This window comes from Humulus lupulus, chromosome 3 (assembly GCF_963169125.1).
Source record: "Humulus lupulus chromosome 3, drHumLupu1.1, whole genome shotgun sequence".
Taxonomy (NCBI): Eukaryota; Viridiplantae; Streptophyta; class Magnoliopsida; order Rosales; family Cannabaceae; genus Humulus; species Humulus lupulus.
This window is the reverse complement of record NC_084795.1, coordinates 56,376,234-56,448,322: the sequence shown is the minus strand read 5'-3', so window position 1 is coordinate 56,448,322 and position 72,089 is coordinate 56,376,234. Positions and strand designations below refer to the sequence as shown.

Here is a 72,089-nt window from a genome sequence, read left to right as displayed (position 1 = left end):
AAAATGCCCTCTAGGGAGGTTGGTGAGAATCCTATGTTTTTGCTCATTTGTGAATTGAAACTCAAATTTGGCGGTGAACCTAACTAAGAAGAAATAGTATCTCATCGCTAATGGTAGTTCATTCTCATCATTCATATCTTCCCATATCTCTTCTAAGGCAGCTATTACAGAATGAAAATCTTTAAACAACCTAATTACTCATACAAATTGCTCCGTCGATCTTAACATTATTTGTTTAGCCTCTTGAAGGCCACCTATCTCTTGATGAAACAAAAGCAACCTTCGAGTGATCCTTTCTAGGGCTCCTACGGTGTTTCTTGGCTCCCTTATTCTTTTTAAGGCCTTAATGGCTCGGATATCTTGGTAGGTTAAAGCTCCGTTCATTCTTAACTGAAACATAAACACTAAAGTAGTTAGCTATATACATAAGTAAGGTAACTTGTAACTTGTAACTTAAACACTTACTTGGCGGTTAGATTCAGAGCTTTAGAGCGTGTGTATCGAGGAGAACTTCATGCGAAGGAACCGTTTCTCTGATACCAACTGTAATCACCCACTAATCTAGACTATTTGGTCCATTAACAAATCTATACATAAAACTTACATTTTTGCGGAAATACCATACTTTATTAGAAACTTGAGAAACAAAGGTTACTTTCATAAAATAAATAGGATATGGGTACCCATTGTCTTTAAAACAAAAATAACTTAAAGTAAAAAGAGTTACAGAGAAAATGTGGAAAATACATTTAAAACCATAAAAACATAAACAAGACTACATCCTCGCTCGGCTCCTTGACTCCATCCACCATCGATACACATCTTCTAAGCGTCACGAATCTTACCGCCTCTAAAGCTTATTTTCCTGCACATAAACAGAAAGGAATGAGCCTAATGCCCAGCAAGGAAAATCTAACACATAGTCATAAACATAAATTTCGTAATAAACATAAAGACATATCATAACACATAATACAGTTATTATAATGGCCATTATTACTTGGGGTCCCATAGACTAAACAAGCTTATGCCCATGAGATTAGTGGGGTCCTACCAGCTAAATAGGCTTATGCCCACAATCTTTTTGGGGTCTTGTTAGTCAAATAGGGCATAAGCCCAAGCCTACAAACATACACAATCATAACATATTCATAACATATCATAACATAACACATAAGATAACATAAACATAAACATATTGATTCTAGCCTATTTTCCTTACCAAAGTTACCGGGATATGTGGACTGAGTTGGGACTCTTTGGAACACTCCTAATAACCATTAGAAAGAGTGAGTCTAAAGAAGAAAATAGATGAAAAGGAAAATGGGAAGACTAAACCATTGAAAGTACACTTACCAAAACTTATGTGCTCAAGAGCTTAGATTTCCTAACCAAAATGAAGATTAAGGTTAGAGATTGAGTAGAAGACTATGAGAAAGAGAATAACATAATACAGAAATGAACAAGAGTTTTGGTTACATCAAAGACTTGAAAGACCAATCTAACCACAACCGAGATACTAACGAACCTCACTTCCCAAAGTGTTTGATAAGCTTATGATGATCAAGCTTATAATCCCCAACCCAAGTGTTTACACTCTCACAATAACCTAGCAACTTGCAGCCTCTGAACTTAGCTTGATGAATGAAAAATGCTTGGTGCTAGGTCCTATTTATAGAGTTCTAGGAATAAAAATCTTCTTTTTGGCTTTGAATAAAAAAAAAAAATTTAATTGAAAATATTTGAATATCCTTCAGCCAAAGGCTTAGGAATTTTTCAAAATTTTCAGAGAGATTTAAGGATTCAAAGCTTGATTTTAAAATAATAAAAACAAATAGAATCCTAACTTCTAACTCCCTAAATCTCGTAACTCTAAACTCTCCTTCAGTAAAATCAACATATCTGGAGTTGTAGAACTCTGATTTGGACTCTCTTTATACCCTTAGAAAGCTCATTAAATTATCTACAACGTTTAAGAGATACTATTTTTCGAAATTCCTAATATAACTATGTCAAAAACAGGTCGGAAGTTACAGTACCCTAAAGTTACGAAAAATCTATTTAATTATCTAAATATCAACCTAATCCACAAATAAATAAAATTGTGATAAATGTCATGTTCCTATCAGATTTTGGTGAAGACTAAGTCTTATATTTCTCTTATTAAAATAATAATTTCTTAATAATCATACATATGATAAGTGTTACTATCTTATTGGGTCTATCTAAACCTTATAATATAATAAATATAATCCTTAATATCAGTCATATTAATCAATCTTAGGTTAAACTTAATATTCTGAAACTATAGGTTATACTTACAAAATCTATAAGTACTACTATGAGTGTCCAAATAATTCCCGGTCTGAACCAAAAATCCACAGTTACTAAGATAATGCTATAAATACTATCATACTACTATCTATCTTAGGTAAGTAAAGTTCTTGGACTCTACATATCTCCTTGTGGAACAAGAGCAATCTCCGTGTGATTCTTTCTAGTGCTCCTATGGTGTTTCTTGGCTCCCTTATTCTTTTTAAAGCCTTAATGGCTCGAATATCTTGGTAGGTTAGAGCTCCATTCATACTTAACTGAAAACATAAACAATAAAGTTGTTAGCTATACACATAGGCCCAATAACCATAACCTAAATACTTACTTGGCCATCAGATTCGGAGCTTTGAGCGTGTGTATTGAGGAGAACTTCATGCGAAGGAACCATTTGCTCCGATACCAACTGTAATGACCCAACTACTCTAGACTTTGGACCATTAATGAAAACTATACATAGACCCTAATCTTTAATAGAACTTACAAGTGAAAAAGATCATACTTTATTAAAAACTTGTAAAAACCAATGTTTAAACTTACATAAACTCAAAGCAGGATATGGGATCCCATTGTTTTAAAAAGAAAACATATCTTAATTGAAATGAAAAGAGATTACATAAATAGGTGCGGAAAAATACACATAAACCATAAATAAAAGACTATATCCTCGAAATCGAACTCTCGACTCCTTGAATTCCGTTCATCACCGATACACATTCCCCAAGCATCCACGAATCTTACCCGCCACTGTAGCTATTTTCCTGCACATATAAACAAAAAGGGATGAGCCTAATGCCCAGCAAGGAAAATCTAACACATAGTTCATATACATAAATTTCATAAGAAACATAAAAACATAACATAACACTTATATCATACACATACTATAATGGCCATTATTACTTGGGGTCCCATAGACTAAACAAGTCATATGCCCATTAGATTAGTGGGGTCCTACTATCTAAGTAGGTCACATGCCCATAATCTATTTGGGGCTTGTTAGTCATATGGGTCATATGCCCAAGCCTACATACATACATATCATAACATATTTCATAACATAAAAACATAAGATAACACATATAAAACATATAACATATGAATTCTATTCTATTTTCCTTACAAAAATTACCGCGATAAGAGGACAGAGTTGGGACTTTGGAACACTCCTAAGAACCATTTGAAAAACAGTGAGTATAGTGAAGAAGAGAAATGAAAGGAATGGAAGGACTAAACCATTGAGAAAATACTTACCAAAAACTTAGGTGCAAGTTCTTAGATTTCCTAACCAAAATAAAGATTAAGGTTAGAATAAGTAGAAGACTATGAGAACTTTTAAAGAAAAAGTACAGAAACGAACTAGAGTTTGGGTTACCTTGAACACTTGTAAGACCAATCTAAACCTCGAACCGAAATACCATAAAATCTTACTTCCCCAAGTGTTTGATAATCTTATGATGATCAAGCTTATGATTCCAAACCCAAGTGTTTACACTCTCAGACTCACCTAGCAACTTGCAACCTCTGAACTTAGAGAAAAAGATGAATAATGGTTGGGTACTAGGTCCTATTTATAGAGTTTAGGAATGACAGGATCTTAATTTAACTTGAATAAAAATAATGGTTTTTTAAGTGAAAATAATTTGAATTATCGTTCAGCAGAGGCTGAAGACTCGTTCAAAAAGATGCTGGACTTATCAAAAGGTTGAATGGAAAATGATTTCAAAAACATTCAAAATATGCTGAAGGAGGCGATATATCATCTGGACCATTATGCCCGAGGCAAACGTGTATCGTTTCGTGTTTTCCGTATCTGCGTGCTGCGATATATCGCCCCCTATAGCTGCGATATATCGACATTCGCTGATTATTTAAACACAAAATTGCACATTTTTAGCTTAATTTAAATTGAGTAAACAGCCTTGACGAAGCCCTTAAACATATTCAAAGCTGCTGACTAACCTTAGAGCATTCAAATTTTAACCTTATTATATTTATTCCTCTAAATACTTAATCCTTAATCACCCATACACAACATGTCCTTAAAATCCTATTGGTTCTTATCTAAACCTTATATTATAATGAATATTATCCTCAATATCAACCATATTAATCAAACCTTAGGTTAAAATTAATATTCTTAAACTATAGGTTAAACTTAGAAAATCTAAAAGTACTACTATGAGTGTCCAAATAATTCCCGGTCTGAACCAAAAATCCATAGTCATAAAGATAATACTATAATTACTATAACACTACTATCTAACTAGCTAAGTAAAGTTCTTGGACTCTACAATCACACTGACCATTCTAAAGAGAAGAATAATAATAACCATCATGGAGGAGAAGATCGCCCAGCTCAGACAGGAAGGCCACCACTGCATCCCAACTAGCATAGTTGCAAGGAGCATGTTCCACCCAGGAAACCTTTTGAGAAGACTCGGAGTACGGTGTTCGATCGGTTAGGAAAGCATACTACTAAGAAGGATTTGTTGGATCATTGCTGATAGAAGAAGGACCGTACCGGTCGAAGGGCAAGAGCAAATTCGTCCTACCAGTCGAGTAGAAATACTTGATGATGGTTTGCCGGATAGGAACACCCGACCAGGCGGTCTCGAAAATGAGTCCCTAGAAGTGGCCCCAGGCATCTAAGCCTAGCTTGATGCTTTGACAGCAGCAGTTCAGAGTCTGTCAAAATGACTAGCTGCGATTGATCGAGTGGACCACAGGAGTGGCAGCCCTTTCTGTGCTCGAATTAGAGCAGCTCAACCACCAGCAAAATACAAAGCACCGGTACTGCCAGTTTATACAGAAAAGGCAGACCCGATTAGGCATGTTAGGAAGTTCGAAGATCAGATGGAGCTGCTCGGGGTGAGTGATGACTATCGCTGCAGAGTCTTCCCCACAACATTGTCTGACACTGCCCAAGAGTGGTATTGGATGTTCAAGCCTAACTCCATCACTTCTTGGGAAAGTTTTAGAAAGGAGTTTTACAGGCAGTTTAGTGCTGCTTGGATCCCTCCTGTTTATGCCAATCACTTGGCAGATATAAAGCAAGGGAAAGATGAGTCTCTCAAGAACTACATACAAAGGTTCATGAGAGAAGCTAACCGAGCTACTGCAGTAGGAGATGAGGGGAAGATGGTGGCAATCTCTTCCGGCATTATCTATCGGAGTCCTTTGTGGGACAACATACATCACAACCCAATTTCAACATTACAACAGTTTTTGGACCGTGCGGACAAATATATGAAATTGGACGATGCCATTGAGAAGGGAGAGAAGGGCCTGAACAACCCGAGTGGATCGACTAATCTCTCCAAGAATGGTGGAAATGATCAAAGTGGAGGTAAGAAATATGGGAATAACGGGTCTGACCGCTACACCGAGAAGAAGACTAAGTCGGGACCAAACGACAAGCCAACTAAGTATGAACCTCGGTTCACCAACTACACCACTCTTTCGGCAAGCCGAGCGGAGATCTATTTGGCCAGTCATCAAGAGGTCCCCTACTGGAAACCCCCACCTATCAAGAAGGAGATGAGTAAAAGAGATATGAACAAGTTCTATCACTTCCATGGAGACTATGGTCACGACACGAATGAGTGTAATCATCTCAAAGATGAGATAGAGTTTCTCCTCCGGTCGGGGAAGTTAAAAAAGTATCGAGCAGAGAAGACCCAAGGAGAGGGGAGTAACAACAATCCTGGGTTCAAGCGGCAACGATCCCCGCCTTTGCAACCTGAACCTGTGGACTTCACACTAGATACTATATGTGGAGGACCACATCTTGCTCGAGATAGCAATAAGGCGAGGGAGAAGTATGCTCGCACCCTTCGTCATGAGTTGGATGTAGCATCCACCTCCGAAACTATGGCAGTGGAGGAGCGACCACTAAAGAACCCAAGATACGAAAGTGAGTCCCTCACTTTCACTGAAGAAGATGCTCGACACGTGAGGTATCCTCACAATGACCCTCTTGTTGTGACAGTCCAAATTGCCAATATGAAGGTGTAGAGATGTCTGGTCGACACAGGGAGTTCTGTGAACATTATTTACAAGTCATCCTTCGAGAGGATGAAGCTTTCGACCAATGACTTGAAGCCATGCTCTCAAGTCATTTATGGGTTTACTGGAGAAGGATTGTCACCAGCTAGAACAATCAAGTTACCAGTCACAACGGGGGAGGCTCCAAAACATGAGACAGTAATGACCGAGTTTTTGATTGTTGACTGCCTGTCTGCCTACAATGTGGTTATTGGTCGACCACTGCTCACAAAAATACATGAGGTAGTTTCAATCTGGCACCTTTCCATGAAGTTCCCGACCAGTGCTGGCATAGGCTGTGTCCAGGGAGACCAGAGGGAGGCTAGGGAGTGCTATAATGCCTCGATAGCTAAGGCAAGGAAGGGGGCCAAGGAGAGCAACATGATTGTATGTGTTGAGAGAGAGGAGGTGGACGAGATGGATGTCGACCTAAGTTTTGCAGTTGTAACCGATCAGGAAGAGATGTTAGAGGAGTTTGGCCAAGAGAGCGCTCTTGGTCTAAAAGAGCAGAAAACCCCATCCGGTGATAAAGTCACCAAATAGGGCGTTGCCCAAAGCGAGGGAAGAGACTTTGATCCTCGCTTTGGGGATTATGAAAGTGATGTAGGACCGTCCGAGGAGTTAGAGGAGGTCCTGATAGATGAGAATGACCCGACCAGAGGGGTCAAAATTGGAAAAAAGTTGAAAGCAGAGGTGAGAGCACACCTGGTAGAATTCTTGCGAAGGAATCAAGATGTCTTCGCCTGGTCTCATAAAGATATTGTGGGTATCTCATCAACTGTGATCAGCCACGTGCTCAACGTGGATGAAAGCTATCCAGCAGTGCAGTAGAAGAGGAGATTGCTTGACAAGGATTGAGCAAAAGCTCTTAAGGAAGACGTAGAGCGGCTAAAGGAGAATGGGTTTATAAGGGAAGCATATTACCCTGCCTGGGTTTCAAACCCAGTGTTGGTGCCCAAACCCAATGGAAAATGGAGGACTTGTGTAGATTTTACTGATCTGAACAAAGCATGCCCAAAGGATTGCTTTCCTTTAACAAGAATAGACCAGTTAGTAGATGCAACCTCTGGTTATGAAACATTGTCCTTCATGGATGCATATTCGGGGTACAACCAGATCAGCATGCATCCTCCTGATGAAGAGCATACCAGCTTTCGAACAGATATAGGGCTATACTACTATAGGGTCATGCCCTTCGGACTGAAGAATGCGGGAGCTACCTACCAGTGTTTGGTGAATGGTATGTTTCGCGACTTAATCGGCAAGAGCATGGAGGTGTACGTAGACGATATGCTGGTGAAATCAAAGGAAGCTGAAGGGCATGTGTGAGACTTAGAGGAGTGCTTTGCAATACTGAGAAAGTACAGCATGAAGTTAAACCCCCTCAAGTGCTCATTTGGAGTGGGTTCTGGAAAATTTCTTGGGTTTATTGTAAACTCCCGAGGAATAGAGGCAAACCCAGAAAAGATAAAAGCTCTCATAAAAATGAAGTCTCCAGCTAGAAAAAAGGATGTACAAAGCTTGACTGGGCGGATTGCAGCTCTAAGCAGGTTCGTTTCTAAATCAAGTGTGTCCCATTTTTTAACTTGCTTAGAGGGGGCAAGAAGTTTGAGTGGACGGCAGAGTGTGAGCAAGCTTTCCAGGCCATAAAGGAGCATTTGGCCCAACCTCCTATTCTTTCTAAGCCAGTTGATGGAGAAGACCTCTTTTTGTACCTAGCAGACACGGAACATGTTGTTAGTGCTGCCTTGGTACGAGAAGAGGATAGAGTGCAGCACTCGGTGTACTATGTTAGTAAGCGACTGATAGGAGCAGAGTCCCAAGATCCCGTGATCGAGAAGTTGGCTTATTGCTTGGTACTCGCATCAAGGAAATTACGGCCATACTTCCAAGCACACCCCATTAAGGTCCTTACTGACCAGCCTCTACGCCAAGTCTTACAGAAGCCGGAGTCGTCTGGTCGGCTACTTAAATGGGCAGTTGATTTGGGCCAATTCGAAATCATGTACCAGCCGAGATCTGTTATTAAGGGTCAAGCTTTGGCAGACTTCATCGCTGAATGTTCCGGTATCGCTGATGTTCCCGACCAACAAAAACGTGTCACTGGGCAGAAAGATGAGCCTCCTTCTTGGCAACTTTTCGTTGATGGGTCGTCGAATGAGCATCATTCAGGAGCTGGAATCATATTGGTCACACTAGAGAAGCACCGAATTCATTGTGCACTGAGATTCAGATTCAATGCTTCTGATAATGAGGCGGAATATGAAGCCCTCGTAGCAGGCTTGCGACTGGCTAGAGATGTGCGTGCCTGGTCGGTGGAAGTAAACAGCGATTCTCAATTGGTTGTCTACCAAGTCTTGGGGGAATATCAAGCAAGGGGCCTACGCATGATGGCATACTTAAATAAGACCAAGGATCTGCTAGCACAATTCGAGGAGTATACCATCAAGTTAGTACCGCGAGAGTAGAACTCTAATGCAGATGCTCTAGCAAAGCTAGCTAGTACAAAAGATGCCGAAACTCTAAATATAGTACCGGTGGAATACTTGGCAGAGCCGAGCATTGATGAACAGGAAGCCTTGCCTATCACAATAGCTAACACTTGGATGACTCCCATCATTGCTTACCTTAAGCAAGGAACCCTCCCAGATGATCGTAATGAAGCAAGGAAGATTATGAGGCATGCTCCTAGATACATCATGATGGATGGAGTGTTATATAGAAGAGGGTACTCCCTACCTTTACTCAAGTGTATAACACCCGACCAGTCAAAATCTTTACTGGCTGAAGTGCACGAAGGGTTCTGTGGAGATCATGCTGGGGGACAGAGTCTATCTAAAAAGATCCTGCAGCAAAGATTTTTCTGGCCTACGATGAACGAGGATTCTATGGAGTATGTGAAGAAGTGTGATAAGTGCCAAAGATTTTCTAAAGTGCCCAGGGCACCTTAGAATGTCTTAAAGAAAATGCAAAGCCTGTGGCCTTTTATAGTGTGGGGCATTGATTTGATCGGGAAATTTCCTAAAGGAAAAGGAGGAGTGCAGTTTGCAGTGGATTATTTCACTAAGTGGACTAAGGCCGAACCACTGGCCCCGATCACATCATAGAAAGTGTTGGACTTTGTAGTTAAGAACGTAATATGTCGCTATGGTCTGCCTAAGAAGATAGTGTCTGACAACGGCACCCAATTTGACAGCGACATATTTACCGATTTTTGCACTCGGCATGGCATCACAAAAAGTTTCTCCTTGGTGGCCCATCCACAAGCCAATGGGCAGTTTGAAGCCGTAAACAAAACACTGAAGGACACTCTTAAAAAGCGCCTGGAGCAAGCTAAGGGTGCTTGGGCGGAAGAATTACCAGAATTCCTTTGGTCATATAGGACTACTGCTCGGACAGCAACTGGACATACCCCATTTTCCTTGGCATATGGGTATGAAGCCATGTTACCCATGGAGATAGACCCACCATCTCATAGAAGGACCATCTACAACCAGGAGGAGAATCATCAATTGCTAGCAGAATCTTTGGACTTCCTCGAGGAGAGAAGAGAGGAGGCAAACCTGAGAGTTGCTGCTAACCAGCAAAAAGTGGCGCGCTACTTCAATTCCAAAGTCCGAGATCGAAAGTTCCAGGTCGGAGATTTGGTCCTCAAAAAGGTGTTTTTCAGAGATCCTGCAGCTGGCGTTCTAGGACCAAACTGGGAAGGACCGTATCAAATTGAGCAAGTCTTGCCGCCTGGCACCTACGAGCTTGCTCGGTTAAATGGAGAGCTCATAAGGAATTTCTGGAATGGCGAGCACTTGAGGAAATATTATCAATGAATACTGCTTACAGAGTAGTAGCTTTGTATCAAGTGCGTAACTTGTTATTTATGTTTGTATTGTTTGAGACTCGTTATTAGACACGTTTTGTCATTTATTTATTACAAGTAATAAAAGAGATCACGCGCAGCGTGGTCGAATCTTGCTACAAATTTTGCATATGTGTTGATTATTCTTGCTTGGCAGTGTTCAACTGTCATTACGATTTAAACAAAATAGGTCTTCTAAAAATAAATATACATATATATCGGACAGTGTTCAACTGGTCGGTACCATGAGTTGAATGACCAACGTTTAAATAGTTGCATGTTTTTGTAGTGGTTAACTGTTGAAATATGTTTGTATATTCTATGTGTTTCACGAGTAGTAACTGCTCGGACAAATTCGGTCAAGTAGCAAGTGATCAAGGATTTTTCAACCCTCAATCACTTGGGGGGCACATAGAGTATATTGGCGTGCACATAAGGCATACTGGCGTGCACTTCAAATAAGAGCACGAGGAGAGATATCTGTTTTTAGGCTGACTTGTAAATTTGGAAGTCTGAAAAGGCCATTAAGCTAACTTGTTTGACAATGCTTAAGTAACTTAGAATTTTTAAAATTTTAAGTTAGAAGCAGATATTCGTGCGATAATAAAAGTTATGCTCATAAAATGTTAGAGCAATAAGAGCGTGAGGAAGTATATTTAGTATGAACTTATGAAATGTTTAGAATTTCTAAGTTAGAAAACTAAGTACTCACGTGAAAGTTGAGGGCATATAGAGACTTTACTATTCACAATAAACTTGTAATGTCTTAAGTGTAAAAAGACTTAAATGTTTCAAGATGGTTAAAAAAAGAAAAGTAAAGTGCAAATGCCAAATAGCTCAATCATACGAGCACAAGTATAAAAAACAAAACAAACTATGATAAAAGACTAGTAGGACTACAACTGGTCGTGCAGAAGCTTCTCTGGTAGGATGAAGGATCACTGGTCGGCTGCTCTAGTAGGCTGATCAACCCCTCCTCGGCATCAACTGCTCCACCCGCTCGAAATGATAGTTTAGAGGAGGTAGGTGTAAGGCCGGTAGGATTAGAAGCTTCCTTAGCAGCCCTGGCCTCACATCTAGCGAGCTCCTCTGCCTTAATCTTATCAGTGAGAAAGTCGAGCTTGAGGGGTTTATTTAGCATCCACACCTGATAAAAGCAGTTGAAGCAAGTCTCCCCGTAGCGGGTTAGATCAGCTTCCTTCTCCTGCTTCAGCTCTTCATTCTCGCTAATTAGTCCCTTGTTCTCACGAGTCAGTGTGCCTAGCCGATCAGTCAAGGATTTGTTGGCTTCGGTTAGCTGATCATTCCCATCAGCCAACCCCTTGAGAGACTCATTTTGCTCAGTTACGGTCTTCTTCGCCCGTTCCAACTTGGATTGAAGAGCATCCGTTTTCGCTTGAGCCTCCACGAGTTGATCATTTAGGACCTTGATCAACTCCTTGTAGTCAACTGATCGCTGCTGGGCATGACAAATGGTCATGAAAGTCTGCATGAAAAACAAAAAGTTACTACAAAGGATGAACATAAGTAACATTCTATCTTGTGGTAGAGCACTTACATTTGTCAACTGAGCAATCACTCTCTCTAAGACAAAATCAACACTGAGTCATGGGAAAGATTCAAAGCCTTGAATCATTGACGTGTTGTGGAGGGTCTGATCAATTGTCCCCCTAAGTTTGGTGCTAGCAGTACGGAGTGCCTCGCTCTGGCCGGACGGGCCAGGGGGAGTTAGGCTTGCTGATGGAGGAAGTGAGGAAGGGGTCAACTGCGGGATCGTAACCGATCCCTCAAGTTGTCTCCCTTAGCTCGGTGGCACTGCCCTCGGGACCTTCCTCGGGGGAGTGAGGCCACTTCCTTCGCCAGACTTCCTCTTTGGAGCAGGAGGAACGATGCAGTGCCTGAACATCTCTGGATCTGCAAAAGAGGAAAACATAAGATTCATTAGGGAAAAAAATATAATAAAATGTAGATAAGTAGATTACTACTACAAATTTTATTAGTCTCAAATAACCAAGTTATTAAACATATTCGTATGACTACTAGACCTGAGTTAAGAATCTGATCGATGAAGTCATCCTTGTCGTCCGTAGATGAGCAGAGGTCTCTCTCAGTCTGGATGGCCTTTCCTTTCCCGAACTGGAGCGGGAATAGCATATCTGTGCTGAGGCTTAGGCTGAGGCTCCCTAATGACAAGATCTCAAGGTCTATGGGAAAGCGGAGATGGCCCAGGAGAAAACTGGTCAGTCACCACCTCAGTGCCCGCATTGGACTGATCAGTCACGTTGTTCTCCTTAGTGGTACTCTCCACCATGATATTTTGGTTACACGGTATCAGACCCACAATCTGAAGGTTATCTATAGTGACCAAACTTTTCATGTCTTTCTCCTCGATACTCATGTTAGCCAGCGCCTTTGCTCGCTTGAATATCCCATGAGTAGGCAAGGGTTGCTTGAACGGACCCGCATGTGTAAAAGCCAAGTTGTTCGCTTTGATGTCTGATGTGAGGAAATACTCTGTGTAGTATTTCCAGGGGTTCGACTTGTGTGCGATACCACTAAGGTATTTAATCCCCTTTTGCCTGTGAAAGAGGTGAAAAAAACCCATGTTCTTGTGGCTGGGGTTAGTCCTGAAGTCGAACAAATAATGTACCTCATGAGAGTGGGCTTGTCCCAACCTTGCAGAAAGTAAAGGATATACAGAGCAGACAATGCCTGGACCCCATTCGGTGCGATCTTGAAAGGGGAGACGTTGAAATAATCCGCTATAGACCGGAAATAGGGGTGTAGTGGGAGTGTCACTCCTGCGTGGATATGGTGCTTGGACCAGGCACAGTATGCTCCGACGGGCCTGTTGGCTCTCTGATGAGGGCGCGGACATGTCACGTTCACACCACTCAAACCCAAAGCTTGGATGTGTTTGTAGAACATCCTGAGATTGAGTTTTGAAGGCTAGGCAGTGAACCAGGAAGGTGCTTCTTCTCGTCCCTTCCGTGGTTTTTGGATGGCCAAGTGCTGGACCTCGGTGGCAAACTCCTGAGTAATTCATCTCCGAGTGTTACTTGATTTTGACACCTGAAGAGGTGACCTCGAAGGAGCTGCAGTGTGGGTCTCACTGTGTTCTACCACCTTTTGCACCGCTCTATGGGCAACTTGTGGATCTTGGTCCTGGGGGAGACTATTAGATTTCTTCACCCTCATGGTCGACTGTACAACTTGTTGAAGAAATTGTTCCTTGTGAAGGAAGTACAAGGCTGAACGGGGAAGGATCTGCTTGAAGCGGCGGAGGCGATCCTCAGGAGTGCGACTGATGGAAGAATTGGATGAGGAATCGCTGCTTTGAGGGGTCTCGATTGACTGCGGGATATATGTATCGGAGTCCGTATGGTTGTCACCTCCCCTATAGTCAAAGAGATTCATCTACAAAAATAAATAAAAAATGGGGAGGTGAGTAACCATACAGATAAAATTCAACAAGAACAAAATTTATTTTTCTACTTAGAAAAATTTATCTAAATAGAAAAAATATTGCATGCATGGGAAAAAATAATTTTAGTGCTTGAAAGTGCCTAAAAATGTTTAAAATTTCCTAAAAGTGTTCAAAGTTCATATGGCATGGAGTATACCATGCTTGGTCTGAAAATTGTGCCTAGTGCCAAGGAGGGCTTGTGCATTCGATCGGATGCCTAGGCATCCAAAGAGAGCATCCGAGGAGCCAACGTTAGCCCGTATATACGACCGGACATCTAGTGTCCAAGTACTTAGCATCCGACGAGGAGCTGATGGGCATGTCCGGTCGAACACCCTAGGCCCGAGGAGATGCATGGCCAGTCGTATGCATCCAAGTAGGCGTGTACGAGGAGCTAGGGGTGTGTCCGGTCAGACACCATATGTCCGAGGAAATGCATGGCCAGCCGTGTGCATCCAAGCAGGCGAGTACGAGGAGCAAGGGGTGTGTCCGGTCGGACACCATATGTCCGAGGAGGTCTCTGAGGAGAGGTGCGAGTTTGGTTCGAGTGGACCAGGCTTGGCATGGTGCCTAGCCGTGGGAGTCCAAGCCAAGCATGCCCGTGGGGAGCCCGATGCATGTGTCCGGTCAGATTCCACTTGGTCCGAGGAGTGCATATGTGGTCTGATTGGACCACATGTTTACCAAGAATAAAAATGACAATAGTTGATCGGCCATACCCCCAAATCTCACCATAAAACCCCTATATTCCTTGAGCCGAAAATAAAAGCTTAAACTCCCTAACATGAACATGTTTCCTCATCCAAAGCTCACAATCACAAGATCAAAATAAGAAAATTGTGAAGTTCATCAATGTTCTTGAAACCATCCATGCCATCAGAAACCCCAAAACCCATAATCATGGTTTATAATAAATTGACCTATTTTTCTTGAAATTCTTATGAAATTGAAGATAATGTTGGGTTACCCATAATACAAACATCATCAAAATAGCCACCCAACACATTATATCTATAAGATTCATGAACAAATTCAAGAAAAAAAACTCCCAATAAAGTTTTGGCCATAGCATGTTATTTCATGAAGTTTTTGCAGAAAATAATAACAATATGAGAGCATGGAGGAGAAGACTTACCCAACTTTGGAGAACCCTTGACTTTCTTGGAGATTTCTTGAAGGAATGAAGAGCTTCCCCTTGTATTCCCTTGATGTTTCGACCAAAAGAAGGAGAAGCCAAGAAATTTCGGCCAAGAGAGAAAAAAGAAGAAGAAGGGTTTAAAAAGTTGATTTTTTTGTATAAGTGGGAATGTGAGAGTAAGGATTATGTAAAGGAAAAAAGTGGGAGTTACCACTTATTTTTGGACCCTTGGAATTCATGGGATATTTTTTCTCCCCACGATCATGGGCAGTTAATTGCAGTGATCGTGGTCTGTGAAGTTGTGGTCTGCTGCATGGCGGGAAGATGAACAGTTATTTTTTTTACATAATGCCGTCAGCTGTGGAGAAAAAAGTTTATTATGTGAGGTATCATATAATAAACTTGGGAGGCAAATGTTATCCCCAAAATTTGAAAATGATGATGTGGCAAAAGAAATAACAAGTGGCAAGGATTGGTTGGGTGACATGGCTTAGGAGTAGCCCAGTGCATCAATGAAGAGTTTTGACTGCTTGAGAGGTGTCATGACCAACCAGGTAAGTTGATAAATCCGACCAGGAATGAATTTGCTTCCCAGTAGTGACTTTGCTGCCCAGGAATGACTTTGTTGCCCAGTAGTGACTTTGTTGCCCAGGAATGACTTTGCCGCCCAGTAATGGACTTGGCCGATCGGACATGCGCATCTCCTACCAGCAAGTGCATGTCCTACCAGCAAGTGCATGTCTTACCAGCCAAGTGCATGACTGTCCAAGTAGAGGTGTGGCCGACTAGAAGGTGATATTCATCAACCAGGTAGGACAGACTACGTCAAGATTCCCAGAAACGGCTTCAACAAGAATCGGTCTGGGCATACGCGGGAATATCTTATTCTTCCCACAAATTTGGGGTTCTGTTACATTTTGAATATTTTTGTAATTTAAATATAATAAATATAATGGAATATCCTGATTCTAGGGGATATCAGATGTATGATCCTAAGCCTATAAATATATGGCTGATGGGATCATAAAGGGACTTTTTGGAAAATTTTGAGTTTTGATCTGAATTTTCTAGAGAGAGAAAGCTCTTTCATGAAAGAACTCTTGTATTCTGAGAATTTACACTGAAGAAACTCAGTTGACACAGGTTCATTTGATCTTGAGTGTAAATATATAATCATATCTCTAAGTGGATTAGGCTATTACCAACATATTGGGGCTGAACCACTATAAAAATTGCGTGTTTTATTTACATTCTGTTCAAAATTGTCTGTGTCGTTTAATTTCTCTTGAAGGCTTTATCGTTTTTGACGTTCTCACGTCGTTGGCCAAAAACACGGTCAACAGATGCTATTAAAACACAACCAATTCAAGAACCACCAATAGAAACTTCAGTGAATGATTAGTTTGAGTATGCCAAGTAGTTGAGAATAAATCATATGAAAATGTATTATTTGCTCCAATCAGTAAATATAGAGACCAAAAGTAGTCCAAAAAGATTTAAATCTGCGTATGATATATGGGAGGCCATCCATGCTACATATGGATACATATATGATAAGTTGTTTTATGAGAGTGAAATCCTATTGGCCAAGCGTGAATTAATTGCTGAAATGATGAAGAATAAGAAAGGTAAATATGATTTATTTATTCTTATAACTAAGTGGAAAAAGATCTGTCATCCTGAATACTACTAACAATGTTTATTCTTCTGTGTAGATAGTTGAATCTTACCATTCAAATAAGGTTGTTGATGATGTTCATGAAGTCAAAGAGAGAGAAATCATATTGTTCAAGAAAGCGTTAAAGAAAGTTCATTTATTTTATAATTCTTTAGTTTTATTAAAAGAAAACTATTTTTGTTCGTTTGAACAATTATTTTAGTATTTTGAAGTGATTTTATTGCATTTATTGGCTTTAGAATATTTCTTTTAATTTGATTATTCTTATATTTTCTTTTGACATGCAATTAAAATTTCGGACCTTAACGCTTTAATAAAATGAACCATTGCTAAATAACTCATAATTATTTAAAGTAGCTAAATCGAAACGAAACAAAAGACAAAATGTTTCAAATGAGGATGACATATATCACTGGCATTTTAGACTTGGTCATATAGGATTAGACAGGATAAACCAGTTAACAAAAGATGGATTGTTGAGAGAAGTAAGAGTTGGAACTCTTCTGGTTTGTGAATCTTGACTAGAAGGAAAAATGACCAAACATCATTTATTAGCAAAAGGAAACAGAGCTAAACAACCTTTGGAGCTTGTACACAAGAATATTTGTGGTCCAATCAATGTACATACAAAGTGTGGGTATGAGTATTTCGTCACCTTCATTGAGGATTACTCTTGATATGGTCATACATACCTAATGCTTAGTAAGTCTGAAACCTTTGGTAAATTTCAAAATTTTAAAGCTGAGCTTGAGAAGTAATTTGGTAAGAATTTTAAAACACTTTGATCAGTTCGAGGAGGTGAATATTTAGATTCGGGATTCATAGATTTCATGCTGGAGCATGGTATTCTATTCCAACTCACAACACTTAGAACGCGACAACAAAATGGTGTTTTAGAAAAAAGAAACAATACCTTGTTCCACAAGGTGAAGTCTATGTTAAGATAATCTTCACTTCCTCTCTCATTTCGGGGATACACATTTCAAACATGGCTTACATTTTGAATGTCATCCCACCTAAGACCATATGCAAAAAGTCATTGGAACTGTGGAATGGTAACTAATCATGTTTGCACCATTTTGCATTTGTGGTTGCTATGGTAATATTCTTAGACCTAAATCAGGGAAACATGATTCGAGGTCTGAAATATGCATTTTCGTGGGCTATGCTCTAGAAACAAGAGGCGATTACTTCTATAGTCCCAAGGACCAAAAGGTATTTGTTTCAACAAATGTGACCTTCATTGAACACGACTATACGAATAACTATAAACCACAAAGCAAGGTATTTTCTGAGGAACTCACAGCTTATAAGATTCCATCACCTTCTTCATCATCATTAAATGACTAAAATTAAAACAAGGAAACCACTATTCCTAGGAAGATTGTGAGAAGATTGTGAGAAAACTTGTTCGCTACGAACATGAGGCACATGTCCTAGGTTCTGATACAGACAAGGATGATCCATTAAAGTTCAAAGAGGAAATGGATGAGCCTAAGAATGAGAAATGGCAAGAAGCCATGAACCAATAAATGGAATCGATGTATTCAAATTCTATCTGGGAACATGTAGACCCACTTGAAGATGTCAGGCCTATTAGATACAAACGGATCTTCAAGAAGAGAAGATGTGTAGATGGGAATGTAGAGACTTTCAAGGCAAGTCTAGTAGCCAAAGGTTACACTCAGAGAGAGGGTGTTGATTATAATGAAACATTTTTTCACTTCACTTCCTCTTATCCATTCACTTCCTCTTATCCATAGCTTCCACCTATGACTATGAGAAAAGTCAAATGGACATCAAGACAACTTTTCTGAATGACTATCTTGATGAAGGTATCTATATTATACAACTAGAAGAATTCATTAAGGATGCATAAGATCATAAGATGTGTAAGCTACTAAAATACATTTATGGATTAAAGCAAGTATCTAGATCTTGGAATATCACTTTTGATGAGACAATTAAAATATACAGCTTCGAACAGAATGTTGACAAAGCATGTGTGTATAAATATGTCAATGGGAAAGTGGTAGTTTTCTTAGTTCTTTACATGGATGGCATTCTCCTCATTGGTAATGATGTAGAAGCACTGTCAAACATGAAGAAGTTGTTGGCTGAAAAGTTCCAAATGAAAGATTTGGGCGAAGAAAGCTATGTTCTGCGTTTACGTCATTTTTTGCCAACAGTATATTTAGAAATCTCATAAGAGTATTAGTGCTTATTTTCAAATCGTAATGAATTTATAAGAACCCTTTCATACACACACAATTTTACATTGCTCAGTGGTTAAAATCCACCTAGTCCACGAGACAATATTATTGCTATTCTCTCACAATTTCTGCAGAGTTTCAGTAAAAAAAGGCTGTCCCATTTCCGGTCCATTATCTCTGATATTGATAGTGAAATTTCCTGGACAGGTTTGGGTAACCGTGTGCATAAATATGGTATACATTTAATATAGATAATTCCCATTTATATTGGCATATGATTGCATAACAGAATATACTCGTGCTATCTGCGATAATAAATAATAAATGTGTAATACAAGCTTGGCATTAATGAGCATATAAAGAGCCTTCGAGTCTCTCAGGATCCTTTAGTATGTTTCATGACCAGGTTTCCAAAGGCTGAACATCTTCATCGAGCTGGTGATCAAAGAATATCCGAACCTTAGTTCAAATTTACCTCAGAGTGCCCTAAAGGGAGTTTTGCCATTATATGTCTCGAACTAGACCATCATCCTAAGAGGTGGCCTGATAATTACCTGAATTTCGTATTGCCAAGTCCTAACACGAGCTGCTCATATCATTATTAGCTAAATGTTCTACTTTATTGCTTTTCCATATACTCATCCGCCAACTACATCCCTAGCTGAATGATTAAATTAAACTCATGCTAATTTTTAGGGTACAAAATTCTCCCCATAAGCTCCTGCTCGTGCTTGACGTCACCACTTTCTAAAACACAGTAGGGGCTTTTAGGCTTATGTCATGTAAAATCGTGCGTTCCTACTACTCGAGTGTTGAACACGTGGCCGTCTATAATTGGCGTCTGTTCGGGTTTTGAGGACTGTGACAATTGTTTTTTGCCACCACATGAGTCATTTAATCTTGGCCTTTGGATCTTGAACTGACCCAATCTGATGGCCCGAATTAATTCCCAAAGTTTCCATATAAATAGGGAGATTAGACCTGAACCTTACCACTTTTGCATTAAAAAATTTCCTTTCAGAAACAAAAATTCCCTATTTCTCTCAAACTTTTTCCAAAACCCTTATTTGCCCCTCAGTCTCTAAGAAGCTTTCAAGCTCCTGGCAGTGGACACATCGACATTCTCCTTTAAAAAATGTATAAAATGTATGTATTTTCTCATCTGGTTTGAATCTTTCATTTCTTTACTTTCCAGTGATTTTTTTTTTACTTTGAAAAACATTCTTTATTCAATATCATTTCATGTTATGGACATGTTTGAGTTTAAATAGGGATTGGCATAGGCTAAAAGAACAACACTAGACTTGCTTAGAAATAATGCATTAAAAAACTGAACAATTTTTTTGGGTTTTGCAAAGAAAATGTCACTAGTGATCAAATAAGGATACCTGTTTGGATGTAGAAGTTGAGGGGTTTTTAGGTTTGGCCCTGGGTAGCTTAAGGGTCACGATTCCTTAAGCGGTTTTGCTTTAAAATGCTTTCAAAAGAAAAGTATTTGGTCTGACGAGTCTTACACACGAATCACGAAATATTAGGGAATTTCACGAATTCAAAGCACATGACCTAGGCCTTGGAGTGATGGGAATCGATGGCCACCTTGCTCGACCTCTGTTGGAGTAAGAGCGGACTGCATCCCTCTGCCAGATGGCTTTGGGCCCTGGAGTGATGAGCACCTAAAAGCAGGTGCCTTCCTCCCCATAGACCAGTACTTCATGGATTTTTCTAAACTACATCGAACTGGCTCTGTTCCAGCTCCCTCCAAACTTGTATCGGCGTTTGGCGGGGCTAAAATATCTATTTTTGAGGCACGAGTGGGAGGTCCCCTGTAGTGCACCAATATATTTTTTTTTAGTTATTAAAATTTTCGTGTTTTATTTTATTTAAGTGTTAAGTGTGGTGAATTGTTTAATTTTATTTAATTGTTGATTGTTGTATTTAATGGTTTGTTATTTTATTTAATTGTTAGAATTGTTGGTAGCATTTTTGTGAAATTAATTATTAGATGATATATAATTATTTTTATTTTTAAAATGTGATTATGTGAGATTTGGTTGAATGCACTAAGGTGCATGGTAGGTAGTGATGCACCTTAGTAATTGAGTATGTGCATGTGCATGGTGTGCATGCAATAGTTTTCTACATATTAATTTCCTTTTATAGGTTTATTTATTTTTATTTAATTAAGGAATTTAAAAAGAAAAGAAAAATAATGGGAAATAAAGAGGCTTGTGTTCACACAAGAAAAATATTGGGAAACAATTTGTGAGAAAGGATAGAGTTGTCATTTTTGAATTCCCGTAACCTTAGACCCAGCCTCAGTAAAACAGGTATAACATAGGCTGTGGATATCCAATTTAGACACAACTGGTACCGTTAGAAAGCTAATGAAATTAACTACATTTTCCGTGAATATCATTTTTCCTAAAACTTAACAGAAACGGGTCAAAACCCAGTCCCAAGTCTCAGCACCCTAGAGTTACGAGAATAGCATTATTTCCTTTATTAGCCATGGATAGCCAAGGAAGACAAGAGAGGAATTAGTGTGCTATCAATTATAAAATGGATTGGTTGGCTGAGTATAGTTTTTAATTGAATTATATTTTGATTTAGGAAAAATAAAGGAAAATGATAATTACATTTTCCTTAGCTAGGTTTTGATGATTGAGGCATTTAAAGAGAAAATAAGAAAGAGATTGAAGGCTCATTTGGCTTGGTGGCTGCCGTGTGCTTAGAGAGAAGGGAGAGGGAGAGCTTGTGAGTTCTAGAGAGAGAGTTGGACATGAAGAATGTGAAGGAGAAGAGAAGGAGAAGACAGAAGAGGCCAAGGTTAGGGATCCTAAGGTATGGGTTAAGGTTCATAGTATTATATTTTGTCTCCTCTACATCTTGATTATAAGCAAGGAAAAATGATGCTGATGATAGGTTTGGATTTTGTTGCAAGAGGATTGGAGGCTAGTGTTCGAAATCCCTAGGGTAAGTATTTGGGTTCATGGTGATGTTAATTTCTACCTCTTCATCTTGAATCTAAGATCATTTTTTTTTCTTTTCTTCATGTGGGTTTCGAAACCCTAGGCTCGAACAAGTGGTGGCCATAGTTTGGGTTATTGTCACCATTGTCCTTGAGTTCTAGCAAGAGAGGTAATGGGAACCTTTTTGTCTTATGGTTATTGTTTTTATCTTTTGTTTCTTGTGGTTTGGAGAATATTGTTTGAGAATGGTGATTCATTGTTTTGTTCTCCTTTGATATATTAGATGATTAATCTTATTGAAATGTGGTGTTGATGATATGTTGTTTAAAGATCTTCTATGATTTGATGATGGGTACGTTTTGGCTTAAAGACTCTATGTGAAAATATACAAAGGTTTTAAATAGTGATCTATAAAAAATGATGATGAATATCTCTTTTAAAAATAACATGAAAGGATTTGATTATTTTGGTTATAGGGATTTTGGCCTAAAGGTGATATTCAAAAGCATGATGGTTATTTTTTTATGTTTAATGTCAATGAAAATCTTAGAAACATGATAGGTTGTTGTAAGATTTTAAAAGGATACATATTCATATTGTTTCTTTTAGAATACTTACATGGTAGTAATATGACAAGAGTATATTTAGACAAGATCAAAGATGATTATTTGTTTATGACTTGTGAGTATGTTTCAAGGTGGTTGATAATTATTGTATGCTAATGGTAAATATTAAAATCATTAAAAAGGGTGTAGAAACATGCTATGGTTTGAGTTGGAACATTGTTATTAAATATGTATGAATTTTGTGAAATATGATGAAAAGAATATAATTTCATGATTAAATATGCTTGCTGATTTTGTGTATAATTGGTGAGAAATTTCTTGAAAGAATAATTTGCATGCATAAGTAATGTCTCAAATGCTATCTTGATTTTATGAAATTAAAAGGGTATTTTAGGTCATAATAAAATTATATTTTTACTCAAATAAATATCTACATAATTTTTATATATTTTTAGAGAAAATATGAGGATTGAAATTCAATATGGTGATTTTAATGATAAATATGATTGCTGGAATTTTTGTAAAAAAAAAATGTGAAGTGTGTTTTAATAAGATGAATTTGATTAGTATTTGAAATAAATTAAAACCCTAAACTATGGTAATATTAAAAATGATATTTTTAATATAGTATGAGTGTTTATTTTAATAGTTATGATCTTTCTTTATTTTGATTTAGAAAAAAAAAATTGAATTTAATTCGCTTGTGATTTTTTAATAAATTTAATGGTGCCTGAAAGGTTAGTTTAATAAGTGTAAATTAATTATTTGATTGTCACCTATGAATTTATGTTACATAAAATTGAGTTTTAACATAATTCAAGCAAAAAAAAAAAAATTCCACACTTAAAATATATATTTTTCTCACATCAATTATGTAACACAATTAATTAAAATTAAATTGATATTTTCTAAGGAAACATGGTAATCATAGGGATTTTAAATAAATTCCAAGCCTTTGTTATTTCTTTGTAATTTGAAAATAATAAATGGATTTAGCACATATATTTTTTTTAATGGCTAAATAAAATTATTTTTAAAAATAATGTCTTGAGAGATTTAATCAATCTAGTAATTTTAAGAACATAATTAATAGTAAACAAAGCATGTTACAAGTCTATTATTTTTTAAAACGATAGAAGTAAGACGCATAGAATTATCGTTTTAAACGCCACAATTACGCAACGTTCCCATGTATGCATGTTACATGCAAATTCACTTTTATGTCCAAAATTATGTCTATTATGCAATCATGTAGTTTTTATAGAATGATCATGCATGCAATATAGGTAGAATTAGCATTATTCTTTTATGATCTTACGTGTAATTAAGCATATTTGTATGTTGTGTGTAACTCCTACCATGTGTGCATGGCTCTTGCACACATGAGTTATATGGGAGGGCAAAATAGTAATTATGTGAAGCTAAGGAATGTTGTTTTGATTATGATATAGGCTTGTTGAGAAGTTGTGGTTCTACTTAGCTTGAACCTGAGGTAAAGAAGTTAGATAGAATTTATGATTGTTTATGCTATGAATGGTAAGACTGTTTGTATGAATGAAAATTTTATGAGTTATGAAATGCTATAATGTGATGATATGTTGGCTTGTATGAATGTTGTATGATATAAATGGATGTTAGCGTGATGAACGCAACACATCAAATAAAGAGGTTACTAAGGATATGAAGACGTAACCGAGTTATATGTAATGGTTGTTAGCGTGTTGAACGCGACTCAACAAATGGGTTACTAAGGATATGAAGACGTAACCCGAGTTACTAAGGATATAAAGACGTAACTCCAAGGGTGGACGCGCCGAGGTTATTCAAGGACCAGAGACTCCTGTTTACCTCAAAAGGTGGCATGGACAAGTTAGCGGGCCATGTTCATAAGGAATTGTTTATGATTATGTTATGATGTTTGGTGATGTTTATGATTTTGTTAAGATGTTATGATGTTCATGATATGATAGGTGGCATTATGTTGACGTGGATATGTTTATGTTTATGATATTGATGTCAATTTTATGATGATGCTATGATGTTTAAAGATGAATGATAGTGTTTGTAATTTGTTGTATTCTTACTTGCTTGTTGTTTGTATTTCCTTACTGGGCTTTTAGCTCACCCCCTTACTTTCCCTTCCAGGCAGCAAATAGGTTTCTCTGTGGCACACGTTGTGATGTGTGGAGTTCTATCATCTTTGTGTGTATGGCGTGGGGAATTCTATGGACGAGAAACGATCAACTTTCAACGCCATTTTTAATAATGTTATGTTTAATGGGATTTTCTTAAAAATTGTCAGTGGGACTTAAACTTTTGTTTGTTTTAGAACTTTACATAAAACTGATATTTTCTTTTTAAACTTTTGGGCCCAATTTGCATGTTTTAAGCAAGACCCCACTGAAACCTTTATAACAAGTGGCTTTCTATTATAAACCATTGAAAATGTGAATGTTTTATTAAGTACTAGTTAAGGGCGTTTTACATCCCCACCCTGTCATATATTATGTACTTCTTGTGCCTTAAGGCAAGTCTTGATCCGAAGGAGCGAGGTGACGAATTTTACTACCTCACTTGCTTCCCAACTCGGCATCCGTCATTGACCTCCCCAGCCACCCAAATGACTATAAAGACCAGTTCTTTATGCCAAATGGGTTCAAGAACTGCGATCATCGGTACTTCAACTGCCCTTGTAAGTCCTCTTACTATATGAATTTTATTCGTGAACTCTATTAACATTTTCATTTTTTTTGTTTAAACATTCTAACAGAGTTCGTTTCTTGTGCAACTATATTCACGAGGACAGAGCGGTCTGAGACTCTTGGGGTCAATACGAGACACTTTCTCATCTTCCTGCTAGGTAGTGAACAATGCTACCATGGTGGCCTGCAACCTAATCTGCAAAGGCTAGGCACTAGCTACCAGGATCCGAGGTCAACCTCCCGTTCTTCCCACGCTCCCCCCTCCATAAGAAGTCTTGCTAGCCATTGAAGACAATGAGGTGGATGAAGATGTGGCACCGCTCGTGCGCAAGGGGAGAGTTCCTAAAGATGATTAGGGTCCTGATCTAGAGCGAGCTGCGTCCGGGGCAACAGCTGACCCCCCCAGCAAAGGTAACCCATATAGAGAACTAGATCACGCTATTGTCTGTTTTAGGCTAATTTGTTTCAACCCCCATCAGCTCGTTAGTCGCCATCCTACTGACTCAGACCTAAACACAACACTCCTTCAATGTGTGGATCATCTGGTGGTACGCTATCACCATAGCTACTCCAGATGCACCATTGTGGTTGATAACATTCTCCACTTTAGGCCCCCCATTTTTGAGGAATATGGGATAAACCGTAGGACATGGCCTTCCTTACGTCAGGGTGTATTCTTCCCTGGTTTTAGGCAGTATGTAGAAGAGTCCAGCTTGGAAAAAGAACCTGAACTCCTTAGGACCCAGGATGTAATAATTATAGACTCTCGAGGAGTTAGAGGTTATGCCTAGTCTAGTCCATAACCTCGAGCCAATCGTAGTAGATTCCTCCCCTAACTCAGAGGGTAGAGCTTTTGCTCTTGTTCATGTCTTTTGCATTACTTTGACTAATTATCCCTTGTATCTTAATCTTATGCTCATTCTTTTTCAAGTGAAGAGATGGACTTGCCAGATGCCCGGGTTTAAGGGGTGCATTTAAGATTGGCGGGGCTAGAGCTAGTCCAGTTGTGAAGAGGCCTAGATTGCCGAAGAAACACGCCTCCAAGAATGGGACTTTGACCGATTCTCTAGTTATAGACTAAGGTGCCAACTCCACTTAGGAAAAACAACAATAGACTCATCCTCCATCTCTGGTGACAGCAATCACAGTTCTCTAGGCTCTGCCTCCTTTTCCTTTACATGTACCTCCTTCGGTTCATCGAGTGATTCAAGGTGAAGCTCCCTCCATTCAGATCAGGATAGACTGGATTAGTCCGTGGGTTTCTGGATGTGCTTCCAGGCATTTGTCAGGGTTACCTTTATATGAAGAGATAGAACGGTGATTGGATTAGTGCCAGGAATGGAATCAAATCTAGGGCACTGTTTTTGAACGACTTCAGCAAAATTGTAAAACCCAAGGGATTCAGTTATTGAGTAAGATGGTATTCTCTAAGGTGGATCTTAGATCTGGTTAGTACCAGTTAGAGATCAGGGAAAAGGCTAAACAAAAGAGCACTGGGAGTGCTGAGTTATGATTTGAGAGTTTGATTAATGTTGAGTTGTCTTGATAAATCAGATGGACAAAGCGTTCAAAGGATTATTTGAATGGGATTTGTGATGTATTTTTGCAAAGATTTGCCAAGGTCAAGGAACGCCTCGGTAGGGAGGAGTTTCCTTGGATTGGCAGGAAATGACATGTACCTTGGGAAAGAGTTCTGAGTATTTTTTATAGATCGGAACCAGTTAGTAGATTGTAATGACACTTTAGTGACACGGAAAAGTGATTACCTATGCATCATGTTGGTTAAAGGATTTGACTAGAACTAGAGTAGAGTTTCTGGTGGGCCAGGTGGCCAGTTTTATGCTTGAGATTATTATTTCAGAAAGGATCAAAAAAGGAAAGACAGTTAAGTGAACCACAGATAGGAAGATTGAGGAGTATGTCTTAGCTGGATTAGCTAAGGGTTTTACAGTGTCAGATATGAGGTTATTATGGTATAAGGCTCAGACTTGGGATCCGATGGACACTGGAATTAATAGGGAGATTTTGGGTAAACCTCGTGCTACTATCTTATTCTCTTCATTCAGGCATCATGATAGTGTACCAGAGTTTGAAAGTTTTATAGTGGTGGGACATAATGGTATATGTGGCAAAGTTTTTAAGCTGATAAGCAGGTTAAGATAGGATATCAAAAATAAGTAAGGCCATTGCAGCCTTTGAGTATTCCATAATGGAAATAAGGAAACATCGCGATGGGTTTCGCAGTGGGATTGCCCAGGTTAGTGGGCCATTATGAGTTGGTTTGGGTCATCATGGACGAGTATTCCAAGTGAGTTCATTTCTATCAGTAAGAACAAATAATACAGCTGATCAGTATTCATATCTCAATGTGAGAGAGATAGTGCGCCTTCATGGAATTCAAGGTCTATCTTATCAGATGGGGACTCGGTTTTTATTTCGTGGTTTTGGAAAGGTTAAAGAAGGCGATGAGTATATAGATGGAATTCAGTACAGTTCATTATCCTTAGACTGATGGTAAATCAAAGAAAGAGAGAGAGTTATCCAGTATTGAAAAGGTACCTTATGAGATGAGGTATGGTTGAGAATGTTTATCAATCGTTCATTGGAATGAGATGGGTGAGGTGTTGATTTTGGATCCTGAGGTAGTTCAGAGGACCATTGAGATTATTAGAGGTTAGAGCTTGGATGCTCACTTCTCAGAGTAAATGGAAGAGTTTTACTGAATTGAAAAGCAAGAACTTGGAGTTCCAAGTAGAAGATTGTATCTTCCTTAAAAGTATCGCTTTGGAAAGGGGTGAGGACTTAAGGGCAAGTGAAGCCCTAGATTATTATGACCATTTGAATCCTATATAGAAACGGTCAGGTTGCCTTTAGATCGGCTTTATCTTTGACACTGTCAGCAGTATACAGTGTATTATGTATTTCCATGCTGAGGACATGGGTTAACAGGAACTCATGAGTTGAGTGGTGAGAATCTGGAGATTGAGGCTAAGTTATCTAGTAAGGAGTAGCCAGTTAAGATATGAAACAGAAAGAATTCAGTTTTGAGGAACAAAGTGTACCTTGAGTCAAGGTAATGTTACAAAAACAGTGAGGTCGAGGGAACAACCTGGGAAACTGGAATCAGTTGTGCGAAATTCCTATTCTAGGCTGTTCAGATAAATTTCGAGGACGAAATTTCTGTGAGGGGATAGTTGTAATGCCCCAAATTTCCTAATAGGGTTCAGGACCTTCATTAGGAGGTGAAGAGGGCCATAATTGATTTATTATGTTATTAAATGATTATATGCATGTTTAAGTGTATTAAATATGCATGTGAACCCATTTCTGATTAATTTGGTGATTTTCATATTTTGGCCATTTCGGGCATATTTGGCATATATGATATTTGTGTGTGGTGTTTTATTATTATTTGGTTACGCTAGGGTTACTCAGCACGAGACGATCCCAGGAGGTAAGCTAGTGGAATAGTCACAACGGGATTTATTCTTGACTCGGAGTGAGTCAAGGGGTATTTAGCATTACAAGGTTATTGGGTAATGGGAATAGATATTTGATGATAAATTGAGAGTTAGTAAGATCAAGGGAAAATTCTTGAGGTTTCGACTATTTTTCCTCCAGGACCGTTTTCGGGACCTTGAGCGTTAGGATTTGTTTGAGGCTACTTAAGCTTGAAGTAACCTGATAAGAAATAAAAAGAACGTTCAGTAAGTTCTCTCTCCCTCAAAGTTCCATTTTCGTCTCTTCATCGCATTTTCGAAGAAAACTTGAGTTTTAGGACTTGAATTCAAGCGAGGATCAAGGCATAGCGATTTTAGGAAAGATTAGAAGCATATTAGCCGGAGGATTTAGTTGGGAAACGACATAATCAGAGGTAATTCATGTTTTAAGTTCGATGTTTTTAAAGTTTTTAAGTTTGAATTGAATTTTGTGTTTTGATGAGTTTTTGGATGATTTGAGACTCGAGTTTTAATGGTTTTGGGTGATTAGGATGTTTAAGAACTTTGATTTTTGGATTTGGAGATGTTTGAATAGGTTTTTGGAAGGATTTTAAAAGGAGAAATCGAGGTTATGGATGGATTTTGAGGTGGGGTCGCAACCCTGTTCTTGGGCGCCGCGGCTCGAGCTTGTTGCAGGTGGGTAGTGGAGCTGAAAGGCCTGGGGGCCGCGACGCTTGGATAGTGGGGTCGTGGCACTTGATGCATTTGTGGCAAAAATGATGTTTTGGTCATGAGAACTCAAACCTTAGGCCTCGTAATCGATCCTACTACTCGGTTTAGTGTGATTCGATGTCTCGGAGGCTAGGTCTTGGTTCCGGGATTGGGTTTTAGAACTTGACTCATTCGATCACCGTTTATGGTTGTGACTAGATTATCGCTAGGGGCTTGGAATCAGGATCGTGCTTGTGGCTCATTTATTGGTAACCTGTGCTTGGGCCAAAGGTAAGAAAACTGCACCCTATATATATGACATGTGTAGTTATTATTGAGGCATGTCGAGTGTTTAAATGTGGTGCATGTGATGCACGAGGAACATGTGGTTAGGGCATGCCATGAATGTCAAATGTGCGATTGATCAGAGCTTGAGTCTCTGTGTTTGTGCATGATTCTAATTATGCTAGCAATTGTTAAATGAGCATGCTGAATGCCCTGTATTCATATATTTGACATATGATATATGCCTAGTAGCATTGCTTACTTGTGCGTGACACTGATTAGTCAGAATCGGCATTGGTCGCATGTTACTGACCTAAGAGTCAAAAGCGCCATAAGCGTCATGAACGCGGAGCCGATAAAAGATTTGATCTAATCGACATCGGCATTGAATGACTCATATGGAGTATTAATGCTGGACCGACCCTAATTTCGATGAAAATTATAAGCGTTTGTCTAGTTTATGACTAGTTACTCAGAGCCAGGGCCAGAAGGCTCAGGTGACTACTTCGTCACATGGCTAAAGGTACAGACCCCCTGTTAGTGACTTATTAATTAGTCACTCGTTTAAAGGTATAGACCCCCTGTTAGTGGCTTGTTAATTAGTCACTCGTTTAAAGGTACAGACCCCCTGTTAGTGACTTGTTGATCAATCACTCGTTTAAAGGTGCAGACCCCCTGTTAGTGGCTTGTTGATCAGTCACTCGTTCATTGTTTGAGCTTATTTTCATGCGTGATTAAGGCTATTATTGCTAGGCATGCGCTTTATGGTTTGATGACATGTTACTATTGTTCATCAGCATATTGAGTTTTCTTGTTGGGCTTTGGCTCACGGGGACTATGTGGTGCAGGTAAAGGCAAAAGAAAGTTGGACCATCCTTGAGTTGGAGAGCTTAGGTGATGATGTGTACATATGCGGCTGCTTGACCGCCACGGCTGAGGGTTGAAAGAGGAACTAGGGTTAAACCCTATTTTGCCGCTTAGAGCAGCTGATTGTAAATATTTTCTTGTAATTAACATTTAAATTATATTTTTGGGATCCCAATGTATATAGTAAACGTTCTAATGAAATGTTATATCTTAACCAAAAATTTAAATTCCTAAACCGCTAATCATACTTAGTTAAACGATTACGGCCAAATGACTCGATTAGCGAGTTTAGCACTGTTTAAAATGCACACCGTAACGATCCTTGGAGTTTAGGGCGTTACAATCCCCTAACGTAACCACCATTCTGATTGTTCCTTTGGCCGTTGTCCCTTTACCTGAAAATTCGTACAACGTCATTGAGGTCGCCTTTAGATTGGCACAGATAATCCCATCTTTCCTAGGGTGGACCTGAAAAGCACATTTACTGAGCTTCCATTATCTACAAATATTCTTTGCACCTTCAATTAGCGAGCTGCATGGTTACCACCAGCAGATCATTATGTGGGAACTGAACGTGGCTATCATCCTCCACATCGAAAACAATTGGTTGTTTTTCCAACCGCTATTGTTTTGATAATCGTTGCTCCAGGAAAAATTCTATGTATACCTTTTTTGGGCTCCATTGCTTATGCCTGGCAAGTAATGTCCTCCGACAATTGTAGTTATATCTCCTCCAACTACTGGGGGAGGGTTGACTTGGTTCTGATTCATTTGACTACTCGAATAACATGTCAGAGTTTCCGAAGCTGGACGAGAATTCTACCCAATACACTGATTGGAAGCAACTCGATGTTGGGCGTACTAGGCTAACGATCTAGCTTGAATGAAAGTCTCAATCTCACCCTTCAGCTATCAGAAATCATCGGTATTATGACCAATGTCATTGTGGTATTGACAAAAATTTGAGGGATCTCTCTTCGCACTTTAATGCCTTAATGGCTCTAGTTTCTTCGACGGAAGGCGATTCGAGTTTGCAAGGAAAATATGTTCTCGTGTATCCGTCAGGTTAGTGTAGGTGGCATAAATGGGCTTGAATTTTTTCCCCGGACTAGTTTTTCTTTGTGCCGTTCTTGTCGCCTTCACCATTCTCTTTCCTCTTATCGTTTCCCGCTTGGTTACTCTGGGTAATAGGTTAAGTCATCGCTGCAACACCTGTCACCGCTTCAGCGGGTTGGATAAGGGCCTGGCTGGTTCCTACGACAGCAGATCGCGCCTCTTCCAAGTTTATCCACTCTTGAGCTCGGGCCAAGGACTCATCTACCCTTTTAACCCCTTTTCGCTGGAGCTTCTGCCATAGATCGCCTCCTACCAGGATTCCTATTCTCATCAGCATGAGCTTGGAGTTATCATCAGCGACTCTAGCTCGTGCTACAAGGTTGATGAATATGCTCAAGTATGCTTTCAAGGACTCTCCAAGTTGTTGTTTTATGTTGGCCAATGAGCCGCCCTATATGTAAGTTGCCTTTGAAGCTCAGAACGTTTTCTTTAACTCGGAAGACAGCTTCTTCTAAGAGCTTATCAAATGTTTTTTGTACTTCTTGAACCACTCCATGGAAGGTCCGATCAGAGTTGTGGGGAAAAGAATACAGTTTAGGTCGAACCCTACATTGTGGGTCCTCATCAACGTATTGAACATCCCGAGGTGGTCCGATGGATCTCTGTTTCCATCAAATGTTGGCATGTCTGACATCCTGAAGCCAATAGGATATGCAACTGTTGCAATGTTCAGGGCAAAAGGTTCAAGCTCCCCATCAGAGTCATAAGCATTAATCCCTTTTCCAGATAAGAGTTTCTTCATCTGCTCCTCCATCAAGGCTAGTCGCTCGAGGGATGGGTTTTTGGTCTCTAGCTTAGCTCGGAGCTTTTCACCAGCTGCCATCATATTATACGCATTTGATGGATTGTTTTCCTTCCATGTTCGGGCTTGGTTAGGTGGGACATTCCCATTGTCGCGTACGATAGATGGACCGCCCTCATGTTGTGTATAACTCATATTATCATTGCGAGCTGGATACCTCCTTTGTGAATTCAAATGATCATGCAGGTCGAGATGTGCTTCGAAATGAGGACATTATGCTGAACTAAGACGAGTCCTTAGCTCGCTCTCAGACCTGCCTCCACGCTGGCTCCCTATCCATTAACTTTCATTTGAAAAACTTACAGCCCGCAGCTGAGATCGAGGACCAGGATTATCAGTACTTGCCCGTGGGACATAAGTTTCTACTGACAGGGGAGGATTTCTCCTACTATTTACACGAGCTGGAGCGTCTCTTTGTGGGCGCAGTGGTGCAGGATGTATAACCAGCGATGGAATATGTCTTATCAATGAGACTATCCTCGTTCCATCAGGATGAACTAATTAAACCTGCCTCGGTTCTACCCCAATGTCCTGAGTTCTCTAATCCTCAAGTTCTGATTGCAGCATAAGAGGATTTGCTGGGATGTTTTGTCTCTGTGAACTTGTCCCAGCTAGCATTGGTGGGTTGTTATGTGCATTCTTGGGAATCTATGCGGAAGGCACGGAGTTGGTAGTTGCAGTTCTGACCGACCGACTGACATGCAGATGATGGTTCCTGTGATGACTAGTGGGTTGTGTACTTTGGTGATTTCGCTATGAAGTTATAAAACTCGGTGTGGTGTCCCTGACAGAACGATTTAGATTGGATCGGTTATTCATGTGGGACTTATGTGACCCACTTTGCCTTTTTCTAACATTATCGTGGATTGAAAGAGGGGGTTACTGAACCAGGATCTCCTCGAATTCTCTATTTTACCTAGCGAGATGGATTCTTAATTGGGCATTATCCCTCTCCATGGCTGTTAGATATCTTGGACTAGGGTTTGGGGGGAGTGACGCTAAACTTCTAGCGTCGTCTTGGCCCATCGGTTGCTTCCTAGAACGTTGCTGAACAACTAAGCCCTTTTTTAGTGGAAATGGCTGTATGATGTGCCTCTTATCCAGCAGGCTATTCCATTTCGTTGTCATGCATCGATCAAGTAACCACCATGATGAACGTTGAATGAAACTTTTAAAACATTAATTTACTCTCAATGAAAGCACCCAACAGGTGATGCATTTCTTTCGCCAAAAGTAAATTTAGAAATCTTATAATAGTATTATTGCTTATTTGCAAACCGTAATGAACTTATAAGAACCCTATCGTATACACAATTTTAGGTGGTTCAGTGGTTAAAATCCACCTAGGCGACGAGACAATATTATTGTTATTCTCTCATAATTTTTGTAGAGTTCCAGTAATACCAAAAGGTGTATCCCTGATATGTATAATGGAATTTCCAGGTTAGGTTTGGGTAACCGTTTACATAAATATGTATACATTTAATATAGATAATTCTCATTTACATTAGGATATGATTGCATAACAAAATATACTCTGTGATGGTTTCTGCACTTGTTAATAAGTTTCAGGCGCACCAGCTTCACCAAGAAGTTCAATGCGAAATACTTTTTGCAACCCAAGTACAGTTCACTTGACATCTCCTTGAAAAAATAGTCGTACTTGTCATGATGGTGAACATCATCTTGGGGAGAATCATGATATTTTCCAGCGAGAGTGTAATCTTCAGCGTAAACATCCTCAAGGATATCCGTCATCTCATCTATATTCTCATCTCGTACCACATCTGGTGGCGGCAACGACTCTCCATCGACAACGAGTCAAACCTCAGTCGTTCACCACATTTTGAGCAACTATATGAACTCATTAACACCATTTCTATAATCTGATGACCAACAATTTCTAGCACTCATCCAGCTTATTTCGCTTACCATCTTAAACCAAAATAATTTCAAAATATCAAATTATGATGTGTTATGAAAGAATAAATTACTATGTTTTATACAATTTTATGTTTTTCGCTTATGAGTAAATTTTTAATATCATATTATAATTAAAATTTTACTTAATTAGTTAGTTATTTATTAATTAATTACGGTATTTTTTTTTAAATCATACATTTAATTATTACTTTTATTTTTGTAAGTTAATATTTAGGTTTACTTATTTATTTAGTTAATATATATATTTTAAATTATTGATTTACTAATTAAATTATGTATCATTTGTACTACTTTTACTTCTTGTAAACTTTTAGCTATTTATTTAATTATTTACTAATAAAATTAATTTACCAAGCTTTTATGTTTGCTTAATTTAATTTGTTTGACTAATTGTTTTATGCATAATACTTTAAGATAATAATTAATTTTTCTAAGTTTAAAAAAATTTGGAGAGCATAACATCTATATTTTTAAATACCCCAAAATTTTAAAACCTACAAATTACAAACCAAAACAAAATCCAAAATATTCCCCAAACATGTAGAACAAGAAAACATATTAAATAACAATTTCACACAATAAAATATAAATTTTTTCATTTACATATGTGTACATATTTATCTAAAAAAACATATGTTAATAATATAAAAAAATCACAATATTTATAACTTTATAATACAAACTTCAAACAATAATGCATTTAAAAAATAAACAATTATAATATTACTAACATACATAACAAAATAATTACCTAAATAACAAATATCATGTATACATAAACAAAAAAACATAACTATTAAAGAAAACACTATTGGGTTTTATGCCTTTAATAAAATCATATTTCTTATGTAACATGTTATTCAATTGCATTATTCGCTTGCTTCACTATATGTTTATTCAATTAATACAAACATTCATAAAATCTCAAACAAATGGATAGTTACAACTATAGTGACTAGGTCACAGTGGCTTATATTTGTAATTATATGTTCAAAAGAAGGAGTCCTAAGATTAGATCAGTGCATTAGATTTTCACTAATTAGGCCATCGACAATATGATATACTTACACATTTGGGGTGTGATGTCTTGTCCAAGATATTGACTAAGTAAATAAGATCGTATGTATTTGGTTACATCGCACTACGACCAATATTGATTATTGATAGATATATAAGTATCGCTGTTATCAAATCTAAAGAGTATCACAACGTTGACCATAGGTCAAGTCGAGCTTAATTCTGAGTGATAATATTCTATTAATTATATTATTTAAATATTTTGATTTGTTCGTTACCAGTTGAGTATTACTCATAGAAATGTAATCTATATCTTCTGTATGAGAAGTGAAAAGATGATTTCCTTAATTGTTTTATTCAAAAGGTTAAATGATTGATATCTCATTATTGTGATTAAGTTTACAGAAATATCATTTATAAGAAAGTTAGTGGGAGTTAAGGATAAAATATTGATGAAGGGTAAAATGGTAATTTGCACCTAGCTTGTTAGTAAGTCATCGATATAGGATTGATTGACTGTAATAGTTATAATAATGGATAACGTATTTGTGGTGTAGAAAATATGTTCTAGGAATTTAAGAGTTCAGTTTTGAGTATATAGTTTAGCTTATACTATTGGAGCTTGATTTCATGGATCCATGCTCTCTGCATCACGTTTGATTGAATTATTGATCAATTAGGATTTTTAAAGTTGACTAGGTCAATTTAGAAAATTTTATAGAGATATAAGATTTTGAAAATAAAAGAGAATCTTTGGAAAAATTTATTAATATTGATAAATTTGTGTCAATAAAAATAAATAATATTAAATCAAGTTTCAAATTATAATTTGAATAATAATTTAATTAATAAATTAAAAGATAAATTAATAAAACGGATTTGAATTTAGGCCCAATTGGGATTTTAATTCAAAAAAAAAGAGATTGAGCCGACGTCCATTTGTGTGAGCCCAATGCTTTGATTTTTTGTTTATTATTTTTAATTAATTTAATTTTAAATTTAAATAAAACTCATTAAGTTTCCTATATAAGGAATATGATATCTAGGATTTTAATTAGTCAGTCTTAGTTGATTCATTGGGTAAGTGAAACACATAAAGAGTCTAATCCTTCCTTGGGCACTCACTCTCTTCTTCTTCTCATCTAGATCTCTATTTCATGTGTTGAGAACCAGCTCACACTAGTTCTAGGTTTATCAAAGGCTTGGTGAGGAAGACTGTGTTGCTGATCTAGTTCAATCTCTTAATAATATTGTGCTACATAAAGGAATCAAGGGTTAGAGAGATTGAAGGAAGGAGTTGTTCAAGTTCCACTGCGTAATGTAAGTTTTTTATACTTTACTCTGTTTTGTATCAATTTCATTAGATCATGCTCTAAAAATTTACGTGTTTGTTTGACACTATGTAAATTACATGAAAAGTAAACAAAGATCCTGTAATATGAAATTTCCTACAAACACTCAAAGATTTAATTATATAAATTATAAAAAATCTAAAAAACAGAGGGAAACATGCCCACTGCAGGGCTCGGGGAGGTGGCTCAGCATGAGGTCGGCGGTCGGCTGGCAGGGCTCAGGGAGGCTCAGCTGTGGCTTGGCTCGGCTGGGGAGGTTAAAAAAAAAAAAATTAAACAATAATTATAAATAAAACTAAATTTAAAATACTTAAATTAAAAACATATATATACTTGCAAAATGGTGTGACTTGGTGATCCCAGTGGTGGTGGTGGTTGTGAGACAGAGAAAAAGGGAGAGAAGGCTGATTGATAGAGGGATGACTGTGGGGTCGTTGTTGGGGAGGTGGCATGGTGGGGGTGGGGGCAGTGGCGTCATGGGTGGTGGGGGTCGGCGAAGAGAGGGCTGATGGAGTGAGAGAGAGAGATGAAAAACTTAAAATAATGGGAAAAGGCTCGTGCGATGCAAGTATAAACGAAAGACTTTTGCCACTATGTTTCGTTGCGCTGGCAAAAGTATTCTTATGCGCCAACAAAAGCTTTTAGGAAACCCTACCTCAAAAGAACGTCGTTTTGTATAATGATACTTTTGTCGGCGTATTATTAGACTTTTACAACCGCAACTAAATGCACCAGCAAAAGTCTTCACCTACTAAATTTAATTTGACAAACTTTTGCAAGTGTCTTCCACCTAACACGTTGGCAAAAGTCCAAACGATATTAAAAACGTGAGACTTTTGTCAGCGAGTTAGGTGGAATGCTCCGACAAAAGTCTTTTTCGAGTGGGGTTTAAAAATGGTGCAAGGCAGTTGTTTTCCCACTTTACTTTTGCCGGCGCGATTGGGATGTGCGCCGTCACTTTTGCTTGCGTCATTTTATGCCGATAAAAGTATTCTTGTGCCAACAAAAATATTTTAATTTTTTCATTTTCTTTAAATAAAAAAATTACAATTATTTGAGTACAATATTTGAAACATTTAACAATCTAATATTTTCAGGTTTATATATATCAGCCCCAACAACAATAGAAACACAATTTTCTTGATTTAAGGTGATAAATAAATTTGGGAGAACCCAAAAGAAAAAAAAAATCCCTCGCTAAAACATAAGGAACCCGTGTATGTATTTAATTAAGGTACATAATTTTAATTTTATTAAAAAGGTTATGAAAATGCAAACCAGTAATATGTAAAAAAATTTATTATTACATTGCAAAATAATGAGAAAAGAAAAAGGCATATATTATATTTTGAAATTTTAGGGCAAAAATTAAGAAATGTTGAGTGAGTTTAATGAGATTTTAATGTATGTTTATAGGGTGGTTTTCAAGCTTTTTTATAATATTTTTGAACGTTTGTGGAAGATTAGAAGACATTTTTATTGTTTAAAATATGTATTAATCACTAAAACATGATTTTTTTTAATATTTCAGATTTTGGGTATTTTTTATATTATTTACTTAATTTATTTGTATTTTAATAATGTTAATATTAATTATGTTATATCTTCAAAATGTATTGTCTTTTACTTAATTTTTTATATTATAATATCATTTTTTATAATTTTTTTGATTATGTACATAATGAATTTTTTATTAGATAATAATTTATTAAATTAGTTTATTATTATATAATATTGAAAATATATATATATATATATAAACGGAATTGTATAATTGAAAATAATTTTATTTAGTCAGAATTGAATTATTGAAAAAAATTATATATAATCAGAATTGAATTATTGAATATATATATATTTAGTAATTAAAATTATTTTTAAAAAAAAAAATCTTTCTCTGCAGTTGTATTAAAGAAGCAGCAGAGAATGAAAACCTTTCTCTACGGTTGTGTTGAAAAAACTACAGAGAAAGGTGTTCTTTCTCTGCGGTTTATTTAACACAACCACAAATAAAAGTAATCTTTTTCCGCAGTTTTTTTCAACACAACTGCAAAGAAAGATATGATTTTTCTCTGCAGTCGAATACGTTGCGCATTGCAATACTCCCAAAAACTACAATGTATTATGTCAAAAAATATCGCAGAGTAAAAAAAATCTATATAGATATATAGATGGTCAAAGTTTGTATCACAACAATAATTGTGATAGGGAAGTATAATTGTAATCAATTGATAAGACCAAAATGAGAAAAAAATGTACTTACAATTCAAATTGAAAGGGTTTATTCATAAGTTGGTGAGACTCTCTCTTTCATTGGCACCTGATAGATATGAAGTAGTGATAAGGTGGTAAGTAGTACTTAGCCAAGTTTTTATCTGACTTCTTTTTTTTATAGAAAAAAAGAAAAAACAAGTGTTCAACGATGGCTTCTGCCAACCAAAGAGCTAAGGTTCAAGAAAAGTTTACTCCTGCTACTCCTCATTTTTACTAAATTACTCTTGAAAAAACTGATAACCGTATAGTTAGATAAGCATAATCAACAATGATGCAAAACTTTAACCCTAATAGTTGATAATTACAAAGTTAATTAGTATTGTCGTTAATCTTAGAACAATCTAACGATATTATATAATTTATTCGATGTTAAATACTCATAGGACTCATACAACTTAAAAATTATATCACTTCGAAAAATCTTAAAAAATTGTGTATTTTTATTATGTAACACTTTTGACGGCTCAATAACGCCTTATGCGTATGCAAAACTGGTGTCGTCTAAAGTCCATAACTATTTGCCTACGCATTTCGGAATTACGTCCTCAAAAATATCTTTTATCTGTGCTCTAGCAAAATGCATCGACAAAAATGACTTAAATTGGCACAAATCACTGCCAGCAGAAGATCTATTTTTTGAAAGCGCAATGCCGAAATGCGCCAAAAAATACATTATTTCTTGTAGTGATTAACAACAAATTATGCTTTCATAATAGAAAAATTTATAAGAACACTAATAAAAGAAAATTTCATTAAATAGTTTACAACCAACAAAACCCACAAATGCCTTAATTAAATAAATACATGTTTTTTTTTCTTTATTAAACAGAAGATGAAGAGTTGCTCAAATGACATGGCTGTAAACAACCGTTAACATTCAATTGTTGTCCGTCCTCAATGGTTGGTTTATGTATTGCATGGATAGTATAGTTGGTTTATGTATGGGTGGTTTATGTATAATTTCTTTGATGTACTGACCCAAGCTGTAGTCATGTAAAGAACAACAAATAAATAACACCATGAAATACACTGCATAGATTAGAAAACTTATGTGATGACATGCTCATCTTTAGAACACTATGATGAGTATGAGAGAAGACTTGATAAATCTTTAGAAGCATTTCTAGATAGTATTTCCAAAGTGTTCTTATGAGGGAGGAAATAACTTTTGGGAAAAAGGTTTTGAACTTTGTTTAAGCCTTGAAATCTTCATCTTCTAATTATGTTGACTAGAGTTTTGGTTAACTACAAAGATAGCCTTTCTCAGCTTTTTTTTTCGACCATAAAGAAAAAGCGCATAGAAATGGTTTGAATGAGTGTAAAAATATCACATTTAATACATGCGTACTATTTTATTGCGGTTTTAAAAAAAATGTAGTCTAAAGTTTCAAGTGTGAGGAGGTAGGGAGTTTTCTTTGCAGTTTTGTAGAAAAAACCGCAGAGAAAAGTGGACAATTTTTCTCAGCAAAAAAAACCTAAGAGCCCTATTCCCTCATTTTTCATTTGCATACGAGAAAGAGAACGGCTCCGCCTTCGTCCCCAACCAAGGGTAAGTTCAATTTTCACCATTTAACTTTGTTTTTTTTCTTTTCATTTTCATGCTAATCACACTTTAACTCATGTAAATATACCTAATATTATTTTATTTTGAAGTTTTAGGGAAAAAATAAAGAAATATTGAGTCAGTTTAATGGGGTATCAATGTATGTTTATAGGGTGGTTTTCAAGCTTATTTTAAAGACATTTTCATTGGTCAAAACGTGGATTGATTACTAAAACTTGATTCTTGTAATATATATTTATGTTTTTGGTATTTTTTTTATATTATTTACTTAATTTATTGGTTTTTTAATACAGTTAATATTAATTAAGTTTAATCTTTAGAATGTATTGTATTTTACATAATTTTATAATTATAATATTGTTATTTACACAATTTGTATATTATAATATTGTTATTTAAATAATTTTTATATTATAATACTATTTCTTAGATAATTTTTTTATATTATTTACATAATGATTTTTTTTAAAATTTTATTTTTGTTAATTATATTATTTTAGGATCAATTCAATTACTATATATTTACTAACAAATGTTTAAACTTCTATTGTAAGAAATATTTGTTTGAATTTGAGGTGTGTTGAAATTGTGGAAGATTAATTTTGAAGGTGAGTAATAATTACTACTTAATTTTTTTTTTATTTTTGATATTTACAGACTATTTTTAGAGGAGTTTGAATATAATAGATATTTATCTATAGTGAAGTAGGTTCTGAGATAAAATTGTGTGTTACAAAGATAACAGAAGGTTGAGAACATGTGTGTCTTAGTGAATTAAGTTCTGTGAATTTTGTGTGATGCAGTGGCTTATGGTTGAGAACATGCATGTTGTTTGTTGTATGTTTTGTTTGATTTTAATTTATAGGTAGTAATAACTTGGGATATGCTATAAAAATAGAGGAAACTCTGCTCAATTTCTTTTAAGATTAATATATTAATTGAATATGTTTTATAGGTTAATATATGTAATAATTATGTTTGTTTATGTTGAAATGGTAAATACATGTGGATTTTGGATATGTTCTAAAAATAGAGGAAACTCTGTAAATTTCATTTTAGAATTTATTAATTGAACATATTTTTGTTCAATCACAATATTAATTTTCTTTTCATTATTGACTTAGGAATTAGATAGATATTATCATTATGGATAAATCATGGATTCTTGAGAATAGAGAAACACAACAATTTGAAGACGGATTCAACTAATTTTTAGAATACATTGTCCATTTATAATGTGTGGCAATGCATCAAAAGAAAATATTACCATGATAAATAATCATTTATTTTGTCAAGGATTTTATACAAGTTATCGTACATGGTATTTGCATAGGGAATCATTGAAAAATAATAATCCGTATCCATTCGAGAGGCGAGGGGTTGATGATTTGGGTTATAGTGATTTTGACGATCATCTTATGGAATTTCTCGATCCTTCAAAATATGAAAAAATTTGTTAGAGATGTGTTGTACCTTAAAAATTAGCACGAGTTTAGTCACTCAGTTCGAGTATAGCTGGCAGATTAATATGTGGAAAAGCAACTGAGTGGAACCTCTGGTAAACAATGATGTGAGAAACTCGAGTTGGGACTTGACAACACGACATACAGGTTGTTATTAGATCGCATCTTAGGATAACAATCCAATTCGAGACCTAAAATGGCCAAATCCTCATTTAGGCGCTCTAAGCTTAATACGAACTAAGGTTCAAATATCTTTGAACACTAGCTAGGGTAAGATATCCAGCATGTGGAAACCTGGTCAGAATGCATACTAAAGGATCCCAAGTGATTCGAAGGCTCCTTATATGATCATTAATGCCCAGGCTGTATTGCATATCTATCATTTATTGTCCGAGATAGCTGGAGTATATATTTAATTCTGTTATCAAATCATATCCCAATGTAAATAGGAATAATTTATATTAAATGTATACCTTATTTATTCACGCAGTTACGCAAACCTGTCTAGGAAATTCCCCTATAAATATCAGGGATAATGGACAAGGAAGGGGACTGCCTTTTTGTATTACTACAACTCTGTACAAATTGTGAGAGAAATGCTGTCTCATGGACTAGGTGGATTTAACAACTGAACCACGTAAAAGTTGTGTGTGTATGAAAGGATTCTCGTTAATTCATTATGGTTTACAATTTCGCACTAATATCCATATTAGATTTCTTAATCTACTGTTGGTGAAAAACTGTGTCAATAGTTTGGTGCTTTCGTTGAGTGGAAATTAGTGCTTCACAAGTTTCAGTCGACATTCATCATGGTGCTCACTCGATCGATGCATGATAATGAGATGGAGGAGCCTGGTGGGCAGGAGGCCCATCATACCGCTTGTAACGCCCCGATTTCCCGAGACGTTACTTAGGGAGTCCATTTAAAAATAATAAACAATAAATACTTTAAGACACTAAGAGAACATATTTATTTAAAATTTAAGCAGACAATGAGATCTCATTATTTTAAAAATAAAAATGTTGGACGCTAGGTTTAATAACGAAACATAAAGAAAATAACCATTCAAGTCTGAAAATTTAAAAACATAACATTTATTTCTAAAAACATAAAATAACTGGAGCCAGCCTCTAACATGTTTCATTATTAAACCTAGCGTCCAACATTTTTATTTTTAAAATAATGAGATCTCATTGTTTGCTTAAATTTTAAATAAATATGTTCTCTTAGTGTCTTAAAGTATTTATTGTTTATTATTTTTAAATGGACTCCCTAAGTAACGTCTCGGGAAATCGGGGCGTTACATGATGGTATCAGAGCAAAACGGTCCTAAAGAATCTGTGGAAAGCCCTAACATGTAAAGTTCATCGCCAAGGGACGAGCTCGACTCACTGTACTGTAAGTGTTAAATTCTTACTTATGTGAATTTTGTCTTTTAAGTTTATGCACATAGTAGTACTAGGTTGAGAAGCTTGATAGATAGCTAAGTGTGAGCCTCTAGTTAGAAAGTTGATAAGGTTAATTCGAAGATGATTTGAATATTTGGAAAATTTGCGATTAAATTGTTCCTTCAGTTTATCAAGTGTATTGATGGAATGCTTAGTTTCATTATTTAAGGTCAAAGCATTCTTTATTAGTGCTTAATTGGTATGAGTTTCTTGGTTGAGGTTGAGGGGGAAACAACGGTTTACCACCAGAACCATGGGGATGGTAGGAGCATTTTACTATGAATGGAAGAAACCATCTAAAGGCGAAATGAAGTAAATGAGGTGTCAAGTAGTGCCGCCGGTGCCAACTAGATTGGTGCGGGCTCGAGGCATGGACGAAACATGTTAGAGGCTGGGCTCCAGTTATTTTATGTTTTTAGAAATAAATGTTATGATTTTAAATTTTCAGACTTGAATGGTTATTTTCATTATGTTTCGTTATTAAACCTAGCGTCCAACATTTTTATTTTTAAAATAATGAGATCTCATTGTTTGCTTAAATTTTAAATAAATATGTTCTCTTAGTGTCTTAAAGTATTTATTGTTTATTATTTTTAAATGGACTTCCTAAGTAACGTCTCGGGAAATTGGGGCGTTACATTTTGGTATCAGAGCAAAACGGTCCTAAAGAATCTGTGGAAAGCCCTAACATGTAAAGTTCATCGCCAAGGGACGAGCTCGACTCATTGTACTGTAAGTGTTAAATTCTTACTTATGTGAATTTTGTCTTTTAAGTTTATGCACATAGTAGTACTAGGTTGAGAAGCTTGATAGATAGCTAAGTGTGAGCCTCTAGTTAGAAAGTTGATAAGGTTAATTCGAAGATGATTTGAATATTTGGAAAATTTGCGATTAAATTGTTCCTTCGGTTTATCAAGTGTATTGATGGAATGCGTAGTTTCATTATTTAAGGTCAAAGCATTCTTTATTAGTGCTTAATTGGTATGAGTTTCGTGGTTGAGGTTGAGGGGGAAACAACGGTTTACCACCAGAACCATGGGGATGGTAGGAGAATTTTACTATGAATGGACGAAACCATCTAAAGGCGAAATGAAGTAAATGAGGTGTCAAGTAGTGCCGCCGGTGCCAACTAGATTGGTGCGGGCTCGAGGCATGGACGAAACATGTTAGAGGCTGGGCTCCAGTTATTTTATGTTTTTAGAAATAAATGTTATGTTTTTAAATTTTCAGACTTGAATGGTTATTTTCATTATGTTTCTTTATTAAACCTAGTGCCAACATTTTTATTTTTAAAATAATGAGATCTCATTGTCTGCTTAAATTTTAAATAAATATGTTCTCTTAGTGTCTTAAAGTATTTATTGTTTATTATTTTTAAATGGACTCCCTAAGTAACGTCTCGGAAAATCGGGGTGTTACACCGCTATTCCCATTGAAAGGGTCCCAGATGTTCAACAACGTCCTAGGAAGCCACCGGTGGGTCAGGACGACGCTGGGAGTTCAGCGTCACTCCCACCAAATTCTAATCCAAGATATTTGACTGCCACCAAGATGGAAAATGCCCAATTAAGGAGCCATGTCGCTAGGGAAAACAGACATATCGAGGAGGTCTTGGCTCTGTTACCCCTCTTGCCACCGACGCTAATGTCTGAAAGAGGCAAAGTTGGTCTCATAAGTCCCACAAGAATAACTGGTCTAAACCTTGTCATTCTATTAGGACTGTCACTTCGAGCTTTGTGCCTTCAGTGCGAAACCACCAAAGTGCTCAATCCACTGGTCATCACAGGAGTCATCATAAGCATGTCAGTTGGTGAGTCAGAACTACGAACCCAAGCTCCGTGCCTTCTTGAAAGATTCCTAGGAATGCCAATAACAATCCACTAGGGTGGGTTGGGACAAGTTCACGGAGGCAACATGCTCCAGTAAATCCTTCTGTGTCGCGATCAGAACCCCAGGCACATACAACACAGACATTGGGGTAGAGCTGAGGTGGGCTAATTTAGTTCGTTCTGATGGAACGAGGATAGCCTCGCCAATAAGGCATTCGCCAAGATCAGTTAGACATCCTACACCACCTCACCCAAAATGAGATGCTCCAACTCGTGGGAATGGGTGGAGAAATCCCCCCGCCCCATCAGTAGATACTTATGCCCCAAGGGCATGTGCTGATAATCGTGGTCATCAATCTTAGTCGCGGGCCGTAAGTTTTGCAAATGGAAGTTATTGGATGTGGAGCCAGTGTGGAGGCAAGTCTGAGAGCGACCTGTGAAATCAATTGAGCTCAGCACAAAGTCCACGGTATGATCCACATCTCAACCTACGCGATCATTTCAACTCACATAGAAGGTATCCAACTAGTAATGATGATGTGAATTATACTCAACATGAGGGAGGTCCGTCTATCGTACATGAGAATAGGAATGTCCCACCTAACCAAGCTTAAACTTGGAGGGACAAAAACCCATCAAATGCATACAATTGGATGGGGATTGTTGAACAGCCCCAAGCTAACCTAAAGACCAAGGACCTTTCCTTTGAGCGACTGGCCTTGATGGAGGAACAAATGAAGAGGCTCTCTTATCTGGAAAGGGGATTGATGATTGTGACTCATATGAGGAGCTCGAACCTTTCTCTCCAAACATTGTAGTAGCTACGTGTCCTATTGGCTTTAGGATGTCGAACATGCTGCCATTTGATTAAAACACATATCCATCTGACCACTTCAAGATGTTCAACACAATGATGATCTCCGTAATGTTGGCTCGATCTAAGGTGTATCATGTTCCCTGCAACTCTGGTCGAACCTGTCAGACAGTGGTTTGAACAATACAAGAAGCATTCTGTTATACCCAAAGATTGGGGAATGGATTATAGGAGAGCAAAGGGGAGTGGTCCTAGGAGACCCCAAGGAGGATGTGGTCCTAGGAGACCCCAAGGGAGTGATCCTAGAAGAACCCAAGGGTGAGGTCCGAGGAGAACTCAAGAAAGTGGTCTTAGGAGACCCCAAGGAGAAAGTGGTCCTAGGAGACCCCAAGGAGGATGTGGTCCTAGGAGACCCCAAGGGTGTGTTTGAGGTAAGCCTCCCAAGATTTCCTAAGTGTTGGCTCGAACGTGTCCAAGGTAAATAGCTAAGGAGGAGGAGTCCCATGCAAGTCAAGAATGGGGACTTAGATTTTGCCAAGGAGAGCCTACACAATGTCTGATCGGACATGCTTGGGAGATGCTAAAGGAGAATGCTTTGAACTTGTCCAAGGTAAGGTGCCAAGGAGGTTGCCTCGGACCACCTTGGTCCGAGGAGAAGCCAAGGAGATTGGTTCAAGGAGGAACATGGCATCCTAGAGGAGAGTGCCATGTTAGAGGAGAGAAGTGCATGTCCTACCACCATGCACGTTCAACCCACAAAAACATATCCTACCACCATGCATGTCCTACCACCATGCACGTCCGACCAACACTTGCATGAGTGGTCAGTAGGAGGTGGATCAACTAGCTAGAGGAGACTAAGTCAAGATTCCCAGAGACAACTTCAACAACATACGCGGGAATCTCTCATTCCTCACTCAAATTGAGGAATTAGTTGTATTATAAATATTTCTTGTAATATAAATATAAGATGAATAATAAAATATCCCTATCTAAAGGGGATATCAGTTGAGTATCCCAGGCCTATAAATAGAGGGCTTATGGGATTAGAGAGGGGTTCTTCTGCTTCTTCTTTCTAGAGAGAGAAAATTGGGTCTGTCTATTCTAGAGAGAGAAAGTGATGAAATAAAAGAGAATTCTTGTATTTTTGCAATCTGTACTGAAGAAACTCAGTTGGCTCAGTCCATCTGATCTTGAGTACGGATCTATAAATCACAACTCTAAGTGGATTAGGCTATTACCGACAATCGGGGCTGAACCACTATAAAAATCTCCTGTGTTATTTACTTTTTTTTGTTTATACCGTCTATTGTCGTTTACATTCTCTTGAAGGTTTGTCGTATTTGACGTTCTCACGTCGTTGGCTAAAAACGCAGTCAACACATTCGATAAGCTCGTGGAAGAAGTTGCCTTTTGAGTTTAAGAGCGCATTTTGAGCTTCTCAGGCAACTCGTGTAGAAACTGATTCATTGCCCAATGTAAAACAGCAACCTGATGAATCACTGAAAGCATATCTGAGTAGATTCATCAATGTTGTAGTACGGGTTACGAACGTTGATGATAGCTCCAAGTTCATGGTGATGAGGACAAGAATCCTGCTGGGAGGTGACCTATGGCAAGAGCTCCAATGAAAAGGAGTTAAAAGTGTAGATGAGTTCTTGCCCAGAGCTTAGGAGTGAATAAACATGGAAGAGGTGCGATCTAGTGTAGTAGGGACTAGCCAGGCCCCTATCCAACCCGCTAGAATGGGGACAGATGTGGCACCTATGGCTCACCCTATAACACAGAATAACCAAGCGGGAAACAACAAGAGGAAAGGGAATGGTGAGGACGACCAGAATCATACGAAGAAGAAATTCAAATTCGTTTATGCCATCTACACAGACCTAACGGACACCCAGCAACATATGTTCCTGGAAAATTCAAATCGGCTCTCGTGGAAGAAGCAAGATCCTTTAAGGAAGCAGAGGGAGAAGAGAGATCCCTCAAAGTGTTGCCGATTCCATAATGACATCAATGAAAACACCAATAATTGCTAAAAGTTGAAGGATGAGATTGAGACTTTCATTCGAGCTGGACCATTACCCCAGTATGCCCGAAATTGGATTGTTCCCAAATAACCTTCCAGGCGAAATTCTCATCCAGCTCCAGAAGCCCTGACAAGTTAGCCTGGAGCTCAGATGAATCAGGTTGACTCTCCCCAGATAGTAGGAGGAAATATAACTACTATTGCCAGAGGACCTCATTTGGTGGGCACGAGCAGTGGGGCCCAAAAGAGGTATAATAATGAGTTGAAAACTCATAACAGTGTGGAATTTTTCTAGGAGCGTTCATTATTGAAACAGTAGCGGTTGGAAAAGCAACCAATCATTTTCATGGAACAGGATGCTAGCCACGTTCCATTCCTGCATAATGACTCGCTAGTGGTAACTGTGCAGCTCGCTAACCGAAGGGTACGTAGGGTACTGGTGAATAATGAAAATTTCATTAATATGCTTTTCAGGGCCACCCGAGAAAATATAGGATTGTCCATAACCGATTAGATGGCGAGTTCAATGACTATGTACAAATTTTCAGGTGAAGGAACAACGACCATAGGGACGATCAGACTGGTGGTTACGCTAGGAAAAGAGGCAAAAACTGTCTCTAAAATACTTGAGTTTATGGTAATCGATTTTCTGGCCGCGTATGACACGATTCAGATGACCTGCAGTAATGGATTTTGAGGAAATCACCTCAATTTGACACATAGCAATGAAGTACCCCTCAACCTTGGGGATATGCATAGTAAGAGCAGACCAGCTCGCTCCCAAAGAATGCTACAACATTGATATGAAGGAAAATCAAAACACGGGCAGCAAATGATGGTCATAAGTGAAGGAGGTGAGGAGTCTAGGGTAATACCCATGGGACGAAAGAACCTCTAGAAGAAGATGATGTGGTTTACCAACGGGACAACATTGATTCGCGAGTTGGAGAAGACAAATCTGAGCTTAATGCAATAGAAGAGATCCAGGAAATAAATATCAATCCAGAAGTACCTTCAAGAGTTGTCAAAGTTAGAAAAAACTTTAATCCAAAAGGAAGAAGGAGCTGGTCGAATTCATGAGGCCTAGTCGCATGAGGATGTGTTGGGAATCAGTCTGAGTATAATAATGCATACTTTGAACTTGGACATGAATGTGCCTGCAATGTCCCAAAAACAAAGACTTCTGGGGATAGTACGATCAGAAGCATTAGAAAAAGAAATAGCTCGCCTACTTAAACGTGGATTCGTCCAGGGCAAAGTACCTGATTTGTGTTGCTAACCCTGTCCTGGTCCTGATTTGGATATAACCATATCGCGATGAACCCTGTAGACCAAGAGCATACCAGCTTCATGACTGAGCATAGCGTATATTGCTACAAAGTCATGCCATTCGGGCTGAAAAAAGCCAGTGCTACATACCAACGGATAGTCAACAAAATGTCCGCTAACCAGATCATGAGAAATGTGGAGGTGTATGTAGATGATATGCTTGTGAAATCAAAGACTACCAATAACCATGTATCCAACCTAGTAGAATGTTTTGGCCTATTGAGGAGATACGACATGAAGTTGAATCCCCAGAAGTGCACTTTCGGAGTTTCACCAGGAATGTTTATGGGGTTTATACTCAACACAAGGGGGATAGAGGCGAATCCAAAAAAAAATCAGGTCGTTGTTAGAAATTCCTTTGCCTAGGTCGCATAAGGAATACAAAGCCTAACTGGAAAGGTGGCGGCCCTAAACCACTTCGTTTCAAAGTCCACTAACAAGTGTCTCCCATTTTACAACTTGCTCTGAGGAAACAAGAAGTTTAAATGGACTGAAGAATGCAAAAAGGCATTTAGTGACCTCAAAGCGCATCTAGCTGAACCACCATACTATCAAAACTGACGTCTGGAGAATGTCGGTTTCTATATCTGGTCGTGACAGAAAATGCAGTTAGTGTTGTGTTAGATCAAGAAGAAAATTGGGTGTAGAAACCCATATATTATGTAAGTAAGAGACTTCTCAAAGCTGAATACGGTACCCATTGATAGAAAAGCTTGCGTTCTGTCTCATTTTGGCTTCAAGGAAGCTCAGGCCATACTTCCAGTCCCATTCTATTCACGTCTTAACTAACCAACCTTTAAGGAAGGTTTCACAAAAACCTAAAACATTGGGAAATCTATTTAAATGGGCCATGGAACTTAGCTAGTTCGAGATATTATATATTCCACAGATAGTAATCAAGAGCCAAGCCCTTGCTGATTTTATGGCCGAGTGCACAGGTTTTCAGGACGAGCTTATAAAGGAGCCGGTGCAGGAATGATGGAAAATCTTCGTTGATAAATTGTCTAATGAAAATGAGTCAGGAGCTAGGATAATCATAATCTCACTTATGGGGCATCAATTATGTACAGCTCTGTGATTCAGATTTGAAGCGGACAACAATGAAACCGAATATGAGGCCTTATTGGCAGGCTAAGGGGCGAAATAGATAAAAGAATAAGCCATCCAATGTTATAGTAATTCTCATCCTGTAGTCAATCAGATATTGGAGGAATATTAAGCTCTTGGTATCAAGATAGTGGCCTACTTAGCTAAGGTTAAGGGAAAGTTGTCTGAATTAGTGTTTAGCTCCATTGAGCATGTCTCCCATGAGCAGACTTCCAATGCTGATGCTCTGGCTCGACTTGCTACCACCAAAGAGGTAGATACATTCAATGTAGTTCCAGTGGAGTTCTTCGAAAGTTTGAGTATAACAATAGCGACAGTTCAGGTCAAAATGATTTACATAAAACTGACCTGGATGACCCCCATAGTGGAGTACCTCACAACCGGAAAGCTACCTGCAATCAAAATGTAGTGCACCAGAATTTTTTTTTTAGATTATTAAAATTTTTGTGATTTATTTGATTTAAATGTTAAGTGTGATGAATTGTTTTATTTAAGTGTTGTTATTTTATTTGGTTGATTATTTGTTTTATTTGATTCGTTATTATTTTATTTAATTGTTAGAATTGTTTGGTTAATTAATTTAATAAGTGAATAATTGTGTAACATGTTATTTTACTATTAGTGTTACATTTTAATTAAGTGTGACAATTAAGGTAATTATGTGGCTATGGTGGAATGCACTAAGGTGCATGATAGATAGTAATGCACCCTAGTGATTTAGTGTGTGCTAGTGCATGGTAGCATGGTGCACATGTGTAGATTTTCTACACATTTTATATTTCCTTATTTTAGATTTTATTTGAGTTAATTTATTTATTTAAAAAAAAAAGAAAAGAAAGGGGAGAAGAGTGTTTGGGCGTGTGACCTAGTGGGAAAGGAATGATTTCTTTTAAGTAATAAAAAATCAAAAATTGAAGACAATAGTTATTTTGGGGATAGGCATGATCATTTTTATTCCTTTATATCTATTTAAATAAAGAGAAATTAAGAGAAAATAAATAGAAAAAGGAAACTTACCTTATTGTGTTGGGGAGGCTTTATGAGAGGATTATGATAAAGGGGAAATGAAAGAGGAGAAGAGCCATTTGCTCTTGTGTGGCTGCCGTGACCTAGAGAGAGAGAGAGAGAGAGGGAGAGTGGCGTGTAGAGAGAGAGAGAGAGGAAGAAAGAAAGAAAGAAAGAAGGAAGGAGAAGGTGAAGAGGAACCCCTCTTAGAGTATGTCCTCTTGTGTTTTCTAATTTGTATAATCTCTTTTATTGATAATATGTTATTGACTTGTGTTATTGTTGTGTGTTTGGGTTCTTTCTTCTCCTCATGGTGGTTTTCCAATAAAAACCCTAGGCTTGAACAAGGGTGTGGAGTTTGGGTATTGATCTTATTGTGTTCTTGATTTTACAATCAAGAGAGGTAATGGTCTTTTCTTAGCCTTTATATTGTTTTTGGTGGGTTGTCTATGAGGTTTTGATGATGATGCTAATGGTTGATTTTTGGTAGGATTGGTGTATATGATTTGTATATTGTGAGAGTACGATTTGTGTTAAAAGGGTTGTGATGTTGATTTTGCTATGCATAAAAAAATTGTGATAATCTATGAATGCATGCATGGAGATTTCGGCCTAGGCATACCTAAGTATGTTCTTGATATTTTTGTGATGTTGAGTGAATTTCAATATAGTAGATCCATGTTTTAGGACCTATGTGATATGGGTAAGATAATAATTGGCAATCTTGATTTTTGATCCATGAAATTTTGATAGATGCATGTTATATTGTGAATGATTAAATTATAAGATGCATGAAAATCATGATAGAAACATGTTAGGATAATATAAGGTATATGTGAATATGGTGCTTATGAGTTATTATATGTTATTGTCATTGTTAGTGTTTTGTTGGTTTTCAATGGAATAGAAAAAAATGGTTTTAAAAGAATTCATGTGAATATGTTAGTGATATTAGAATCATGCATATTATAAGAGTATGATGAGATCTTAAACATGTATGATTTTATGTAATTTTTGGGACAAAAGTTGAGTTTTATGAGGAATTAAGCTTGCTGTTTTTTTTTTTTGTAAATAATTGGGTAAAAGTTGATAAAAAGATGAGTTGCATGCATAAGTAATGTTCTTGATGTTATGTTAATTTTTATGAAATTAAAAAGGGGATTTTAAGTCTCATGTTATGATATTTTACTTAATTAATTACCTACAGAATTTTTATTGATTTTTTTTAGAAAATATAAGCTTTTAAATTGATTATGGTGATTTTTAATGATAAAAACAATTGCTGGAATTTTTGTAATAAAATATGAAGTAAATGTCACTAAAATGAATTTGATGAGTTTTTGGAATAATTTATTTTTCCTAAGTTATGGTAATATTGAAAAATGGTATTTTAATGCTATGAATGCATATTTTGACAAGTTATGATTTTTTTCCTTTTTTTTGATTGAGAAAAATATTTAGATTCCATTTATTTGTGATTTTTGAGAAAATAAATGGTGGCTGAAAGTTTGATTTAAAAAGGTCAAAAAATTGTCATTTATGGATTTTGTCACATAAAAACTAAGTCTTAAATAATTTAAATAAAAATATATTTTTTCCACACTAAAAATATATTTTTCACATCATTTATGTAACACAGTGATAAAATATATCTTTAAGAGGGACATATTAAAAATAGGCATTTTAATTAAATCCAAGTTTTTTTTTTGGTTAATTCTTTGTAATTTGAGATTAATTAATGGAGATGTCACATAGTTTATTTTTGAGCTAAAATAAAATAATTTTATAAAATAAAATAAAGTTTTGAGAAGTTTAATCAACTTAGAAATTTATAAGAAAAATAAAGCATGTAATATGTCTATTGATTTTCAAACAATAAAAGCAAGAAATGTAGAATTATCGTTTTTGAAAACGTCTTTATTACGCAATGTTCCCACGTATGCATGTTACATGCAAATCAACTTTTACGTCCAAAATCATGATTATTATTCAACTATGTGATTTTTATAAAATAATCATGTTAGTAAAATGGGTAGAACGAGCATTATTCTTTTGGCGATAATTGCATGTTGAGTGTAACTGTTATCATGAGTGCATGGCCCATGCACACATGAGTTGTATGGAAGGGCAAAATAGTAATTTTATGAACCTAAGAAATGTTATTTTGATTATGATATAGGCTCGTTGAAAGATTGTGAAATTCTTAGCTTGGACCTGAGGTAAGGAAGTTAGATAGATTCTATGATTTTATGCTATGAATGGTAAGGTTGTTATATGAATGAACTGTTATGAAATTATGAATGCCATAATGTGATGATATGTTGAATGTGATATGTGTATGGATGTTAGATACATCAAACAGAATACGATGTTAGATACATCAAACAGAATACGATGTTAGATACATCAAACAGATTTCGATGTCAGATACATCGAACGAGTTACTAAGGACATTGAGACGTGACTCCTAGGGCGGACGCGCCGAGGTTATTCAAGGACCAGTGATCTCCTGTTTACCTCATAGGGTGACATGGACAACTAGCGTTCCATGCTCATCATGTATGCTGTATGTTTGTGATATGATGATATGTCACATTTATGTTATGATATGATGATATGTTACGTTATGTTATGATATGATGATATGTTACGTTATGTTATGATATGATGATATGTACGATTATGTTATGATATGATGATATGTATGATTATGTTATGATATGATGATATGTTACGATTACATTATGACGTACCATGATGTCTTAGATAAATGTTAGTGTTTGGTTTTTGTTGTTTTCTTACTTGCTTATTTGTTTGTACTTCCTTACTGGGCTTTTAGCTCACCCCCCCTTACTTTCCTTCCAGGTAGCAAATAGGATTTCTCTATGGCACGCGTGGTGACGTGAGGAGTTCTTTCACCATGGGTTGTATGGCGTGGGGTAATCCTATGGACGATAAAACGATCAACGTAGAACGCCATTTAAACTATGTTTTGTTTTTAAGGGACTTTCCTAAATTATCAGTGGGACTTTGTTATTTAATTTATTTGGTTTCTTTGAACTTTGCATAAAATCCTATGTTTTATTTTAAACTTGTGGCGCACACTTGCACGGTTTTAAATAAGTCCCCCTGAGACTTTAATAATGGATGGTATTCTTTTATAAACTATGTTATGTGAATGTTTTGTAAGTATTAGTCTAGGGCGTTCTTTACACAAAAGGACGTGAGAAAGCCGCTGTATCAAGCTCCGCGGTATGTTATGGTTGAAGGGATCCTTTATCGATGAGGTCATTTGTTGCCCCTCCTGCTGGGTGGCAAAACCAAGCTCTAAACGTACAAAGAAAGGGTTATTTTTGGCCCACACTGACAAAGGACTCGATCTCGTATGTGTAGAAGTGGGACAAATGCCAACGCTTCACCATAATTTCTCGAGCTGCTCCCATCGAGCTAACCATAATCTCATCCCCTTGTCCGTTTACAGCATGAGGAATTGACTTAATTGGTTCTCTGCCAATAGGAAAAGGAGGAGTTCGTTATGCAGTAGTCGCCATTGATTATTTCATGAAGTGGGTAGAGGCTGAACCTTTGGCAACCATCACCTCAAAGAGAGTCCTTGACTTTGTTGTGAAGAATATCATATGTCGATTTGGATTCCTAAGAAAGATCACGTTAGACAATGGATTTCAATTCGATAGTGATCTCTTCACACACTTTTGTGAAAAATATGGCATAACCAAGAGTTTCTCATCGGTAGTGTACCAACAGGCCAATGGGTAGGTCAAGGCCATAAAAAAAACCCTGAAGGGGAGCTTAAAGAAACGATTAGATGAGGCCAAGGGATTATGGCCCGAGCAACTCCCACAAGTACTCTGGGCCTACTGTACCTCACATCGATCCTCCATGGGACATACCCGTTTTTCCTTGACCATTGGAAGCAAGGCTATGCTCCCATTTGAGGCAATGATGACGACCAACATACAAAAGACCTTTGATCATGATCATAACAATGAGCTACTTAGTGCATCCCTCGATCTAAGGAAAGAAAAACGAGAGTCCTCACAATTAAAACTTGCCAAATATCAATAGAAGATCACTTGTTATTTCAATTCAAAGGTTAAGGGACACAGACTCAGATTAGGCGATCTGGTTCTCTGAAGGGTATTTTTATCAAGCAAATATCCCAATGACGGTGTGTTAGGGCTGAACATGGAAGAACATATCAGATGATGGAGGTTTTGCATGAAGGAACTTTTAAGCTAGCCCTGTTAAGTGGAGAAATGATTCCACGGACCTGGAATGCCCTACACTTTAAAAAATATTATCAATAGTTTTGTAATCTTTAATGTTTTCGGAATTACCGTTTATGTAAGGCTTGTCTACAAATTTTATCACTTTTTTATCACGAGCTCACTTTGTAAAATCAACCAACAACATTTATATGTCCTGGTTGCTTAAGGGGCACATAACCAAAGAGAGCTTTTAAGAAAATTCATCTTATTTGGATAAACATTAAAACATAGAGTTTAGAAAATTTGATTATTCAACGACTTTTTAAAGCTCGAATTTTCAAAATTTCGAACGTGAACTAAGTTTAAGAAATCTCTAAAAATAAAACCCCTAGATATAACCAAGTCCGAGGCCTAATTCCTAACATATATAAAGCTACTAAGCCTAATAAAACCCCTATACACGACCAGGTCCACGGCCTGATTCTAATCAAGTACGACACAATTAAGCAAGCAAAATCTTGGATACAACTAAGATATCCATAAAATCTATTCCGTTCTAAAGTTAACCCCTACGATTTCAAATGTACAAGAATCTAAGGATTCATAAGCATGAGAAAAGAATAAACTGAGAGGAACACAAATAGATCACAAGTTAGATATATATTCAAAAATATATTGTCATCTCGAGGAAAAAACAAAACCTCGACCTGAGTCCGAAGACAATTGTTTTGCTTCCAAGCGACTTCATTACAGAAGCACAAAATAGAAAACAAAGATAATAAATCATTGTGGTCTGTCAACTCGCTCCAACGAGGTCACCTCCTCGCCATCTCCCTCAATAGCTTCAGAAGCTTCAGCGGTCTCCGAGGATTCTTGTAAAGCATCTCCTCCATATGAGTTGATGACTCCACAACTTCCTCTTTGGCCTTGGCCTCGACTTCGTTTAGCTTCTTCTTGAGTCCTTCATTTTTGGCCTGCAGCTGGTCCACGCGATGGGTCACCTCCATGACCTGATCCTAGGAGGCAGACAGGGCGGCCTTTGTAGACCGTTCGCTCTCCTTGGAGGAAACCAGGGCAGCTTTGGTGGTTTGTTCGCCCTCTAGAGCAGCACTCAGGAGAAAGGACAGATTGCAAAAGGATAAGGCAAGTCAAGAATAATTTGAAAAAAACTAAGGAGAAAGGAATAAGAAAAGTTAGAAGTGTGAGAAGGACTCATTGTGAGGTTCATCCCCATAGCAGATTCAAGGACGTCCTCAGGAGTACGCTTCTCTATAGCTCTCAAGTCTTTGGCGCTGGCTCTACAGGCATGGCCAACCATATTGCTTGCCATCTTGTACATAGTGCCCCAAAACTCCTCGGGGATCTTGTCCAGGTCGAGTGGATTGACTGGGATCTGGATGGTGGGAGCCTTGCCTTGGATCTATTGAGGAATTGAGGTTGGAAAATGCCAAGGAACAGGAGGTAGAGCTTGCTGAACTGTGAAATTTTCTACCGAAGCTAAGAGGAGGTTCTATTGTGGCTGTTCCCGGGTGGAGCTGGTACCTTTGTCCTTAGCTGGAGAGTCAATGGTAACCATAGTCTTGGGGATTTATTTCTTTGTCAATTTGACCCTCTTCACCACAGGACCAGCTCCAGATCCACCAGCCTTAAAAGCACTTGTCACTACAAGAAAATATGCTTTTAATAACACCGAAAATGTGTTATCAAAACATACCATAACACTTTCTGATGTGTTAAGACCGACTATGTTATCGTAGATTACGGTACTTTACATAACACTTTATCATTGTTATACAGATGTGTTATTATACTGTCAACGATAACACATTTTCTGTGTTATTTTAATATATAGATAAGTGTTTAATTATGTTATTTATAGTCGATTATATAACACATTTCAATACTTATAAATTTGTGTTATACTACACTTTAGTATAACACTTTTTTTGTGTTATGCTACACTTTAGTATACTACTTTTTTGTGTTGTACTACACTTTAGTATAACACATTTTTTGTGTTATACTATACTTTAGTATAACACATTTTTTCTGTTATACTACACTTTAGTATAACACATTATTTGTGTTATATAATGAAGTTTGCATAACACAATTCTTTGCATAAAAAGTGTTATTGTAATAGATATTATAACACAATTTTTGTATTATTTTAATATTTAGATAAGTTTAAATTCTCATTATATATTTTATTTATATAACACTAATGTATTCAATTATATTTTAAATTTTTTTATATAATTAAAATTAGCTTTCTAATATATACTAGCATCATCAAATGAACTTGATTTTCAAATAACAAAAAGTAAGAACATTCAACACTGTCATCAACAACAAAATGTTCTTTAAGTATTCAAGGTGTCTTAAATATTCAACATAGTTAAAAGTTAATACTTTCAACACAAAGAAATAAACAACAGGTGCAATGACTGTACAGTTGCAGGGAGACGGTCCAGTGGTCAGCAATGACTGTACAGTTGCAAAGAATGGGTAGTAATCCCAGACACATTAGAAATATTAGCCACGTCCTCAACAAATTCCATGTCTATCATGCCACCAAAACGTGAACTGAGACAACAAAACTCCACTGTCAAGAAAAGAAACACAAGTAAAAGCAAGTAAAAGCTTTATTGTAATGTTAACCTCTGTAGTTGATGGCCTGAAGTCACACAGTACCCGAAGGCCAGAATCTGATGTTTTCAAAAAATGTATGCAAACAGATAAGTTGAGGCTTTTACATGTAGATCTCAAAAGAATCAAAAAGTAACATGTCCCAAATGACCCCAAACATAACACAGTACACAGGAAAAGAACAGTATTTACCACACTCGACTCTCCAATTACCCACTCACGGAAGTTTCTTGGGCATGAAATGAGCTGCCAATGCCCATTAAAGCAAAACACACCGCCTACAACATAAAGAAAAAAAAGTATCAATAGAAAGAACAAGGTAAACAAAAAAATTTATAGAAAAATCAAACAAGCCTATCAAGAAAAGAAACTCTTGGCAAATTTTTAAATAATCAAAACACAAAAAATTGAAGATTCCCATTTGTACCAATTCCAAAGTGCAAAAAATAGTTAACAGACCTTAAAGCCAATGTACAGTAAAACATATTTCAACAGAAAAATGCATGGGGACCATATGGTCAAATGTCCATTCAGCATTCATAAAGGACTAGTCCATATCATGTCTAAACTAGAGAAAATGGTTCAGTAAGACTAAAAATGTGACCAAACCAAGTTCAATACCATAAATTGCATAGAAATATCAAGATTTTGAAAGATTGGTACTACACTTGACACTTAAAAACAAAGGAATCATTGTTTTCCCCCTTGGAATAGGAACCATCCAATTTTTATTCCCTCTAAAGAACCATTTGAATAGCAAGAATCACAAGCTATTGTACTGTTGTTTTCAGGTTTCAGCATTATACCTGAATCAACTACCTCTAATTCCAAGATAGATAAATCTTACCAGGAACAGATTGCCCAAATTTGACTGTATCCTAGGATAATCTGTATGCTTGATGCTACTATCAAAGCACCTTGGACTGCTCTCATGGTGTTGAGAAATTTCTAGAAAAATGTAGAAGAAAAGTAAGCTTCCTTACAACACATAGATCTAACAATAGAACCTTGGCAATCTATATGTTTTGGAAGTTCCATTTGTTTCTACATGTTTTGTCATTACATTTTTTTTTCTTGAATAAAATGAAAATAAAACCTGAAGAAAACCTCTTGGTTGGTCAAGAGTTCTTAATATAAAATGGGAATTTCTTTCGATACAAACTTCTAGCAGGAAATTTGTAATGGATAATCTCAAGAGAATATAATAGTGAAGCAAATGTCCTAACAAAACACTTGAGGATTTGTCTAGTCACATCTACAAAACTGCTGAAGATGCAACCATTACCACATGAGATAAATATATTCTAATGTAGAGAGAAGAATGATAGCATAGAATCTTCTCAGTCGAAGAATATATTGGCCAAAATTACTTTGTGTTTATGTAAAACCATCAATTGAATAAAGGTCAACTCATTAACTGAATTTGGAAGGGTTAATTAGCATTACTTACCTACAAAGTAATACACAATTAGAAGAGATATACAACCACCATTCACTTCCTGGTCATGCCAGTGATAAAGCATCTGCATTTTTTTTAAAAAAATTACGAGAAATGAACTGCTAGAGATCTATTAGACCGAGTTAGATGTTTGAATGAAAAATGAATTGCATTACATGCCCTATAGATAGGAACTTACAGGAATGTCAGTTAACAAAGCCACAAAAGCATTAGAGGTGAAACATATAACACAAACAATAGCTAAACACAAACAATAGCTAAACCCGCAACCTGCAAACCCAAAGTTACATTCATTCAACACAACTTAATAGCTTTCATGAAAAAAAAACATGGAAAGTGCTCATAAGAAGGTTTTCAATTAATATGCCAAAAAACAAACCTTTTGAGCAATCTTATATCTGGATACAGTTGAAAAGTAAAGCATGTTTAGCATCAGAGATGGCAAAACTCAAAGCAGCTAAGAAAGAAGGTAATATCATATTAAGAATGAATTGGAAAAAAGTACCTTCCAAAGCTCTGAAGAAGCTCTTTCGGTTCTGACTTTGCTCATTTTCAGGCATAGTAATATTCCTTGAAAAAAAGAAAGACAAAAAAAAAATTATAACTTAAATAATAATAATAAAGGACCCAAGTAATTTTTTTTTATCGTAAAAAGTATTCACCGCACCACAGAACAGAATAATCAAACAATAATTAGCATGCATTAATGGTAAAAGAAAACATGTGTAAAACAACCTGTGCTTTTCCAATTTCTGAAAAATCAAACATATGGAAAAGTCTCCAAATAGTGACTTCTCCTGAGAGTTCATTATATATAAACACTTTGACCTTATGATGAAAAATACAAATAACAAAATCCATTAAAAATAGACTCTAATGATCATGATTTTATTTTTTCTCTAGGATTTTTTTGGAAGGGATTAAAATCATCAGTTTCTGAGAAAAAATGGGTAACTCAAACTTTCTGAATCAATTGAAACAATCTGAGTCAATATTAACGCCTCAATGTAATAGAGAAAATCAAGGAAGCATCAGTGTTGAATTTGAAATTACATGTGAGGTCCTGTTAATTTGGCGCAAATCCTTAACTTTTGCTTGACATATTTTATAGTTTTATAGCTGTCAGAAATTATTATTTTATTTATTGTAAATGAAATATATCATAATTAAATTGCATATTCTTGTAAATATGGAAGCAAGTGTAATTCCGGTTCTTTTAAGTATTAACCTTTATATTACTTCGTTCAACTAAAAATAAGTCAATAACATCTTGTGAAGTGTAATAAGTTCTGACACCATAATACAAAAACTGTGTATTGGGTCATCCCATCAAGCAAAAGTAAACAACAATGACCTAATTAGTTCCTACACCGAAACAAAAATTACTAGAAAATGAACAAAACAGATGATAACTAGAACTTCTGACAATTGAAAGCAGATAAACTTGAACGAAAATTGGTTACCATAACAAGCTAGTGCTCCAGCTAATAAAAGCATTGCTCCTGCAAAATCCTCTACATATACCTGCGTAAATCAATACTATTATTGTCACAACTCCAATATATGTTAATCCATGAAGAAGTAAAAGTATCATAACCTTCTTTGTTCTATCAGAAGATATTGCAATCAGGGTTATAGCAATTTACCACTAACAGTTGTTCATTTAACTCATAGAAAGCACAAAATAAGAAAAGTTAGTTTTAACTTAGCATCTTAGACATGCCAATTATCTAATTTGAACACTTTGCAAAAGTAATCTCCTGTTTACAGTGTATGTTGTACCACAAATAAGCCATTAGAAAATCCTTAAATGTGGGAAAGCAACTAGAAATCCCTAAATAGCCTTAGAAAGCAATAACTTAATCATGGACCATAAACAGTACTGGACCGGCATGGAGCCATAGTTTTATTAAAGGGGGCTATTTATATTTTTTTTTCGCTACTTTTGGAAGCTAAATTGGAATTTTCGCATACAATTACAAGAAAAAATTAAAACAATAAAAATGATTGAGCCTTCCGCTATACTGGCTATAATGCCTGGTATGTAACTATGTTGGAAGCATAGGAAAAAGAGATTCGGTGTAATTATTAACCATTTCATATGTATTCATGTCATAATAAAAAGAAAAACTAAGATTAATTCATAGTCAGGAAAATCTAGACAGCATTCTATTATAATACCAAGGAAAGAAAAATACAAAATGTATCGATATGTTCATAGTGCATACCCGAGCCACCACTGTAGAATCAATAGGGTTTTTTCCCATCCTAATCCAGATTATAATAGCACAAGCCAACATTATTACAATAACTAGAAGAGTTTCCTGATTAATTAATAATTACTGAGTTATGCATCTTGATGAAATGTAGTAACACATAAAACTTCATTAATTTACTCAAAATATTAATAGACTATTGTACATGCTATTTCCATACCAAAATAACAATTTTCTGGCGGCTTCGAACATGAACCAACCGGAAAGGTAAACATCTTTTGTGATTATGATTATGATTATCTGCATTTAATGAATTTCGTTCATTAAATGTCTTCTCTAGCAAAGATTCCTCAACACTGCTTTCTTCAACTTCCTCATCTTTATCATCTAACTGATGGCAGAGATCATCCTTATAGGAAAGTTTATTAAGGGGAACAAAAAGGAAATGACAGACAAGCAAGGGGGCACCACATATAGTTTATAATAGGCTGATAGCAAAATCATCAATTTGAGAACGACAATTAGATTTCTTTATTACATAGATAAAAGATTTTCCCTTGATGAAACTAAGAGTTTTAAAACTGCTATTGCTTGTAAGGACAGAAAAAATTGGCTTTCAGCCATGGATGAGGAGATGAAATCTCTATATGACAATAATACATGGAGTTTAGTAAAGAGGCCTACTCGTTCTAGATTGGTAAGCTGTAAGTGGATTTTCAAGATTAAAAAAGGAATTCCTGGGGTTGAAAGAGGCAGATTCAAGGCTAGGCTTGTTGCTCATGGGTTCACACAAAGGGAAGGCATTGATTTCAATGACGTTTTTTCTCCATTTATGAAGCACAGATCTATGTGGCTGAATACATTGCTCTCACTGAGGCAGTTAAAGAAGCTATGTGGCTTGAAGGTATTACTAAGGAACTGAAGCTACAGAATGATGTCATTACTATTTACTGTGCTAACCAAAGTGCTATACACTTGTCTAAAAATCAAGTGTACAATGAAAGATCAAAACATGTAGATATGAAACTACATTTTGGGAGAGAAGTTATTGCTCAAGTTGATACTTCATTTTTAGCCCACAAATCCAACATAGCCCAACCTACCAGACCATAATACCATACCAAAAAATACAAAGAAAATAGGAAGAGTAGCCCCATGGATGCAGGCACCAACAATTCCAAAAAACATCAAAGCATAGTCCACTTCAAGAAAAATTGCTTTCAAGATGACCGAAAAAAGTATTATAAAATACATACCATAATACTAAATATAAGATTTCAAATTATGGAAATTATTCTCTACAAATGCTCTATCAAAAAAGGAAAAGTAAAAGTACAAATCATTTTTCAAGTCCATTAACCAAGTAAAATGTCCAATTTTCACATTACGAATGACATATCTTGAGATCTAACGAATTCATGTCTTAATATATAAATCCTATACAAGTTCTTATGGGTGAGCTTGGCATAATAAGATACAAGAGGTCTTCTCCAAGAGGTATTTACATATAAATTGGATCTCTTCACCATCAAATGAAATAAAGCAAAATCTAAGTTGTTTGCAAAGACTTGTTCTGTTCAACAACATAAAAATACATGATGCACTAGTTTTATTAATAAAATTAATACGCTACATTCATGGCTATATGTCTCAAAATATTTGTATAATTAGGTTACATGACAAATGAAGCAAAAAATCTCCAAAAAAACAAAAAAACATAGAATCCAATAATAAAATAAACATACATCTTTGAGAAATATTTTACTTTTGGTACACAACACAAGCAACAAATTTGATATTTTTTTATACAAGCTTCTTAGAGGCATTGTAACAAACATATTATGTTAAGAGACATAATTGATTATAAATATTTATAGAGAAAAATCACACACCAATTACAAGATGGATAGGCTCTACGGGGCTATTTGGGCAATCACTAGTTCAAGTTTAGTTTCTGAACCAAGGTGGAAATTTGTTATATTGGTCCAGGCAACTAACTTCAAACTGTTTCAGTTAAGTTTGTTGGTTCTATTTCTTTACTTGTAATACTTTTCCATATAAGTTTGTATTACTTTAGTTTTTTCACTGGTCGTGAAAAAGAACAAGTTTTATTCTCTAAAATTGTAAAATAGCAGCTTCACTCTACTCTCTTCTCTGCTTCCTATTGTCGTTGGTGGCCTTTCATTTCTTAGCAACATATTACAAAATCTTGATGTTTTGTTTCAAGTTAATTATGGCAATTTTGTTATGGCAATTAAATCTAATCTATACACATGGAAATAATGAAAACAATATGACTAAATGAAAAATCTAATCTATACATATAATGAAAAATCTAATCTATACATATAAAAGCTTACCTAACCATCTATCAATACCAAGTCAAAAAATTCAAACAACACACAATAAGTTTTCTTCCTTATATCACCGCAGCACACAAACGAATTTTCTAGAACCTACTTCTCTAATACACACAAGTTTTCAACCTTCCGTTATCACCGCAGCACACAATTTTAATCTCAGAACCTACTTCTCTATGGATGAATATTTAAGATATTCAAACCCCTCTAACATTTTTAAGATATTAATAATAAGAGTTAAAAGAACAAATTTCGTACCTCTTGCAAATTAACTTTGCAATGCTCCTTGACAATTCGATCCACAACCTAAAGAATATAATCAATACCTAAAAGATTAATACAAAATTAAAATTTGTCAATAGATATTAAAACTGCCTTTGAAATCCAAAATTTATCTAATTTGATCTTAAAATTTGGGGATAAAATATATACACACATTTACTTTAAAGGCATTTTAAGTATGACTTAGTAAATTTTGACAAAATGGATAAGAGAGTGTACCTATTTCACATAATACAACAGTAAGTTTTGATTGTTTTCTGAATATATGGGATTAAATGGTGCTTTTTCCATAATTGAATCCAGTATATGACAGTTGATTATTGGTACTTTGATAATTCAATTTTAAGTATAATTATGCTGGGCACAGATTTCAGCTTTGACAAGCTGTAATACAATGAAACTACTAATCCAGAACAATAAAGAGATCCTAAAAGTTATTTAATGGCATCTAAATGCTTGGATATTGGACCTGAAATGGCCACCAAGGCTTGGTAAAAAACTGTCATTTATCTGCATATTTTTGTATGTTAGAATATAGAAGTTGGTTGGGCTCATAAGGAACTTTTGAATGACTCAAATGGTAGAATTCATTGAAAGGATAATATGGTAATTTCAGAGTTTTGCTGGGCAGCATTACCCTCATTTAGCATCTAAATAAGCTTTGAGAAGCACAATTTTGACACACTAACATCACACATACACACCTATGTGGCAACAAGAGTGTGTGGACATATCATTAATCATATGCAGAAAAGGTAAAATTGAAGGTGCTTGAATGAAAATAAAAAAACATGTAAAAGCTTGAATTTGACACTATTTCTGATCCAATGTTTAAGGACTAAAATGTGAGTGAAATTTCGATTCAGACAGAACAACCAACTCTTATTCCTACTTCAAAGTCACAAGGGAAAAGAAAGTTTGTGTACCATCCTGAGTCATGAGTGGATAATCAGCAGCACTTAATGTGATAAACCAGTCCCAATCTGCATTAATCTTGAGAAACAACGCTGCAGCATAACAGATAAACCAGTCACTTTTCAAATAAATACCCTCACTCTCACCATTTCTCTATAGTAATTATTTGAAGTATTATAAATACATATATACCATATCATAACTTTAATATCTAATAAAATATGATGCTTGATCATGATCTAGCTACATATTTCATTGAGACAGATCATTTCAGTTATATCTTAATCTACCACATAAATTAAATTTTAACAAAATATTTGTCTATACAAGGTTGCTGATATAATAATATTTGTGTAAAATACAATTGAGAATTGAGATACACTTTTGTCCTTTATTATTGTTATTAAATAAAAGCTAGAGCCTAGACGGCCAGAACCTTCCAAATTATTTTAATATTTGTGTGTGTGTGTGTATAAACCCATTTGTAAAGAAAGGTGAAAGCTCATACCTGAGAGAGGAAATTCCATCAATATTTTTGTAATGGTAATCAGAGAGTTCCATGAACCAGAGCCAAACCATAAAGGGGCATGTGGCAGCCATCTTTGGGGTCACCGGGGTTGTGGGGAGGGAGCTGGCAAGAAGGCTCACATCAAAATCTGAATGGAAAAAGGTTTATGGAATTGCCCGAAATCCTCCTCACTTGGAGCATTACCAACAGTACTAAACTAAATGCAAATGCCAGAATATGATTCAAATGCAAATGCAAATACCAACACAGTAATATGATTCAAAGAAGAAGAAAATCAGATCTAAACATTTATTTTAATAAAGATAAATCTAATTAATATATACATATATCAAACTACCGCTCTTCCTTTCTTCTCGACCCTTTCTCTACAAATAACCAACCCTCAAACTTCAACCTAGCTCTAAGCTTCAAACCCAGCATTGTTTCCAGCCTTGCATCGTCGACCACACCACATCCCCATCGCCATCCATGCATTGTTGAGCATGTCAAGCCTCCGCATCACCAAGTCCCCAGAAGCCTTCGTCAGTACACCATACCTTACTGAGAGCATTAGGGCTTCGTCGAGGAGGGAGAGAGAGGCAGAGGAATGAAAGTGACGAAAGAGAGAGGGGGTCGAGGCGAAAGAGTGGCGTGGAGATGAAGAGAAAGAAAGTGAATGAGAACTAAAGAGGTGGAAGAGTGGAAGAGAAAGCAGTGTATATCTAGATATAGAAGATGGAGATGGAGAGAAACAAAGGAAATGATGGAGTCGGGAAAGTGTTTTTGGCGAGAGAAAAGAATGAGGAGAGATAATGAATTTTTTTTCAATTGCCTCTTAAAATTTTTATTTTCCCCCCTTTCATTTTCAGAAATCCAATTTTACCTTTTTTTTTTCTTATATGACTTATTATAATAATTTTTGAAAAAGCTTATATTCATGTGTTGTGGAAAGGGTAATTTGTTGTAGTGCCTCAAACCTGGGGCATCTGGCAACTCCATCTCTTTTCCTGGAAAAGAATGAGCAGAAGGTTTAGATTTAAAAAAATTATTCAAAGAAATATAAAGATAAGAAAAAGAGCAAGAACTCTATCCTCTGAGCTAGGGAAGGAATCTACTACCATCAGCTCAGGGTTATGGACCGGGTTAGGCACAACCTTAAAGTCTTGGATTAACGGAGGTGGGGAGAATCTAAAATTATGACCTCCTAGGTCCTAGGGGGTTAAGGTTTTTCTTCTTGGCTGGACTCATCTATGTGCTGCCTAAAACAAGAGGCATATGCACCCTGGCGCAAGGAAGGCCAGGTTCTACGGTTTTTCCTATACTCTTCAAAAATGGTGGACCTAAAATTGAGAGTGTTGTCAACCACAATGGTACCTCTGGGGTAGCTGTGGTCATAGCGTACCACCAAATGTTCCACACATGGGAGGAGGGTTGTGTTTAGGTTCGGGTCGGTAGGATGACGACTAACGAGCAGGTTAGGGTTGAAGTGAATTAGCCTAAAACTAGCAGTAGCCCGATCTAACTCTCTGTATGGGCATGGGTTAACTTGGCCGGAAGGACTGGCTGCTGCCCTGAACGCAGCTCATTTTGGATCAGGCCCCTGATTATCTTTAGGGGCTCACATTCTATGCACTAGTGGTGCCACTTCTTCTTCCTCCTCGATGCCTTCATTGGCTGGCAAGGCTTCTTGTGGAGGGGGAGCTTGGGGATGACAGGAAGAGGAACTTGGGTCATGAGAGCCAGTGTCTGGGCCTTGCTGATCAGGTTGCAGGCCACCATGGTGGTGTCATTCACAACTAGATGGTAGTATTTCTCCTTCAGTGGAAGACTAGACAAAGTCTCATGTTGACCCCCAAGGGTCATAGACCGCTTTGTCCTCGTGAATACTGGTTCACAAAGAATGAACTCAGCTAGAATACTTAAACAAAAAAAAGAGTGTGAAAGTGATAAAAAATTTCACATGCTGAATTTTTAAAGATAGAGGACATATGACAGCAATTGAAGTATCAGTGATCGTAGTTCTTGAACCCATTTGACATAAAGAACAAGTCTTTATAGTCACTTGGGTCGCTGGGGAGGTCGATGACAAAGGCTGAGTTTGAAAAATGAGACGGAGTAGAAACCGTCACCTCGTCCTTTCTGGTCGGGACTTTCCATGAGACAAAATAAGTACATAATGTCTTCCAGAGTGGGGAACTCCCACTCATGCCTCAGGAACAGATACTCTAACCTCGCCAAAAGTCTGTATGATTTTGGCTGGAGCTGGAATAGAGCCAATCTGACGTAGTTCAGGAAGTCTACGAAACACTGGTCCAATGGGAGGAAGGTACCTGCCTGCAAGTGCTCATCACTCCAAGCCTCGTAGTCATCTTGGAGAGGAGCACAGCTCCGCTCTCCTTCTAATGGAGATCGAGCATTGACGCCATCAGCTCCCATCTCAATCCCATGACTCAGCAGGATCTTGTAGACTTTTCCCTGAGTCGTGATCCAGGATACAATGTACTCGGCCCCGAAGAATGCATTGGGGTCAACAACAAGTTCCCTCTCCACTACATGGCCGAATTGAAGAATGGGAGAATCAGAGGTGACCTGCTTGCCCTTGTCCTTTCTCTCTGTAATGACCCACTACTCTAGACTATTTGGACCATTAACGAAACTATACATAAAATCCTTAAAATAACTTACATTTGCGAAAATACCATAATTTTATTAAGTAACTTATAAAATAAGAGTTACTTACAAAGTAAATACCAAAACGGATATGGGATCCCATTGTCTTTAAAGCAAAAACATAATTTAAAATAATAAGACATTACATAATTAGTGCGGAAAATACATGTAAAAAGACATAAAACCGAAACTACATCCTCGAATCAATTAACGCTCGGCCCCTTGACTCCATTCACCATCGATACACATCCTCCAAGCGTCACGAATCTTACCGCCTCTAAAGCTTATTTTCCTGCACATAAACAGAAAGGAGTGAGCCTAATGCCCAGCAAGGAAAATCTAACACATAGTCATATACATAATTTCATAAGAAAACATAAAGACTTAACATAATACATATAACATACACTTATTATAATGGCCATTATTCTTGGGGTCCCATAGACTAAACAAGCATATGCCCATGGAGTTAGTGGGGTCCTACTAGCTAAGTAGGTCATATGCCCATAATCCATTTGGGGTCTTGTTAGCCATATGGGTCATATGCTCAAGCCTACAAACATACATACTTATCATAACACATTTAATAACGTAAAACATATCGATAACATAAGCACATAACATATTGATTCTAGCCTATTTTCCTTACCAAAGTTACCGGGATATAATGGACTGAGTTTGGACTTTTGGAACACTCCTAAAACCATAATGAACAAGAGTAAGTTGAAGGAAGAAGAAGAAATGAAAAGGATGAAAAGACTAAACCATAAAAAAACATACTTACCGACTTATATGCTTAAGAACTTGGATTCCCTAACCAAAATAAGAATGAGGTTAGGGGACTGAGTAGAAGGTTTTGAGAAAGGAAATAACATGAAATGAATGAAGTAGAGTTTCGGGTTTACCTCAAAGATTTGCAAGATCAATCTAACCTTCACCGAAATACTATAGAACTCACTTCCAAAAGTGTTTGATAAGCTTATGATGTTTAAGCTTATAGTTTTTCCCAAACCAAGTGTTTACACTCTCACACTCACTTAACACTAGCAGCTTCTAAACTTAGAGCAAATGGTGAATAATATCTGGGTACTAGGTCCTATTTATAGAGTTTGGGAATGAAAGTATCTTGATTTTACTTGAATAAAAATAATGGCTTTTTAGGTGAAAATCATTTGAATAATCGTTCAGCAGAGACTAAAGACTCGTTCAAAAGATGCTGGACTTATGGAGGAGTTTGAATGGCTGAAAGGAAATGAATTCAAAAGAGTTTGAATTCATGCTGAAGGAGGCGATATATCGCCCCCTGTAGGCGATATATCGCCTGGGCCAGTATGCCCGAGGCGACCGTGCATCGTCTCGTGTTTTCCGTATCTACGTGCTGCGATATATCGGCACACGCTGAATATTTAAACACGAAATTACACATTTTTAGCTATTTTTGAATGGAGTAAACAGCCTTGACTAAGCCTTCAACGTATTCAAAGCTGCTGACTGACCCTATATCATTCAAACTTTACCCTTAATTAATTTAATCCTCCAAAATACTTAATCCTTAATTACCATTCATAACATGTGCTTAAAATCCTATTGGTTGATGTCTAAACCTTATAACATAGTAAATATAATCCTTAATATCTAAACAGCCTTGACTAAGCCTTCAACGTATTCAAAGCTGCTGACTGACCCTATATCATTCAAACTTTACCCTTATTTAATTTAATCCTCCAAAATACTTAATCCTTAATTACCATTCATAACATGTGCTTAAAATCCTATTTGTTGATGTCTAAACCTTATAACATAGTAAATATAATCCTTAATATCAGTCATATTAATCAAACCTTAGGTTATACTTAATATTCTTAAACTATAGATTAAACTTATAAAATCTATAAGTACTACTACGAGTGTCCAAATAATTCCCGGTCTGAACCAAAAATCCATGGTAACAAAGATAACACTAAACATACTGTAATACTACTAAACATTTAGCTAAGTAAAGTTCTTGGACTCTACACTCTCAGTAGAAGAGCTCACAGTTCTTTTCTTTTGGGGGTCATGCTTTAGCTCGCCTGACGACAAAGCAGCCTATTATTGGCAACCTAAGATAATTACTAGCTACGATTCTTGAGGTATGAAAATCTGATGATTTAAGTGGTTTACTTTTGAGGTATGAGAATTTATAAGAGCTAAGTTGGGTCCTAGCCTCAACGCGTGGTCCTAGGCCACGCACTTCAATTTCTTAAAAATTCCCTGATACTACGGGATTCGTGTGTTAGATTCTTCAAACCCACTACTTTTCTTTTAAAAGCAGTTTAATGCAGAACTTTTTAAGGAATCGTAACTTGTAAGCTACCTAGAACCAAACATAATCCCTTTTGGCTTCAACACCCCAAACATGTATTCTAATCAATTTATAAGTAGAGTTCTCTTTGTGAAACCCAGAAAATTTACCTAGTTTTAAGGAAACCTTATTTCTAAGCAAGCCTAGTATTGTTCATTCAGCCTAAACCAAACCCAATTTCTTATTTACACTCAGACGTAGCCTAAACAACATTGAACAAAGGACGTTTTTCACAGTAAAAAACTCACTAGAAAGCAAAGAATTGAAATATTCAAACCAGGGGAGGAAATGCTTATAGTTTATATGATCAGTTCAAAAAATGTGTTTATACGTCCACAAGAAACTACTTGAAAGCTTCTAAAATTCTTAAAGGCGATGAAGGTTTTTGGGAGAGTTTGAGAGAGAAAGGGAAACTTTGTTTTTGAAAGGAAATTTTTTTAATCCAAAGGTGGTGAGGCCATTTGATTGGGTTAGGTCGAAACCCGAACGAACGCCAATTATAGACAGCCATGTGTCTTGTACTCGAGTAGGGGGGGGGCACGATTTTACATGGAAGATGCTAAAAAGTCCCTACTGTGCATGTCCAAAAGTGTTAAAATCAAACACGAGCAGGAGCTTCAGGGGCAAATATTGCACCTAAACATTAGCACGAGTCTAGTCACTCAGTTTGGGTACAGCTGGCAGATGAATAAGTTGAAACGCAGCCGAGTGGAACCTCTGGTTAACAATGATATGAGCAGTTTGATTTGGGACTTGACAACATGAAGGACATGATTTTATCAGACCCCCTCTTAGGTTAACAATCCAGTTGGAGACCTAAAATGGCCAGATCCACATTTGGGCACTCTAAGCTTAATACGAGCTAAGGTTCAAATAGTCGTTGCACACTAGCTCTGGTAAGATAACCAGCTAGTGAGAACGTGGTCAAAATGCATACTGAAGGATCCCAAGAGATTCGGAGGCTCATTATACACTCATTAATGCCCAGGCTGTATTGCATATCTATCATTTATTATCCTAGATAGCAAGAGTATATTCTATTCTATTATAAAATCATATCCCAATGTCAATAGGAATAATCTGTAATAAATGTATAC

At 36.8% G+C, this 72,089-nt stretch overlaps 1 long non-coding RNA gene across 1 annotated transcript; it reads right to left on the bottom strand.

The window, feature by feature from the left end:
• Positions 1–59,513: 59,513 nt before the first annotated feature.
• Positions 59,514–66,048, bottom strand: LOC133821138 (uncharacterized). The gene is made up of 4 exons (XR_009887331.1): positions 65,979–66,048; positions 65,482–65,562; positions 64,532–64,599; positions 59,514–59,761 (listed from the first exon to the last, which is right to left on the bottom strand). It is a non-coding gene; the product is annotated as an uncharacterized LOC133821138 (long non-coding RNA).
• Positions 66,049–72,089: the final 6,041 nt, after the last annotated feature.